At 41.7% G+C, this 66,258-nt stretch overlaps 1 protein-coding gene across 4 annotated transcripts; it reads right to left on the bottom strand.

The window, feature by feature from the left end:
* Positions 1-12,494: 12,494 nt before the first annotated feature.
* RBBP6 (RB binding protein 6, ubiquitin ligase) lies at positions 12,495-41,601 on the bottom strand. Of its 4 annotated transcripts, XM_034420606.3 has the most exons (18): positions 40,897-41,601; positions 38,289-38,388; positions 35,945-35,983; positions 35,596-35,632; positions 30,589-30,633; positions 28,246-28,334; positions 28,030-28,126; positions 27,403-27,542; positions 26,088-26,260; positions 24,423-24,526; positions 23,576-23,895; positions 20,841-20,940; positions 20,679-20,757; positions 20,535-20,592; positions 19,442-19,807; positions 19,006-19,107; positions 15,149-16,888; positions 12,495-14,465 (listed from the first exon to the last, which is right to left on the bottom strand). In XM_034420606.3, exons 1-18 carry the CDS (start codon positions 41,060-41,062, stop codon positions 12,923-12,925), a joined length of 5,298 nt encoding a protein of 1,765 aa, XP_034276497.2. In that variant the 5' UTR covers positions 41,063-41,601; the 3' UTR covers positions 12,495-12,922. The 4 variants fall into 4 exon arrangements, with proteins under 4 accessions (XP_034276497.2, XP_034276499.2, XP_034276498.2 ...); XM_034420608.3 differs by lacking the exon at positions 19,006-19,107; XM_034420607.3 differs by lacking the exon at positions 35,945-35,983.
* Positions 41,602-66,258: the final 24,657 nt, after the last annotated feature.

Raw genomic sequence — 66,258 nt, 5'->3', positions numbered from 1 at the left:
GCAGAGCCTTGCTGGGATCCCGTGTTGTTTTATCCCCTGCAGTTGCTGGCCGTTTGGCATTTTCTAGGGACCTGCGTATCACCTCCTGCCTGGATCTGGATGGAAACGTCTAACTGGGTTTCTACCTTGGATTCTTATTTGGGAGACATCCATAAAGTGACAGGAATTCCCCAGCAACCTGATATGCAGGTGTTATGAGAATGAGTCCCATGAGTCCTTCCTTATGCACATAGCATAGACTGAATTGCTAATCCTCTATTATCTGCACTGGCCCACTCAAGAAGGACTGGGACAACTGCAATATTTATTTAATTTATATACCTGTTCATCTATCACAGGAGTCCCCAAACTTGGCAGCTTTAAGACTTGTGGACTTCAACTCCCAGAATTCTCCAGCCAGCTATCCTATGCTGGCTGGAGAATTCTGGGAGTTGAAGTCCACAAGTCTTAAAGCTGCCAAGTTTGGGGTCCCCTGATCTATCATATGTGACTTGGCAATGCACACAGTTAAATAACAAATCCGAACAATCAACATCATTTATTTATTTATTTATTTATTTTTAAATTACTATACCGCCCTTCTCCCTGAGGACTCAGGGCGGTGTACGGCCAAAATTAAAAAACATGCAGTACAAATATTAAAAAAACAAAAGATATATAAATTTGGCCCAATTAAAACTCATTACCAATTAAAACATTTAAAAATTTCTTAAGTCAGCCTGGCTTGCTTGAAAAAATGGGTTTTAAGGGCACGACGGAAGGCACTGAGGTCTTGGATTCTCCTTATCTCTGGGGGCAACTGATTCCAGAGGGTAGGTGCCCCCACAGAGAAGGCCCTCCCCCTGGGGGTCACCAGCCTGCACTGTTTGGCTGATGGCACCCCGAGGAGGCCCTCTCTGTGGGAGCGCACGGGTCGATGGGAGGTCGTCGGTAGCAGCAGGTGGTCTCGAAGATAGGCCCTATGCCATGGAGCTCTTTAAAGGTGATAACCAACACCTTGAAGCGCACCCGGAAGACCACCGGGAGCCAGTGCAGCTCGTGCAGGAGCGGTGTTACATGGGAGCGCCATGCTGCTCCCGTCACTACCCGCGCTGCTGCGTTCTGGACCAGCTGGAGCCTCCGGGTGCTTCTCAAGGGGAGCCCGATGTAGAGAGCGTTGCAGTAGTCAAGGTGAGAGGTGACGAGGGCATGAGTGACTGTGCACAGTCACAGTCACAAAATACAATTAAAACAGAACTATAATAGAACACAACCACAGGAGAGTATATTCTGAAATGTGCCAATGACATAAACCTTCAGTGTGCCCTATACTTCCACGAGAGGAATACTGTGTGGCCAACTCCTAACCGTTATGAGTTCTAGAAGGATGCTATCTGTGAGCAGTTGAGAAATCTAACAGAACAAGAACTGCGTTGCTGTCACCCACAGGAACAACCAGTCCTGCTGCTTTTTTGTGCCAGGTCCATTTCATCCAGGATCCTTTGCAGCTGCAATCAATCCACCTCCAAAATCCCTAGGTGGGCTACAAGCAGAGCAGCTAGCAAACTGGATGGGGTGCATGAGAGGTTAAATTAAACTGATTTGAGAAGTTAAAAGGTTATAATACAAGCCAAAGAGAGAGCAAGAGAGACCTTAATTCATCAACTTTCCACGGGGTAGAAGGTGGAGCTGTTCCATTTGATTTTCCAATTCTCCAGTTTGGAGTGCAATTTCTTATCTGGGAGGAGCCAAACTGAGCATGGAAGGCAAACACTTGAGAGGGAGGGGAAACTTCCTGCTCTAAATTAGTTGCACAGAGTTTGAGTTTTCAGGGCTTTGCTGGATTCTGCCCATGACCTTGATTGGCTAGCTTATTTTTGATTAATCATTTTGAATCCAAACCTCTAGGGAGTGCCTTCTTCCCATTCATTACAAGGAAGAAACAATCTGAACATCCTGTGGTATTTCAGTGATACAAGGGGTGAATTGATTGTGTTTATTAAGATTGGTTTGGACTAAACTATGTCCTGGAACAAAAAAAACTGTAACATATTACAGAGGAACCTACTATCATTCCCCAGAACATGGTGTCAGATGGAACTATACTTTAGTGTTAATAATAGTACCTTGAAAGCCCAGGTTTCTCTCTGCCTCTTCTTGCATCAAACAAGGAAAGTGGGGTTATATTGAGTTTCTTCCTCCTTAATGCCAGACTGATGTTTATTCAGCGTTTCTTGCATGCCTTATATCTGTGCAGAGGGTAAGTTCAACAGTTGTTCAATATAGTTTCCTAACTATATTGTAATCAGAGACTTCCTGTTGAGAAGACTAAAGCCACAACCTGATGTTTCCACATTTATTGTCGAGCAAAGAAGCCAGCTGTTGAGTGTTGCCAATTTTTTTTTTTTTTTTTTTTTTGCTTGATGTTTTATCAAGCCTCACAAACTGCATTACAGTAATCTTGACATTAGCCATTTTCTGGGTTAGGGTTTGCCATGACACCTAAATAGAACCTTCAGTAAAGAATATCTCTGAGAATGAGATAGTAGGGGAAAATCACCAAGAAAGTATTTGCCCTGATGCTCTGCTTGTGAACTGGAAACACCATCTTTGTTCCTGCAAAGCTAAGGTTGGTTTATCTGTTTTAATTCAGTGAACAGCAGCCAACAAGGTTTGCTCTGCAGGTCCAAAGCCTGCTTCTGTTTCTCTGATGAAACGCATCACTCCCCGGTTCCTAGGAAGAACTGATAGGAATATGAATTGTGCTTAGAGTTTCCTCTGGTGTTCAAAAGACAGGCAGTTTGTTTGCAGCAGGAGGAGAGGATTCCCATTTGTTTGAGGAAAAGGAAGAAAGGAAGGAAAGAAGGGAGAAAATGAAAGAGAAAGAAGAAAGAAAGAGAAAGAAAGAAAGAAAAAGAAAAAAGAAAGAGACCTTTATTCAGTCAGTGGATCCACAACAGCGCTTTTGTCAAAGTAAACCGGAGAGCCTGCTCTGCTTTGACTCTTATTCCACTTCAACTTTCTGGATGGCTTATTCTCTCCCTAGTGTGGAACGAGAAAAGCAATAGTAGGAAACAGGAGGGGGAGGGGCCATGCATTTTGTCAGGTGGCAGAGGGTGGAAGCAGCCCAGGGCATCTGCTGAGCTGGACTGAGGCCTGGTTCTAAGGCTAAAGGATGAGCAAACTTTATGGAGGCACTGTGAAGATGAAAAGCAGAAAAGTGGAACAGAAATGCAGGAAATAACTTTTTTTAAAAAAATTAAAGGTGTTTACTCAGAATAATGCTTCATTTTTCTCAGTGATGTGCACCCTAATTTAAATATTAATGTGATTCCTCCAAAGCCACAATTGACTAAATTCCTAGAAATCCAAGTTTTACAGCCTGGCTTTCCCTAGATGCATTGGCCAGTACACCTGGGAATCTGGGAAGCCGTTGTTCCAATACTTCTAGGAGATGCCAGGTTAAAAGTCTGATACAAGGAATTAAAAGGGTTTGATCATAAAAAACGCTCTCCAGTAATTCTAATCCCTTTAGAAGTAATTACAAAATGCACCATTTTAGGAGAGGTACTTGAATGCCTATTTTCATATTTACAGGTGTCATTGATATTCAAATATAAGCAGATAAAATCAATTGGTGAACTGAAAAGCCTTTCACAAATTTACTCCTTCCTTGATTCCATTTCCATCCCCTCTCAGATAAGGCCCAATGGGGAGCAACCCCTGGCCAGAATTAAGGTGGCCCTGGCCCAGGGGTGAAATCCAGCAGGTTCTGACAGGTTCTGGAGAACCGGTAGCAGAAATTTTGAGTAATTTGGAGAACTGGCAAATACCTTCTCTGGCTGGTCCTAGAGTGGGTTGGGAATGGAGATTTTGCAATATCCTTCCCCTGGAGTGGGGTGGGAATGGAGATTTTGCAGTATCCTTTCCTTGCCATACACACCATGCCCACCAAGCCATGCCCACAGAACCGGTAGTTAAAAAATTTGGATTTCACCACTGCCCTGGCCCCTCCTGGCACTCATGGCTGCCTCTTCCTCCAAGCTCTCAGCCAGGCGCTGGGGCAGCCTGTGGAGTTTCACTCTCTGTGAAAACATCCCTTTAGCTTGCTTCTTGTGGTTCCTGTTACTTTACTGATCATTAGATGCCCAGAGTTGCATGTTGATAGTCAGTCATATAAATTTATAGACATGCTTTCCCGGCTTCACAATTTCAAGATGTGTGGACTTCAACTCCCAAAATTCCCTAGCCAATATGGCAAATGCCATCTCATGATGGTGCCGTGGCTGAAAAATATTGTCCTATTGAAGGAATAAATATATATGTAAGCAAATACATGTGATGTGTGTATGTTTGGGGGGGGGATGCTTTAATAGTAAGGACAAGTCCTACCAGCCATTTGAGCTCCAGTTTGCTGACTTGACCAGTTGGCAATCTGCAACTGCAGCCAGCTGAGCCAGTGCCCACAGAGGCATCCAGCAGAGGCGGGCTTGTTGCCCTGGAGACAGAAGCCACTTGCACCCAGGTTGATGAGTTGGTTGTTGGCAGGATCAGCAATGCTGCCTCCATGAAGCAACACCTGGCATTCCCTAGAGAGGCAGGGCAATCTAGAAGGCAGGCACTCTGGCTCTTGGGACAATTACCTGCTCCCCTTCTGCGCTCATCCCTGGGCCAAGGGGAAGCGCCCACCGTGCTCCATTTTGCCCATTGGGGCTAGGCACCCCTGGCTTTCAGGTGTGATGGTCTAAAAAGCGCCAGGCAGGGCCCCAGTTTAGGAACCCAATACTCCTTGTTTTTCCTGGCTTTTCACTTTCCTTACTGGAAAACGGCTGAGAAGATTCAATTTTAATTAAACAGAAAGGAATTGTGGATAGAATTGGTAATGCTAATCGGGCCAGCAGAGACCCACTTTATCTTCGGTTATAGTGGGCTACGTCTATACATCTATGGGGATGAAGTGCTTCCACTGGGCTATCACTGATTCCCATAAGAGTCTCCAAGCTGCCCCTCTGCTCCCCTCCCACCCACCCCCCACCCCCCAAGAGAGGCAGAGGGGTCTGTTCTGAACAGCCTGCAAAGATACGTCTTGGCCACTAGTCCTCCAAGGGGACCTGAATGGTAGGCCTTCCTTCATCGCCTGACCAGGAGAAGCATCACTGCTCCACCAAACCTTCCTACCTGTCCCAAGGTTGGGGACCCAATGAAAGGGGCAAGGAAGGGCCTGGACCCACTGTGGCTGCTTGTCTCTCTCTGCCTCTGGCACACAGAAGGTTACCCAAGCAAGACTGGCTCCGTCACATAAGGCGGAATCCACACCCTCTTTAGGGCTTCCTTGACCTGAGCATGCTGCCCACCTGCCCTTGTTCCATCCTTGAAAAGGAGACCTATTCATCCTTGTTGGTCTTCTGGACACTAGATTCTCCTAGGATTCTCCTTCAAAAATCTGACTGATATTTATTTATTTATTTATTTGTTTGTTTGTTTATTTATTTATTTATTTATTTGTTTATTTGTCCAATTTATATGCCGCCCTTCTCCGTAGACTCAGGGCAGCTCACAATGCATTATAGCAATAGCCTGCATACTTTTTTGTATATACCTGCTTATTAGGGCTTTTGACAACCCCTAAGCGGTGTTGTTCTATACAAAGTTGGCTTATTGCCCCCACAATCCGGGTCCTCAATTTACCTACCTCGAAAGGATGGAAGGCTGCAGTTACTCAAGAAAGATAGGACTCCAACTCCGATCAGCCCAAATTAGCACAATTAACATCAGGAATGATGGAAGTTCCTAACTTGGACTCAGCAAAAATGCCTTCGCTTATCTTCATGACAGGTTCCTGGGAAGAGATGTGATGCATCTTCAACTTGGAGGAGGTCTTTGGCAGCATCTCCCTGGGCTCTTCAGATGGACATTAACATAGGACAAAAGAGGAAGGACGGCAAAATCCGAGAACCAAATATGGAGCCAAGGACTCTCAAGAAAATAGAGTCCAATGGAAGAAGCAAGTGGCCAGGATGGAGACTCAGCAGTTCACATCACACTACCATGAACATGCCAGTAGTAGTTTGAGGGGTGCCCCTCAAACCTCAAATGTTTCCACATGGTGTTGTGGTCCGCCAGTAGCCTGCGGAGCTGGCAGCGGAGTCTGACAGTGATGAGGCTGAGGAAGAACACGGGCCAGTCCTGGAGGCTGGGGAAGGCCTGGATGAGGGCTCTGCGTCGGAGACAGAGATGCGGCCAGGGCCATCGGGGAGTGATGTGTGGACTTTGGAGGCGCCACAGGCTGACAGTAGAGAGGCAGAGGAACAGGAGGAGCCTGTTCCTAGTGCACATATGAGAAGAGCTGCCAGATGGCAGGAGCAGCTAAAGCAGAGAGGACGACTCGGGAGTAAGGCCAAGAGATGATTGGCCCCTCCCATAAGGCTTAAAACAGACCAGCAACGGCTCTTGGCCTCTTTGCCGGAAAACAACCGTTGAGAGATTTGCTTCTTGTTTGGATGTATTTCTTTCTTGTCAGCATCTTCTGTTCCTAAACTCCTGCCAAGAAAAGCCTTTGGCAGTTTGCCTAATTATCCCCAGGTCAGAGATAAACTGAAAAATGGTGTTTTGAGGACTTTGCTTTCATTTAATTTGGAATACCCTGAGAGTGAGTTAATTCTCAGCTGTTTTAATAAAATCTGTTTTTTGGAACTGTTTTGCATTTAATATAAACTATGTGGGCCTGGGTCACAACACATGGATGCACAGAATAGGAAAATGGGCAGGGAGAGTGAAAGAGGCAGGAGTGAGAGAGTGAAAGAGGCAGTCAAATAAGACACGAGAGGCACAAAATAGCAGGTGGCCTTGGAAGACTTCTATGCTCTTCTGTCTTCGATTTGGATGTGGGAATTGAGGGGATACTTGCAGAGATGGGCTGCTGCCGGTTCGGACCAGTTCGGGTGAACTGGTAGTTCCAACCACTGGCTGGGCTCACCCACCTGCCCTGGTGCTATCCCGTCCTATATATCTCACTCTCTGGCTCACTCGCCCCGCCCATGCAGACCAGCTGACTTCTGTGACTCGCCCGCTCTATTCACCGCAGCTGCCCGAGAAGGTGTGCTGGAAGCCACGTGCATGAGATTGCAGTGTTTGGAGCTGTGCAGGTGCACACTCACATTTTCAGTTTTGCACTAGGCGAACTGGATGTTAAATTATGTGAAGCCCAGCTCTGGATACTTGTAAAGTGTGCAGGTCAGGAGTGAAATCCAGCAGGTTCTGACAGGTTCTGGAGAACCAGTAGCAGAAATTTTGAGCAGTTCGGAGAACCGGCAAATACCACCTCTGGCTGGCCCCAGGAGTGGGGAGGGAATGGGGATTTTGCAATATCCTTCCCATAGGAGTGGGGAGGGAATGGGCATTTTGCAATATGCTTCCTCTGGAGTGGGGAAGGAATGGAGATTTTGCAGTATCCTTCCCCTGCCATGCCCACCAAGCCACCCCCACCAAGCCACATCTACAGAACCGGTAGTAAAAATTTTTGGATTTCACCCCTGGTGCAGATAATGCAAAAGTACAAGGAATGGCTATTTCTTTAGATGAAGATGGGTAGAAAAAGATCTAGATTGATGAAAAGGATGGAATTTTACAGGGAGGAAAGAAAACAGGGAGAAAGTGAGGACATGTATAGATGTGAGAGAACCAGTTTTGCAGAGCCCAGCTGAAAGGGGTCTGGGCCCCCCTGAACGCACAAGCCAGGGGTTGGTGCAGTACTGCCCCAAAGGCAAAATGCTAGCTGGGGATGCATTGAAGGGAAGAGCCTCTGTCAGAAAGGCTTTAGCTGCTCCTACACTGAGCAGGCATTGGACTAGATGACCTCTATGGTCTTTTTATGAGTTGAGTCAGCGAGACCTGGCAGGATTCTCTTTCCTACCCTGCCATTCACACCCGTTCTGCCAAAAACATGCCATTCACATGTTTTTACAAGGAGAATTGATGGCTTCTTGCACATCTGCTGGTTTTATCTGCTGCGCTTTATTGCTGTTCAGCCCATTGATCTGGGTAGCCATGTATAGATGCTGTCTGCCTCACGCAAACTGCACTCCCCGCGTCTGCCATTCTGTCCTCTAGATGTTCTGTTCCCTCAAAACCTATGTCCTTCCCCAGTCAGTTTGGACAGGTCATTCAGGCATCTGTGGCTTCCAGACGCGGAAGGATCTCCAAGCACTTTGGGGTACCGTCAGTTTCAGCTGCTTGAGAATGCCCGTTTCCCCTTCTCTAACAGGGGGATGCAGCCGGATTCTCTTTTCTTTGTAGATCTGGGGGCAAAAGCACCCAGGGGGCTGGGGAGAGCTGGAGGACCTCCTTGCATCAGAAATGTCACATCTACCTCAAACACTGATCTAGTGAGCACTGATATTGAGCACTGATGATGTTACCTGGTTTGGGTAATGAAAGGTCTGCATGACAGAAACCAAGTTCAGAGAGCACCAAGGACCCCACCGTCCTTCTCCCCACCCCACTCCTTTATCCTTTCTCCTCCACGCCACAAACCCCATTCTCTCCTATTTGTTTATTTATTTATTAAATTTATATGCCGCCCCTCTCCGGAGACTCAGGGCGGCTCACAATACATTAAAAAAAAACCATTATAAAAACATTTAAAAATTAAAACATTAAAACTCATTCACACCATCCATGGCCGGATCTCGCCAGATCGCAACAGCGAGATCAACGGCCCAAGGTCTGCTGGAAGAGCCAGGTCTTCACCGCTTTTCGGAAGGCCAATAGGGTGGGGGATGGTCCGGGCCTCAGGAGGTAACTGGTTCCAGAGAGCTGAGGCAGCCACAGAGAAGGCCCTCCCCTGCGGGCCCGCCAGCCAGCACTGTTTAGCTGACAGGACCTGGAGGAGACCAACTCTGTGGGATCTTACCAGTCGCTGGGAGCCATGCGGCAGAAGGCGGTCTCGAAGATACCCTGGCCCTGAGCCATGTAGGGCTTTAAAGGTAATAACCAACACCTTGAATTGTGTCCAGAGACCAATAGGGAGCCAGTGCAGCTCGTGGTGAATTGGTGTAATGTGGGTGTATCTAGGTGCACCCACAACAGCTCGCGCGGCTGCGTTCTGAACCAGCTGCAGTCTCGAAACCCTTTTCAAGGGTAGCCCCATGTAGAGCACGTTGCAATAATCTAACCGTGAGGTGACAAGGGAATGAGTGACTAGCACTGAAAATGTTACCTAGCTGGGTCATGAAACGTCTGCCAGAAAACAACCAAGGCTCAGAGAGCACCAAGGACTCTTCCCATCAAATACTGTAGGTCAGGGGTGTCAAAACTCAATTTCATTGAGGGCTACGTCAGGGTCATGTTTGACCTTGGGTGGCCAGGGTAGGTATGGCCAGCTCAAGTTTGGGGTGACTGTGGTGGCCCAAGCTTCCTGCAACCCTCTGCCAACGAAAATGGAGCTCAGGAGGATCGCCCATGGCCCTCGTGAGCTCCATTTTTGACTGCAATGGCTTCCTGCAACCCTCTGACAGCAAAAACGGAGTCGGCCCTCCCGTGCTCCATTTTCACTGGCAGAGGCACCGCAGGCTTACTTACTATATTCAAATTTCTATACCGCCCTTCTCCTTTCGGACTCAGGGCGGTGAACAGCCAAGATAAAAACATCTATACAAAACATCACAGTTAAAAAATAAAGTTAAAATAATTTATAAATTTGGCCCATAATTTATATGGGCTGGTCCTTTGCTGTTTCCAGGGCAGCCCCATGGGCCATATCTAAACACCCCGCAGGCCGGATCTGGCCCCCGGGCCTTGAGTTTGACATCCCTGCTGTATGTAGAAGCAAAAGACTGACAATTGGACCCTGTCCATTTTGGCAGACAGAAACTAACTCCCATGGCAGCAACAAGCCTGCAATTGCTGGGCTTTTGGTTACTAATGAAAGTGGCCTTCCTAGCACTTTGCTTCTGTCACGGAAAGGACTTCACTCAGGAGGGGCTCCGGTCAAGATCCCGCCAAGAGGAGCAGAGCCGCTGCTCAGCATCTTCCTTTGCTTCTATTGTCCTCCTTGGCTGCGTCAAAGTATGTCAAAGCTTCAGGCCTTTCTATTTTCACTGAAATAACTGAAGTACAGCTCCAGTACTTGAGTCCCAAAGCTGGTTAGTTCTAAGAGGTTCTTTCATTTAAAAAATGAAGACACCCTAGGGCAGGGGTCTCCAAGGCTTAAAGTTGCCAAGGTTGGAGACCCCTGCCCTAGAGAACATTGAAAGGCAGCCCTCCTTCCCAAGGGGAGGAGGAAGAACACTCAAGCAATTGGCCAATCAGGCACTGCTGCAGAATCATTTTGGCGGCAAGTGGCATTTGGACCTCCTCTTGGTGGTTTCTTTACACCCATTTCATAGCAGCTTTCCATGAAATAATGTCATTCAGCCTTTACCCCAAGGGAGACAAGCCACCTTGACTTGCTTACATAAAACAATGGAAATTTGATCCTCCTAGAACAGGGGCGTCTAACCCGATTTCATTGAGGGCAGTATCAGGATTGGATGTGACCTTGGAGGGCCAGGGTGGTGATGGCCACGGTGAGGGTGTCCAGCTTGACGTCACTCGTGTCGGGGGCGCTTGTGGTGGGCCGAGTGTTCTGCCAGCAAAAACGGAGGTTCCCGAGCTATATTTTCGGCTGCCAACAGCCTCCTGCAACCCTCTGCCAGCAAAAACAGAGCTCGGGAGAGCCGCACATGGCTGTTTCGAGCTCCGTTTTCGCTGGCAGAGGCATTGCAGGCCAATCCTTCGCCATTTCCAGAGCAGCCCCGTGGGCCAGGTCTAAGCATCCCGCGGGCTGGATCCGGGCCCTGGGCCTTAAGTTTGACACCTGTCCTAGAAGTTGGTACGTAATGTATGTGTCTTCCCTTCCTTTTTTCAAGAACCTGTTCCTTCTATAGTGTCCTCAGTGTCTGATTCTGAGATCCTCAGCCAGAGATGCCCACTGCAGATATTTCATGGGATGGTGTGTTCAGACCCGACATCCCAGCTCTGGACACCTGGACATTCACTTAGTCTCTTTGCCAATTCACACAAAAGCTGGGTTAGCAGGCTGAGAATGTACACCAGCAGTTTGGAAGCTACAATGGCTTCTGAAAATGAAAATGCAGCGGCTGAGATTTCTGCAAGTCTTTTGACAAATTTGGCTAACAAATAAGGTCTCTGCTGGCTAAAAAGTGCTCGGCCCTTTGACATTACCTGGAAAGCTACTGAGGCTGGAAGGCTGCTGGCTCTCCAGAATAAGCCTCAAGCACAGCAGCCAGACCATTTGGTGACCACCTCATGCATTCATTCTGATGTGTCTGTTTCATGTGTACATGTCATGCCAGGATGCAGGAAGACCCATGGAAATTGTAACAAGCAATGAATGCTGGGAAAACCCAACACTTCAGGCAAATTATTTTAGCATATGATTTAGTATACTTGGTAGATATGTGCCTTACTCTGCAGTTTGTCCCTGGACAGGAATGGGGTGAAGCAATGTCATGTCAATGTTAATCTCTAGCATTTGTCCAGTAGGCTCTTTGAAGTGAAAAGAGTCTCGTTGCTAGATCTAGGAGGGATGGTAAGAGTGCAAAACCTGCTGCAACCGTTTGTGCTCCTCTGAAGTTATCTACAGCAGGGAGGAATCTATGACTTTTTTTTTTTAAAAAAAATTGATTTATATGCCGCCCTTCTCCGGAGACTCAGGGCGGCTTACAATGTGCTCAGCAATACTTTGTACAATCAATCGTTGCAATCTAGGGATTTTATGTCCTGCAGCCTGAGAACATGTCCACTCCTCTCTTTGTGGCCCATATCTGCTAGCAAGGAAATGTGAACAGGAATGGAGCTGTGTTCTGAATGAATCTACTACCCCCGAGTGTCACTTTGAGCCACTCCTAAAACCACATACAGAAAAATACAGGACCAAAATTGAGCTTCTGGGCTTCAACACCACTCGGGGTGGGGGGAGAGGAGGGGTCAGGAAAGATGTAACTATTGCTCCAATCCCACTGTGGGCCAGTCTAAACAATACGATGGGCCTTATCTGCCCAGATGTTTGTCCTCACAGAGACCCATCTGCACTTCAACTAACTTTGAGATGGACTGATGGTTCTCTACGGTGATAAGGCAATAGTTTCAGCTCATCAAGTGTATTTGGACAGGTAATGTTCACCTTACTGATACTTTGGAAGGCCACCAAATCTTTTTATCAGCCCCTTCTGTACATAAGAGCACCTTCCTCTTTAACATGGAATATATGGCACAGATGCTTCATGGGATTCCGGGAGAAAGCCACCCTCTTGTATCACGGAAAGGACTCCAAACCCCGGATGGATGGTGACAAGGATGCACATGACAACTGCTTTCCTTCTAGCTTCTCCATGTTGAGGAATGGAGCTACTGAAGGCCACTGCAATAAAGTTTGTTCATCTCTCACTATGTAGAATTTATGCCACATTTTTATCCATTTCCTTTATTAACACTGGAGCTATAAAACTACCACATTAAGATTCAATGAACTTTTTTATTTATCATCCAAAAGTAACAGAACAGGGCTGTAATGAATCCCTCCAGCTGATATTTTAAACAGATACCAGCCCTTTTACTTATTTTGACAGGCAATTAAAAAAAGTGTGAAATTTTTCACAGTACAGTCAATTCCACCCAAATTAAGGTAACGGTGGATAAAAATAAAATGCCCCCCAAATTAAAAGAAAACTTACCCACCCTCCTCCTCCTCCTCCCATATTACATCGTCACAACTCACAAATCTGTACAAAATGTTCACTTTTATAAAGCTCTGATGTAAAAATCAAATCAAGCAGCAATTCGGTAAGTGCAGCACGGGGCCTGTTGTAGCTCTATTTACAAGGCTCTGGTAACTTTACATGAGGACAGAATGCCATGGCGGTGGCTGAGTCCGTCCTGCCCCCTAGATTGGGACAGGTTTTGCTTTGGGGTTCTCCTTCTCCTTCTCCTTGCTCTTCTTCGACTTCTTCTTCTTGTGTTTATGTTTTTGGCTCTTCTCGGCTTCTGACTCGGTGCCAGGGTGTTTCTTATGCTTCTTGTGCTTCTTGTGTTTCTTGTGCTTCTTCTTGTCCTTCTTCTTCCTCTTCTTTTTGCTGTCCTGACTGTCCGCAGAGCTGGCGCTGCTGCTGCGGCTCCGGCCTTGGCTCCCCGAGGGGCTGGCACTGGGGCTGCTGGGACTCTGGCTCCGGCTGGGCTGTGGGGCCAGGGCAGTGGGGGCTGCAGCTTCTTTCGGCTTCTCCTTCCCGTCTCTGGTTTTTTTCCCTGGAGAGGTATCCTGCTTTGTTGAACCGTTGCTGTCACTGTCACTTTCATTGTAGTCTGGGACAAAAGCCGCCTCATCCGTTTCCCGAGTCGGGTCCGAAGAGAGCCGGGACGTGTGGCTCGGCTGAGGCTTTGGCTTGGTGGCATTCTTGTCGTTCTGGGGAGCTCCCTGTTCCTTGGCTTCTGGAGAGCCCCGTCTGAATGAAGACTTGCTTCCAGATGCCCCCCTCTCTTTATTGCTCCAGGCCTCCGAGGATGGCCGCTGCTTCTCTCTCTCCTTACCCGAGCCCTTCTCTTGGGCCTTGGGCTGTTCTGCTGGACGCCTGGAGTCGTAGGTGTTCTTGGGGTCGTTCTGCCTGCGGTCCCTGGATGGGCTGTAACTGCTCCGCTTGGAGTCCCAGCTTTCCTTCTTGGGCTGCTCCGCTCGCTCCTCCCTGGTCTTGCTCTTGGATGCGGAGGGAGCTGGTTCCCGGGTCCGTGAAGGAGACACTTTCTTTCGCGTGAGCCCACTTCGTTCCTCTCTTCGCTTGGAGCTAGAGTGGTCTCTGCTGCTGTCCCCGTCTGACTTCTTTTCTCGGCTAGGAGTAAAATCCTTTGTGCCGGATCCATGGGCAGAGTCATGTTTGTCTGAAGATCTGCTGTCCCTGGAGGAGTGAGAAGACCCACTCTTGGCATTTCCTTGCTCTGACCCGCGTTCAGAACGGTCCTTCTCTGGCTGAGCTCCACTCTTTCTTTTCTCAGAAGGGTCTCGGTCAGAGGTGGCATGGTCCCTGTCTTTGGCCTTCCCCTTCTCATTTGATGTCGCTGTTTTGGAGGTTTTGGGGTCAGGCTGCGAAGTTTCACGGCCAGGTTCTTTTGTGGCTCTTGAATTTCTCTCCACAGATTCAGGATCCTTCTCGTTCTGTTTGACAGGATTGGGCAGCTTCGTGTTGACAGTCTTTATGACACTGGCTGGCTTCCCAATGGCAGAAGGGACTTGTGCAGACTTAACATTCTCTTCTTCCTCCTCAGAGTCAAAATCATCCTTATCCCACTTGGACTGAGGAACCTGGATCATGATGATGACATCTTCAGCAGGGGCAGTGATGTCATTGTTGTATTCTTCCATAGTCTTGATGACAGTGCGCTTGGTGTCTACTTTATCTTCCAGCTTTTTTACTGGACTGCCTCCAGCAGAGCTTGTACTGAGGAGGCAAAAACCAATAAAGATTTATTATGGGGGATATCAAAGTGTATAATTTCAATTTCTAATTTTGCAGTGGCAATACGAGTTTCCCTGTCTCGCCAAAAAGACATCTGCCTAATGGCCTAACATATGGAAATATCCTGTTAACTACCACAGATGATTTAATTTTTTTTTTTATAAAATAAGCTTATTCTATAAAATGGCCTGGTTTCATCCTCAACTATTCTAATTCTAGAGAAGCAGAATGTGACTTGCTAAACTAACCTTAAAAATCTGCATCTTACAGTTCTGAGAAAAAAACTGTCAAAATTCCAGGCAACCACTCCTTGCCTCCAGGGCAAGTCTGGTCATCCAATACGATTCACATTATTATTACTGATGTTGTTGTTGTTGATCAGGAATACAAGGGAAAGAAACCTCCAGACCCAAAACCCAAAAACAAGGCCCCAGAGAATAATGAAGGAAAAGGCTGGGGTCATCTCTGGACTACATGGGTCAGGAGGAAAGGACAACTAACTGGTATCAGAATTAAGAGGCTGCACAAGAGAAGGGATTCAGCCCCATCAGAAGAATTCAGAACTGTTAACAAAAGGGTCGGAAGGAGCTTAATGGAAGGGCTGGGGATGGGTTTAACAAGTCATGGGCAGGAGCCACCATTGGCTTCCTCCTAAATCATAGTACCTGGTGTAATCGACCAGCGTGGAACCCGATCCATCAGCTGCCGCCACTTTTCTCCTCAGCTTCCCCTTGGCTTTCTCTTGCTTCGCTTTGCTCGCCACTGCCGGCTCAGGCTTCTCGGCTGAGGCTTCTTTCACCGGAGGGACGTTGTCAGCACTGGCAATCTTTTTGCCCGTTTCTCGGTTCAGCTTAATCTTCTTTGCAGGAACAACTGTTAAAACAGCTTTGTCCTTCTCAGGGGTCCTCTCTGTTTTCTCTGCTTCTGGGTCATTCTTCCCCTTTGGCAATGTCTTCGATTCTGAGACTTCTGGCTTAGAAGCTTTTAGCAATGTGGTTTCAGGCTCCTTCTCAACTTTGTCCTCCATTTTTCTCTTCCTCTTTTCAGGTTTGGCATCTACTGGTTTGGTTTTGTCAACGGGTTTCTTGGATTTTTCCTCCTTGCTGGACGGCTTCTCTTGCTTGGTTTCCTTGGGATGCTCCTTCTTGGCCTTCTCATCCTTGCTGGATTTAGTCTCTGGATGCTCTTTTGTGCCTCGGGGGTGGACTTTACGGGGAGTGCTTGGAGGCTTCTCGTCCTTCTGGGAGGAAGGTTTGGGGCCATCAGCCTTTGGCAATTCTTCCTTCACCTTTTTGGCAGGAGGTTCAGTCCGTGGGGATCTTTCACGGTCAGCCTCCGCCTTCTCCTGAGGTGCTGCTTTAGCCGGTTTGGCTTGCACCTCCTTCTTGGTAGTGGCAGTCCCTTCGGAGGTTTTCTGCTTCGTCTTTTCCACTCTTCCCTTCGGCTTCTCTTTCCTCTCCTTGTCAGAGATGGGCTTAAAGGCAACTGAATCCGCTTCCATCGGCTCGTCCCGGACAGGAGTGGCATCATCCCTGCTCGGGGGCACAAAAAGGGAGTCAGGTCTGCCCTCTTCGCCACAAGCAGGCTTCCGTGAGCCCTCCAACAAGTCATTGCTAGGAAAACCATCACCTTCTTCTCCCCTCCGTCTTTTTCGGTGCTTCTTGTGTCTATTCCCTTTTGCATCCCCTGAAAGATTGTCCATTTCTTTGTCCTTCAGTTTTGTCATGTCTTTCATATTGTGGCCCTCTCTTCCTGGCAGCTTTTCAGAGTAGCCGCCACCTAGATTTCGGTTCCGATGCCCGAGCCCTCCAGGATAATCATCTCTGCGACCTCGAATGTAAGGGGAATTCTCTCTCCTTGGTCCAGGAGGGCCAAATCGTTCTGGGGAGAAGTTCTCTCTGTTAAGCAAAGGTCTGGGTTGAGCTCCAGCTGGGAAGCCCTTAAAGTATTTTTCATACCATTCTCTGTAGGTCTCCCAATCACGGTATCTCTCTTTCTCAAAGGGGTCTCTTATATCCACAGATCTTCCATAATATGCTTTCATGTCATAAACTGGGATTTCTCGGTAACGACCAAAATACTCCCGTTCCCCTTCTCCCTGAGGAACGGGCCTCTTATTCGGGGACTGGCCTCTGTACGCTGGAGATCTTGACCGAGAATGATACCTTCTGTAGGGCGGTGACCTAGACCTTGATCGATGATATCCGTGTGATCTTGACCTGGAGCGGTAGTTACGGCTCTTGCCTCTGCCCCTCCGGCCATAGGGAGGCGACCTCGAGTAGGAGCGAGAATGGGAGCGGCTGAAGGACCGAGAGTACGAGCGAGAGCGGGACGAGCCAGATCTTGACTTGGAGTAAGTGTAGGAACTTCTTGAGTAGGAAGATGCACTATATGGCGATTTGGACCTGGAACACAATGAAAAGAAATGTTTAATTGTAGCTTCTGGATCTCTGTAAAAATTACCTTGCATCACAGAGACAAGAGATTTCTGCAATATTTTTTTAAAAACACAGACATTCGCTATATACAATTCAAAAACAGGTTAATAATGAGCCGACTCATAGGACTTTTCCAGTTTTTAGAAAGGATTCTGAAAGGTTTTTTTCAGAAAGGTTCACCAAATGTCTACTCCGGCAGTTCCCTAGACTATGGCTGGATATCAGCTAGATAATTAACACATGTTTTGTCTAGCAATCTTGCAAAGGGTCCACAATTGTTTGAGAGGTCACCTGTGTGTGTATGTACAAACTGGATTCCTAATCTCTGTGTAGAACTGCTATGAACATTCTAGAGTTGTGTTGCCTGCAAGGCTGGGCTCTCAAGCTGCCTCGCTGCACGCCTGGAGGACAGACAACCACTGCTTCAGTTCCTCAGAACCAGGCTAGAGAAATTGCCAAAAATGTCTGAGAGGCTCCAGAGCAATTTGGGTTAATGCCACTCAATTGAGCTGGACTTCTCAAAAAATGATACTGCTGGTTTGCTTTAAGGGGAAAAAAACCCCAATACATTGTTTTAAATTTGACATGGGTTATAACTATTCAATTACTTTTAATAGAGAGCAGGCAAGAATTTGACTGCAAATAACACTTTCTGCCCCTGAGAAAATTAGCCATTACCAATTGGTGTTTCCCTGCTATAATTAATACAGAATGAAGGGGGATTAGGGGGCTAGGCCTCCAAGGGCTGTATTGGAAAGAGACCTGCTTGGGGGAGAGTGAAGGAGCAGCCCTTGGGGATTCCTAGCAGGAGAGACAGCCCTATGTCTATGAAGGGGACAAGTGGGGCTGGGCTAGATGCAACTCCTGGGCAATGGTGAGGAGAGTCCAGGATGCTGGCAGAGAATGCAGCAGCCGCAGCAGCAGCTGCCATGATTTAGCCCTGGCCACAGGCAGCAGCAAGCAGAGGCCCACCAGGGGTACATCCTTGTTCTTGGGACAAGAAGGGCACGCAACTTCTTTCGCTTGCTTCCTGCCTCCTTTTCCAAGGCAGCTATTCCCTAAGAAATGGCTGAGGAGCACGCGGAGAGGCCAGAGTAGTACTGGCCATGCCTTGCTTGCCCAGCTGTCAGAGCAAGGAAGACGGGGTGGCAGGCAAATGGAAACACCTGTTTTCACCACCATCACCAACTGCTCCTCATTACCTGCTCAGTGCAGGAATAGAAACACAGCCACTTCTTGATCTGTCCAGTGGGGCATAGAGCCCACTACCTCAGCCTGGGGCAGATAGCTGTTGATATTGTCTTGCACTGGTCAGATGGATGGTAAAAATGATATAAAGGGTAGCCTGAGTGCCTAGTCTACATGTGACCCTAGAAAAGCAAGAGCTAGAGATGCCTAGGCTCAAGGATGGGCACTGTAGCCTCCTGAGCACCTCAGACTTGGCAGGGCAGAAATGCTCAGACTGTTTTGGCCTTTGATTTTAGCAGGACATTTGAGGCGCGCCATGGATGCCTTAAGTCCTGCAAAGACTGAAAGCATTCATTACACTTCCATGTTCACAAGGGAATGGGACTACAAGACGCAAAATGGCTGCCTTAAGCCTCTGCAGGTCTTGGGGCTCCCTTCAATCAGCTACTTCTGACCCTGCCCACCAAAGTAAAAAAAGTTTGCCCCACCAGAAGCTAACCCTCCACAACTCCCAGTCAGGAGACCAGCTGAAAAGGGCTGCCCACTCGTCTTCTGGATGCAAAGCAAGAGCTCCTCCCATGGCAGGTGAGGGGAGGGCACCTGGAAACAGCAGCAGCAGACAGAATCCCTGGAATTGGCTCATGCCAAGAATAATTTCTCTGCCCACCGTGTGACCGTTGTACAAGAAAATGTAACGTTCAGGAATTGAGATGGGATGAAGAGAATATAATTGTGATATTTTAAAATCAGGATGTTGATTAATATTATACATATTATACGGCTTATTATAAACTATTTCCATAGACTACTTAGGTGTTGTTTTATATTTAAGTTAAGTGGCATAAAAGCAGCTGCACTAAATAAACAAATTTTGATAGACACGTTTAAAAAATTACCGGGAATAAGAACGCCTGCGTTCCTTCTGAATTTTTTTATATTCCATCAGTTCTTTAGCAAAATCATTTGTAAACTCATCAAGCTTTGACTTTTTCTTTTCCCTGTTAAAATAAGAAAAACATTGTGCTGCAATGCAATTCTGTACTGATAAAGCAGGCACTAAGAGTACTAACTCAAACAAGGACTGCATGCCACATATTACTAAAATGCGAATCATCGGGTTTTTTTGAAAGACGTTTCATAGTATTTTAACAGAATTACAAGTTTCTGGGTTTTAGATCTGAAGGCTGGTAGTGAAAAACCAACATCTGAAATCTCACGTTATATGTCATGTTTGCTCGCAGCACATGCATTTTGAGCACAGCTGCAGCCAAACCATCTACTGAAACAGAAGAATGAAATATAACGTAACTTCATCCAGCGCCAAATACTTACTCCTCTTTAAGTCTCCGTTGCTCTCTGTAAAACTCCTCCCTAGATAAAGGAGGTGCTTGGGTCGTTGGGATGGTATTTGAGTGAGCCGTTGGTACTGGTGTTGGTACCCATGGTGTTGATATGTTTGCTGGAGCCGGGGGGTATCCCGGAGGGGGGACAGTGTACCCAGCTGGTGGAGGCTGACCAGGTGGAAATTGAGGAGGAAACTGTGGTGGAGGTACCCCCGGTGGAAGAGGAAGTGCGTGGGGAGGTGGAGGATACAGGGGAGGTGGAGGCACGGGCACAAAGACTGGTGTTGAGGCTGGCAGTGTTGGGGCCTGAGTCCTTTGTGTACGATCACTATGCGGGCGTCCTCGGTTTGAACTTCTAAAGAAACCCAAAAACATGTTGTCACTGAGTGTCACACTTGTCTTTTGTTCGCAAGAGAGGAGGAACGTGAAATGGAGAGAGCATTCTTCTGCAGTCACGGCCTATGCTGTCTTACAGCTCAACCACAGACTAACCTGTTCTGCCATCCTCCCTCTGTAGCTCTCTAGACTTAGAGTCCTCTCCACAACACGGTCCTTGTCTATACCCATAATCACTAGCACATTGGCTAAATTCTGCTTCTTACCCATTTCCCACAGCCGTGGTTACGTAGTTTCTGCACCTCAACTCCCTTTCCAGAACCACCTTTGAGTTTTTCAAGGCTAACTAAACTAGAATTAACAGTTAGAGATTTGAGTTTTCTAGCTTTGCCTATGACTGATAATATAGCATTTTGCCTCCAGAAGTGCTAAATTCTAATATTGATATGATTGAGATACTTTTCTAATCTTATACCCAACTGTACACTATGAACAAATGTGTTACATTTCCTTGCTCATTTTAGTCCAGAGAAAAATTTAAAGTGTTGCTCGTTACCATAACATTGGAGCCCTTTTAGTAGCGACTGATGCTTCCTATGCATATACAAACAGCTATTTAATATGATTATGTTCTACACTTGCTGCCTAAGAACACACACGCACACACACACACACACACACACACACGCACACGAATGCACACATGCGTGCACACACACAGATATATATTTTGAAAGGATACTTACGGCTCCCAGCCTGACCTACTGGCTGCAGAGCGGACAGGATTTGTTCTCATTGGCTGACCTGTGTGGAGAAGAAGTTGCTTTCAATACGGATGGCAGATACTCCACCTGCATATGACAAGAACGATCAAAGCTGCGCAAACTTACCCATGGTGGGTATTGAATGCCCATGAGAACTCAGCTGCCCAGACAAGGCCGGCTGTCCAAGCACAGGAACCCGATAGCCCTTTGGGAAGGGAACGGAAGGGGATTAATTGCTGCTGCTGCTGTAAAATACACCAGCCAGTTCCATTCGGAAACAAAGCTTACCTTCTCTTCCAGCACAGTGTTAATTGATAAAGAGGAAGGAGGCTTTGTGTGATCGGAGGCCAACACAATAGCAGCAGCTGATCCAAGACCATCACCCTCCCTGGAGGGAAACAATTTCCAGGTTATTTGGTGATAAAATTGGGAAGCAGAAACATTATCTTAATTATTACAAGCATTTAAGAAGAAAAATGGGAAATATATTTAATGAGCACATAAATACATTACTAGGAAGATATCTGACAACAGAGGTAGAGCTATAATAACTATGTAATTATACATTTCTATGGTCTATGCACCAAAGTCACGAAGAGCTGGAAAAGTGACAGATTAAGTAAATATCATCATTAAGAGAGGTAAATGTTTTCTATACCAAGGAAAAGGCTTGAAGATAAACAGATAGGAAAGTTCTACTGGAGGTGCTCTGTGCTATCATTAACTTGTCATCTTCTAATAGCTTTTAATTTAATAGGTCATGGACAGGTCTTATAATATCACAGAGCACTGAACCTCCTCCTGTCTTGAAATACTGAGTTACTTTCCACCTGTTAGGAAGAGTACAAAGCAGCTATATTGGACATGTCACAAGATAAGCTCAACTATCATTTACTAAGTCCAATTTTTAAGATACACAAACCAATAAATAACCACAAGAGCCGGCTAACACAACATATTGATTAAAATGTGGTTGGCTAGTATAACTTGAAAAACCTAGTGACTGATCAAGTCAGTTTATAACATCTTTTCCCATGTCATTCTTGATCATTTTAAAGCCACTTTTAAATCAGTCTTAAACTAGTAATATAAAGCTTGTTTCTAGTGGCACAGTGGTTAGAGTGCAGTACTGCAGCTACTTCAACTGACTGCTAGGTCAGCAGATCAAATCTCACCGGCTCAAGGTTGACTCAGCCTTCCAAGGTGGGTAAAATGAGGACCCAAATTGTTGAGGGCAATATGTTATTTAGTATACTGTCTTTGGTGTAAGCCACCCAGAGTCCTTGGACAGTGGGCGGCATAGAAATATGACTAATAAATAATAAAATAAATAAATAACATCTCTAAACAAAATCTACCTATAGAGGCAGACACTCTTAAAATTAACTTCCAAGTTCATTGTTCAAAAATATATTTCAATGTATTCAATGTTAAAATATTTTACTTCATTCTGTAATTGTAACTTGAGCTTGAGTGTTCTTTTCCTTTAACTATAATCTTTAGTTCCCTCTAGTATCCAATATTTTAAAGTCTTTTACTTTTTTTATAGAATTCAAAACAAAAGCTTTTTCGTACAGGAAGGAGTCTTTAAAATCAATTCCCAAATGATATTTAAAATTTATCTGGACCCTTAGTCCATTTATAAGTTTCTAAAATTATATTAACCATCTCTGTTTGCCTGGGTTTTTCCCTATAAAATGCTTCTTGTGATGAGACCTACAAGGCATTTTCAGGTATAATTTTGAGTTTATATCTATTTCAAATTCTCAACCTGGCACTTCTAATATAATTATTTTTAAAATCTACATTATCCTTAATTTTAGCATGCCATACCAAAAATCAGAAAAACCAGAAAACCAAACCAAACCAAACCTTAGGTCTGACCTTCTATTTCTATAATTCTCTTATTTCTCAGGGCATCCATTCTTTCATCCAAACCAAGCAACAGGTTGCAAAATACAATTTTTCAATCAGGCAATCCCAAGCATCCTCATTCCTTTGTATCTTGGAGGATTTTATATTTAATCCTTGGCTTTGCCACACAATACAAAGCTAAAGGTTTCTGCCATTACTTAAATGGTGCATTAGTTATCAAAATAGTTTGAAACAAAAACATCATTCTAAGAAACATATTTTTTATTACAGAAATTCTCCCCAATAAGTGTAATTTTCCCCATCTCCAACATGTCCTTCTTAATTTTAATTCCCTGTCTTAATTGTTGTCAAATAATATACAAAGTTTATAAATATGGTTTAATTTATGCAACTGTCAACATATATAGAGGACTCTCTATATATCTCTATATATCTACATATACTAAAACTGTTTGACTAGTTCCTATGACTCAGAATTTTTCAACTTTACATATGTGTGGGGATTGTGATTTTTAAAATTCTAATCAGCTTGCTGGCTTAGAATTCTGGATTGATAATCAAAATGTAGTTGGAGATCATGGATCAAATCAGTTTCAATGACCATCAATTTAATAGTAACTAGTTTACCCAAATTTTAAAGGTCTTCTGAACGTAGTCTGATAAAAGTATTTTACTTACACACAACACTGATTCAAGAATCAAGTACAGCTTAAATTCATATTAAGTCTTTTACTATGTCTTTGAAAGGAAGAGCAGGATGCAAATATAGGAACTGAATCCAATTCCTGGAGGTTGCATAATTTACTTTCCTCCAACATTCTTTGCAATTCAAAAACCCAATCATTCATGGAAGCATATGTGCAATATTACTCTAAGAAGAGTGAATGGGAACAGTTAAAAGTTGAAGACAGGCTACTTTTTTGATCAAGGATTTAACAATCCTACCCAATTTGAAATCTCTCTTACAGTGGCAGAAATGTTAAAATAGTTTGTATGCTCTGTGGGGATCATGAGACCAATGAAGATTCTCACACCGGATGAAAAACCACAAAAGAAAGGCCTTGAAGGATGCAGGAGGACTTGTGATATCAGACATGCCGGAGATAAACACAGGAAGGAATGCCACCTCCCTGCTCTAGTTGACTTACCGGAAAGGTCCTTCAGGCTTATCAGCACAAATTGCCAGAGACATTGCTGTAGGCACATCACTGACTGAGGTGGAGGCAGACTGGTTCATGGCCAACGTGCTTGTTGCAAGGGGAGCTTGGCCAGGAGTCAAAGATAAGGGGGGAGATGCAGTGGCATGAATCGAAGCAGAAGTGATTGGGAGGATAAGGGGATCCTGTTGCCTGGAGCCTGTTGGCCTCGGCACAGAAGGCACATTCCGCTGAACCGCTGGTCTTGGTGGGGGGGCCTGCTTGCGGAGCCTTTTAGTGTAGCCTGTTTCGTTTTTGAAGTTATTTACAGCCTAAAGAGAGAAAAACAAACGAGGAGTCAAAACTGTCTGAAATAACATCATGGCTTATCTTTCACCAGGGTCATTTGCTGGTCTGAGAGACAAGGGCTGCACCTGCGTTGCCTATGTCACTTGGTTACTTATTAAATGAGCCTTCTGGGTTTACACAATACATTATACTGTCCAACCAGACTGAATTTGCACAACAGGCTACGCAAAAGACTGTCCACCAAGATTAATACTAATCAGGAATAATGTGTGATCCAAATAAACTACATATTCACCAATCCACTCTAGTGTGATGTAAACAGAGTAACCAGAATAGGTTTCCCACCTTTTACAGAAGCTTAACATTCATTTGGTCTTGTTATAGCAGGAAGAGAAACACCTGGATAATTCTGTCAAATCACAGACTAATCAACCAGATTAATGATCATTTCCCCTCCAAATGCTCAACAGAATCTCTCTCACTCAGAATAGCATAAAGCAATTAAAACAGCAGGGGAGGAGCCCTCAGAGAGATTAATATAGGTAGTTACCTGGCGTAAAAATTTGTTGGCAATTAAATTATCAGGAGAAACGTCTGTCTGATGACAAGTTGGACAGGTATGTTCCTCTGATTCTAGCAAGGATGTTCGGATACCTGTAAATGAAATGAAAATTCCATTTTAACTGCAAGAATATTATAACCAGAGTATGCCACTTTATATTCATGGATGGATAAGTGTCACAAGTTACACAGAACTTTTAAGTCACAAATTCTAAAGGATGCTAAATTTAAAATGCAGCATCACAGTGAGAACTTGGAAACCTCAGTTATATGTTCTGGGCATCATAGTTTAAAAGAGCTATGGAGAATTTAGAACAGATTTGGGGAAAAAACTACCAGGATAATATGGAATCTGGAACCAAGAAGCTGAGCAAAAGAAAACGGAGGGGGGATTTGACAGTGACATCTAAAAGCTTGTCACTTGTAAAAGAGGGCAGATCTATTTTTCACTCAGATCAAGGAGTGGAAATTAAAAGAGATTCAGGGTGACTATTGGAGGGGAATTTCCTGGGTGATGGCCATCAACTGAGCAGGGAGGTTGCAATAGCTCTATTTGCACATATACAGCATGCCTTCACAACTTATGACGCCACTTCTATAAGAAGTCAAAAGGTTTTGTAAACCAGCATTTTGAATTGTTCCTGGAAACCAATAGGAAGCCAGTGTGGAGGCTGAAGAAGAGATGTAACTCTGAACAATCAGATTTTACATGCCAGCACATGGGCTGCTGCATTCTGTGTCAACGGAAGCTTCTGAACAGACTTCCAGGCAGCCCAAGTTAGAATAAATTTTAAAGACTCATACCAATTACCAGTATGATACTGGCAAGAAATTACCCTCCCTTTGTGTTGCCTCTCCTTGTATTATGTACGAATGTGCACAACCAAGCCCCAGATAGGAGGGGGCTTAGAACGGAACATGTGTATTCTTTTTGGTTTTTGTATTTTGTTAATACAAAATAAATAGAATGGGATATTCAGCAATATTCTGAGCAATGATCTAATCCAGTGATGGCTAACCTTTTCTGGACCAAGTGTCCAAAGCGCACATAAACGCGCCTAAACCTCTAAAATGCAATGCACGCGGCCCCCCGCATGCATCCCCCACACGTGCATGTGTCTCCCCGCACGTGCCATGCCCCTGCACAGCAGGGACCTGATGATCAGCTGGCTGGCAGGCAGCACGCATGCATGCGCGGCGGAGCTGAACTGGGTCGATGGCTCACAGGCCCAAAAAGTGTGCCACCTGTGGCACGAGGGCCATAGGGTCTAATCATTTCTCTAATCTTTTTTTTTTGTCAAAAGTCTCCACTCTGATTCCGCCATTTTTAAACTCCATCTTTCCTTTGCCAGCTTGTTCCTCCAAGCCAAATTTGCTCTATTTCCATCCGGTTTTTGTAGAGATATCCTACTGCCAGAGTCCCCGTCATCTTTAAATAACTCACTTCCAACATTCTGCTGGACTGGAAAGCATTAAATAGTCCAATAATACATAATCTGTATGAAAAACCGTATATGAAGTTATCAGGGCAACAGAGGGCATCCCCTCAGGTACACGGATGGGCTCTCTGTCTCTCAGTTCAAGAACACCACTCTGCACAAACCCAGGTCCATCCATGTGATACACTGAGAAACTGGGCAGCTTACAAACTCACATTCATCACAGTAGCTGTTTCCACAACAGGGAATCACCACAGCATCAGTCATTATATCCTTGCAGATCAGACACAACAATTCATCTGGAATAGGGTCGTCTTCCTCCGAGGAAGAGGACGGTTCCTCTGGCAAGAAAGGGGGCTTCTCTTTCTTCCCAATGGCATAAGCCTCGCTGGAAGAACAAAAAAAACCCCTTCTGTGAAATCTTTTGTCTCCATTGTGGAAGTAAAAGTAGTATGAAGCATGTTATAAAGTTGAGGACGTATCCTAATATTTTTCTTCCACACTCGTTTACCGTCTGGACAAATTAACAGAAGCACAAATTATAAAGTTGCATTTTAATTGGATGAAAAATAATTTTCTATTAGTGAACTTGACAGAGCCAGGATGGCAGTGAGAAAGCAGCTTATTGATCATTGAAAAGTTCAAAATTTCAGAGCAAACAAATTACAAAAGATGCAAGAGTACTTAAAACAGAGATTAACTCCTACACAGAGTAGCAGGAAAGTGCTTTCTGGGCACTGACATGATTATGATTGATCATCATTTATCAATCACTTAATAAGTGATTAATTTATTAATTAAGTGATGGTCATGTCACCGTCCAGAAAAGTCAACTTTCACTGATTAAGTTTAAACACTTGAAATAGAGAAATGAAAGTGAATTAATCAAATATCACAACCATTAAGTAAACCAAAATAGGATCTTTGGCAACACATTTTTCGGTTAGTCACTCACTGTATCTATTGCTTTCTGAAATCAGCAAAAATACCTATCGCCCCAAAGCCTGAGCTAAGGGGAAAATTGCAATTCAAAGAACTGAGGGAGAATTCATCCTTTTCTTTAAGACCAAGATTCCTAGGAGTCTTCAACTTTGATCTTTTTCCTAAGCTGAAACACTTTCCTCCTCCAACCCGCCTCATCTCCTCACCTGCGTGCAAAGTGACTGTGAGCTTCTATGCAAGGAAAATTTACATTTATGAACTATCTGACAGGAAGATGCATTTCTAATTAATTATTTTTAATAGCCCTTAGATATCACTGGTATAATTTGCTAACTTCCTCAAAAAAATTCAGCTAAGGCGAAAGAAAAGATGAAAAGTGAATTGATATAGATTCTAGAACCTATAATTACAGATGTACAGATCCTAAGTATTAATAATCAATAAACAAAAACAGAACATTAGAAAGATAGGATAAGAATTCTATAGCCAGTGAATTTATTCTTAACCATCTAACCAATCTAGATTGCCCATTTCAGTTTTTCAGGCAATTTTAAATGAGGATGTTTTGCAAAGATCTCTATTACTTACGCATCAATAGTAGGAATAGCATATTTCCCTGTGTTGGTAAGCATGGCACCCTTAGTATTAGGATCCTGCACTTCCATCATGAAACTTCGTGGAATTCCAGTACTTTTCTTAATCCTGGGAACGGACTCAAAGTTCTTGTCCTGTTAAGAAAACAACAGAAACATTGATTAAAATCTACTTCCTGCAACTCCTGCCAACTTTATCTGCACATAATTGTTTTGATCAGTGGATTTTGTAGCCTTACACAGAATTGTATTCAAATCAAGTCAGTTCTCATTAGAAGACAACAAACAATTCTACTGCCCTTCGGAGGGCAGATCCAGAGACTCACAAGGAGATTTAACAAAAGCAGTAACACCCTCCACTAATACTCCAATTTATAGTACTTTACCTCCTCCCTCCTTTGCTCCCAAGACTGCAAATACAAAGACAGATGCTGCTGAATGAGTTGCCTTTGCTTGCCCCTCCTGCCAGCCACAATACCTCTAAACTATGTATCCCCCAAAGACTCCCTAGTTAGCTTAGATGAGGGAATCTCTCTCCCCAATGAATTTAAAAATAGGACTAGGCTGTCATCAGGAAACAAAAGACAAGCTACTTCAACAATTGAGACAAGGCCAATCTTACCCCATTGGTTGGGCAGATCTTTATGTAATGACCAGGTTTTCCACAACGAAAGCAAGTGTATGATGGTGGCGGCGGTCCCAGGGGTTTCTTCATGTAACTAAAAAGGCGTAAGAAAAGAAGTGTGCTACTTTGCAGATTGTTTTTTTTTAAGTATGTAAATTGTGCCAAAATTAGCTTTTTTGCTTCGGTTTGGTGGGTGACATGGTGAAGACTTACTTGATTGGATCATATTCGTGGCCAGACTGTGACATCATTGCTTTAATTTTATCTTCTTCAGAAGCATTGGCTTCAGCCAGATTGGCGGTCTGTTCAATAGGTAATCATTTGACAACACACATTAGAAAACACATTTAAGGCCATCCAGTCAAAGACAACACCACTCATCCAATCCTGTAAAGAGCAGCACAATGCTAGCTAAAGTTGTCTCAAAAACAGCTCAGATTATCCTGAAGATGTTCCAGGGAGTCCTTATGCCATTTACATGATGTTTATGTGCCTGTTGCGCTAAACTAATTTAATCAAAACAAAACCTCCTATTTTGTATGCTGGGATACTTTGTGCAGGCTATTTGTACTCTGCACAAACGCTTGTGAAAGTGTATCTGTTTCTTTGGATAAATTTAAATGGCCGGAAGCTAAATCTTTTGAAAGGTGCTTTCTGCAATACTTAAAAAGCCATGAATTTTAAGAGGTTTACCTTGGAATGATAAGGTGCAATTCATGGTCTCCATTTGCAGCATAGCGTTATTTTACACTTAGAAATATTAAAATAGCAATTATCATCCTGAAAACTGACATTTCAGACATTTCATATCTAAGACCATTTTTAAACGTTGGGAAATTACTTGTAAAACCCCTTCTGGTATCTATAAAAGTAAAAATGAATGAATACAGCTAACATATCCAGAAAGGTGTAACAAGATTGAACAAGTAACTTTCTGCCAAGTGGGATCTAATGCCACATAATATGCTTTGGGTGCACAACTTTCAGGATGATAGCCCCTTCAAGGTGCAAGCCACAGTTGTGATGTATAGCTAACAATTCTAGAAACTTGTTAAAATGGGTCATTGCACGCTAAATATTGATATAAGCAAGGTTGAAGGGATTGGTTATTAATTGCTCAGATATCCAATCACCTAACATTCAGATCGTCCATACACACTTTTTAATACATTCATCCACAAAAGCAAACAGCTAGTTTCAACGTTTTATTAAACAGTTGATTAAAATACATAACGTTTCTTAACAATGCAAATTAACAACTATGAAATTGTTCACATTTACAGAAAACTATTTTACAAATACTTAGCTAATTTGTTTGAACCCAAACAGGTTTACAGAACATATCCATTAGCACAGAACATTAGTAGGAATAGACCAAAATTCAAATATGGCATTTAATACACAGTAGGAATAAAACAAAACTGTTAAATGCATTCCCTCTATATAAGAACTATCAGCACCGAAGAGGTTAAAGTAAGTAACAGTTTTGAACTGCTTTATATTATATAAAAATATTCTGCATTTGACAGAAATACTCTCTTAAGTTCTACCTGAAACTTAAAATTGTACAGCTCTTGGACATTTTTTTCACATCTCAGAAAAATAAACTTGACATAAGGTTACAAAACCGAGGACAAATTTAAGGACAGCACTAATGGAAACCAGACTTGCTTGATATAAATTAAATATTCACAAACGCATGTCAAAATTTCCAAACTAGAAAACGTAGTTTATTTTTGAAAAAATACAACTCCAGCCTTTGTTCACAAAAAGACATATGAAATATAAGGCAATACTGCTTCTAACTCAAAATTTTAAAGAGCAGCCATTTATTTGGGTATGTTATCACTAGTGCTTTCCCAGACAAAATTACACATTACTGAGCAGAAAGGCAAGCAGTTTCATTGCAAACAAAGTTGATACAACAGTTTAAGGTCACATTTGCCAGTATGCCACACATACACATTGGTATATTCCTATAGATACATTTACACAGTCTGTGTTCAAACAAATTAGTTGCATAGCTATTGCCCGCTGCATATACTACGAGGGTACAACTGATGAAATTATTTGATGCAAATTATTGCTCTATCACTGGCTTTGAGTGCAGATTCCCCAAATAATCATATAAAGTGTCCATGTGATAGGGAAATACTTCTCTGCTGACTGTTGCACAGAGAAATCCTAGGAGTCCATAAATAGTATTAAAATTCTTCTTTAAAATTGTGCTATTTTTCCAATGAAAAATTAATGTAACATATCAAAGAAATGATAAAACAGCTTCAGAAGTGCTTCTTCTTTGTGTCTTGAAGATGAATAAAACTGCAACATTATGTTGAGGCTGATAAGGTACTCCCCTTCTATCTTCCCATACTGGGAACTACTCTTTACAGGATAGTAAATTAATAAATACACACAATTCCAATGTTTAAACTTAATAGTTTTTTTGCATCTATGACAGAAATTAAAGGTATAAATATCACAGCAGAAAACATTCAAAATACCAAGCAAGCAACAATATATTCTGTTATATTTGACAAATATATATGTATATACCTTTGTAAGCTGGGCCAGAGAAATAGATGCAGAAGAGTCATCAATCTGTTCATAAAAAATTAAACACACATTCAAGTTCCACAGTCAAAATGTAGCCAACATATTTAGCCTCAGCTGTGGTATTAAGATTTAGCCTGAAACTACATTTTACAGAGGAGTTTCAAAAAACAAAAACAAAAAAACATTCTTTAGTCGAAATGTATCATTTGTTTCTATGGCCTGGGCAGTCAAATATATAATATTCAGTTCTGTAAAAAAATAAGATGGATATCCAATTCGCCTAATAACTTCATCATTGGCTTTGTTTTATAACCAATATAAACAAGTGTACATTTTTCAAAGTAAAAACATGCTACAATAAATATTAAAGTAGGTTAAGGTTAAAAACCTTCAATTTTTATGTAAATGTATGCTGTGGGAGAAGTGAATGTAAAAATGTTCAAACATGTTGTGGGAAAGAGCATATTTATAGACATTTTCATTTAGATGTGTTAAAAATCTGAGTGATTCAAAGCTTTTGAAGATGATAGATGCTGTACTTAAAAAAAAAAATCATCAGGATGCTGATAAGAATGACAGATCCCTTAGATGTTTATGAGAAGTAGTACTGAATAGAAGATGCTGAAATTAATGTGTAAAATAAATATATATGTATTTAAATGAACAATTTAAAAATACATATATTCCATGTTCTTTTTATCAGTACATTTCTAAACTTAGTAGTATGTAAGATAGGAGTTACAAGGGCTTTTTTTTCAGGTTCTAAAAACCCAGGGAAATAGATTTTTACCAGTCCTAACTTAAGCCTTATGCAATCTCTAATTATCATACAGAGTCAATCATAGAACTAAATCAGACAACCTGCAATTATGTGATACATGTCACAATTCTAGTCATGAAATTACGCCACTGTTAAAAAAAAGTTATGTCCATGATGATGATTACCATGTTATGACCCACAAACAGGCATGTATGATTGAATGCCAACTACTACTGATGGAAAAGCACCTCACGTGTACAGACAGGGCATAATTATGAGATTCTAGCTCCTCACTTAGAAAAAACACAGATCACTACTCTGAGTTAAGTATATCAAGACTGGCTTTAGGAATGTCAATAAAGCCACAGTTTGGTAGGCCTATTACACACACACACACACACACACACACAGAAATTACATTTTTAAAACTCAATTCTAATTAATGCCTGCCCAAAGTAACCAAACCTTTGCTTTTATTTACTAATTAAACTTGTATAGCTGTCCAACTCACAAAAAGCAACTCTGGGGACAAAATTACAATAATTTTATATATGCAAATTAACAGCTGCCATCCAGATCCAGCACAAAAAGCCAATCCTAAAGGTGGAACCACCACAGGGCAGTAGCAGCACACGCATCTACACCTGGCTCTACATAGGAGTCTCTTGAGAACCACCCAGGTATATCTTAAGGTGCTGCAAGCCATTCCTTCAGACATATCTCATCAATCCCATTTGGTTTTCTATAAAAATTATGGCCTCATTTATTCAACATTGAACATACATTCTTCCTTATTATTTCATCATATGGAAGAGATCCAGGAGGTGACTACATCATATGGAAGAAATCATGTGAGTGTGGACTACATGTTCAGTATATAAGTTTGTCAGGTAAATTTCAACTGCAGATTGTAATGTAGTAAATGTATGTTTTAGGTTTCCTGTTCATTCTGAAGCATTTTCCTGGGCTATATAAATAGCCACAGAGGCGGATCAGAAGTATTGCTTTTTAAATAGCACTTAAAATCTTTTTTAAAATGGAGTTTGAAATAATATGTGAGATGCTAAAACTTTTTATAAGGTAAGAAATATGAAATAGATAAACTGGGCACCAATGGTTGGGCCACAAGAAACAAATGACTGAATACAACAACAAATACTATTGTCTAGTCCTCTTTGAAACAGATTACAGACAAAATAGTCTCTTATGAAATAAATCAATATTGCGTTTTGCCCATTAGAATAACAGAAATATGTGAATCTATGTCTGCTAATACTGGTAGCCCTCTATCTTCTTTAATGCTCTTACCCTTTCAAGATTTGTTTCAACTGAGATGTCATTCATTCAAATTTGAGCCTGAGTTTTGTTACAGATGTGAGAATCTGTCACTGTACTCACAAATAGTGATTCAAATTTTGTACCTAATGTCAGAGCATACTGCAAACACTAAAATCAGAGAAAGAATTTTCTGTCTTATCAACTATACTATGAGAAATTCCTAGACACAATCACCATATTTCTAGCTGTCTGATGATCATGTATTTATATTTTTCTCAACATTAGTTCAACTATGTGAATGTCACAAATTTTAGTAAAATCATACAGGTATGCATGTACTATGTGAAAAAGGTTATATGTATAGTAGTCCTATCTATATCTAAAAACCTTTCAAGATTCAGTGACTCTTGTGGAAATGGTGAAATATAAAGAATAGATTGGGGAAAGAAAACAGGAAAAAAACAAAGCACACTAGCAGTCAAACACTGGTCAAGACCACACACACACACACACCTAAATGACTCAAAATGTTTCTTCAAAATGGCTAAGATTTTAGTTATTAAACTAGGTTCAATTTCACATGTAGCACGGAAGGTTCTGAAATTTAAAATGATACATATATATATTTGAGATGTCAGACCAAAGGTACCCTACAGAAGAAAATAGCAACAGGCACCTCATTTTTTTTTTAAAAGGAATTCCTAGATGAACAGCCACCATGCTGCTCTTTCACTCCCCTGCAGAAGCAGGCCAGGAGACTTGCTTCTGAGAGACACCGTTAGTCAGTCTACATTTGTGGAGAGCAGAGAAAGACATGTGTATCAGATATTCTGTTTTCCTAGGAAATGAGGGAAATGCACTCATTGCAAAAGGATCTGGGGGGGTCCTGGCAAAGGCATGAATTGTATACATAACACCACAATAGGTGGGAGCACCTAGCTAATTAAAAAAAAAAGAGAGAAAAGGTTTTTCAGCTATGGATGGTAAATTCTAGTGCAGTAGGTTACAGCAAAGAAGTTTGAAACAAAGCAAAACCTGTCTAATGTTTTCAAGAACTACGTGGGATTTTTTTGTATGTAGTGGCCAGGATTTGAAGTTCAATAAAAGGAGTCTTTACTGTTTAATGGACCAACATCAAGCATAGTAAACAACAGCTAATTCTCCATTTATATCCTAACAATTCAAAACCTAACACCAGGATCCCCACTCTGAATCAACCTATTTCTAAACTGATTATAGAATGGCTGATTGCATGTAGGGACTGAAGTCTCTTATCTATACCCCCCCTCCCAGAAGCCCATTAGGTGACAATTTCACACAGACCTAACAAAACGTACCCCCAGCCCTAACATTTCCTTTTACAGATTTCAACAAAACTACAGCATTTTGGTGTGTGAGTTGGGAAAGCTTTTACTTGATTCAATGAACATTCTTTTGGTGCACCCTAGCTTCAAAGTAGGCCTGAAACAGCTGTATTGCAAAGCCTGACAGTCTCTAACTTTGATCCTTCCTTTAGTGCAGATAACAGAAACGTTTGTAGGCAATCAATCTCTGAATTGGTGGATTTTATAGTGCTGTTTGCAAGCTTGCTTAAAACCATATACTTTTAAACAGAGCTATTAAGATGTACAATAGACATGCCAGGGTACACACAATTCTAAATGAAAGTTGAACTTTATTTGTGAACATAACTTTTTATACAAGCTAGCAAAAAGGACCAGTTATAAAATAATAAAAGCAGCTTACACAAAAATCTGCTATATTATTTAGTTTTGGGCTAGTTGTAAACAAAAATGATTTTCAGACATGCAATGTATAATTAATAATCAAATGAGAACTATGTTTTTATATACCACAAGAATGCTAAATATTTTTAAATAAGCATAATTTCATAAATATTCTAACTGGTCACCAAGACTGCTCTTTTCTAACATTAGAAAACTATCTAGCAATGCCAAACTGTATCATTAATAAACCCTAAATAAAACAACTTTACAGTATGTTAAGCAAACTTAAAAATGGAACAGAGACCACATGTGTGTTTTAATGAATTTAAATAGGAAAAAAATCCCACTGATCAATAATGGTAACTAAACAAGAGCTTACCGAAGGAAGCAACTGAATAGGCTATTATATGACAAAATAAAATTTAAGGACTTGTGGTGACCCAAGTAGCAAGTAAGGGCATCTTTTCTTAATTGAATAGGCCTTGGAGAGGTCTGACAGGCGTTGTCATTGTGCTAAAATATCTCTTTTGTGTGAGGGCTACTAAGATTAACTTTAATTATGTCTTGCTCAGGGATAATTAGTAGGAAATACAGATCTTAGGATAGCAGTTCACATTCTAGGTTGTCTGCTGGAGCAAAACATGTGAACAGTGTGTTTTTCAGTATAAATCCAATTGCACAAATAGACCTTTCAATAAATGATTGAATCTGAAGAAGAAAAGGTAAGTTTAATATATTGCAGTTTTTGAAAATATCTTCAAAAACCATTAATGGAAATATTAAGAACAAAAGTTGATACAATGTGATAGTGGCAAAAAAAGATAACACTCCAAATATTTTTATTTCGAGGAAACAAAAAGCACACAACAACCTATACAAACAAACAGCTACCAACTAGAGACACACACAATGTAGAACAAAATAATTATGTTCAGCAGTGCAAACCTTAACTTACATGATCCATAAATGATCATACATTATCTGTACAACGCAAAGTCATACAGTAAATAATCTAGTATTCCAATATGCAATTCAGAGCGTCACTTTGCACCAGTGTTTATGATCACATTAAAATGATCTGCATTGCTCAATTTACTATACTGAATCAAATTACAATGTAAGTTACAGTATCAATGGTTCTCTGTGGGAAATAAATATTTATAAAAATACTTTATTGCTACAATATTGTAAATTAAGCAGATTGTGTAGAAGAAAAAAGTGTGAGATTGTGTTTTTACATACTGCTTTTGAAGGTCCACTCACTGGATCAGTTCGACTTCTAAAAAAGGGAAAACATGCTGTCAGAAACAACAAACATACTGTCATGAAAGAGAAATTCACCACCAGAAACCAAAAGTGCATATTAAAACTGTACATAAAGAAACATTCCTCCAAAACCTATTTGACAAAGGCTCTGATCCTAAAGAAACATTAACATTAAGCGTCTAGAAATACCTGTTTTCTAAGACTGACATGCAAAGTTTATGGAAAAGGCCAAATCCCCACACCAAAAGCAAGGCACTCAATTTGACTAGACAGACCGAAAAGTGATAGGATATGTGGACTCAAAGTGGGGGTCAAAAAACATCACCTGAGAGGAGTGTCTACGCTTCTGTGAAACTTATGAGTTCTGCGATAAAGAAAAAAGGTCTGATTTTAAAAAAGGCTTTAAATAGGTCCCCTGAATATTTTACATTTAAGAAGTTATATTCTTTACAATACTGATGCATTAAAGGTAAAGGTTCCCTCGCACATATGTTCTAGTCGTTCCCGACTCTGATGCATTATTCAATCCCATAATCTAATTTGGGACAAAATTTGGGATATTTTCAAGTAAAAAGAACTCAACTGAAAGGATAATTAGATAATGAGTTTTAAAAGTAAACGACTACTCTTTGTAGTCCAGAAGATGTTCAGTATATATTTTAAATGCCATCAACGTGCATTTCCATATAAATTTTATATACATACAATATTTTCCACCTAAGCTAATTACCTTGATGATTGTTATTATCAAAATAAAAGGTTTATAAATATAACTGCCTTGCTCACATGGAAGTTTTTGTTGCACTTATGACTTGTCTCTTTAAGAATGTATCTTAGATGTCTTAAAGATGTACTGTAAAAAAATTGTCTTAGACAACAAAGTACCCTAGTTCAAATGTACTGGGAAATCACTGCTGCTTGCCGTATCAATGATTTGTATGGGCTCACAACTCCTTTTTTTTCATTGTCATGAAGAGTTTAGACCTTCTTCCTGATTTTATATGAAGCTTAGATCCCCATGACATCTAAAGTCAGAAAGCTGTATTTTAATCCTAAAGTAATGAGAACAAGGGAATATTCAAAATGATGGTCTGATTTAAATTCTATTTTAAATCTGAATGGCTAAAATGATGAATTTAAAAATGGAAGCAAAAGCTACTTTTATACAAGATAAGGTGAGGTAAGGGAGATCTCTAAAAAGAACCACAATTCCAATGATGTAAGCAGAAACTAGTATTTCCCCTTATGTTCTGAACTAGGCAAAATACATGCAGGTAGTCCTTGCTCAACAACTGTTTGAAGTTACAACAGACTTCCAGAGTTACTTATAACCCTGTTTCAAGTTCCAATGACCACACAACTCGCATTTATAGGCATTTGCAGCGTTCCATGGTCATGCAACCATCATTTTTTGTTGGAGGTGTTTTTTTTTGGGGGGGGGGGAGACGGACTGATTCCACTATTTTTTCAACAAAAAATGCCCATTGAAGAAAACTGATTTAATGACTGCTGCAAAACAAAGGTTGTAAAATCAGGCACGGTCATGTGGTGACCGGTTTAGCTACTGCCATGACTTACATAATTCCGGTTGTAAATCAAGGACTACCTGTATGTCCAGGATTCAAAGCTTTTCAGCTGATACATTTTCTAATTACTGTAATAACAGCAAGATAAAGTAACTTTTAAAAAATTTAACCTCCACCCAAATTTCCGATTCTTCATTTTTATTTTAAATTTTATTTTAGTGCTTGATATTTAAGGTATATTATAGAACTTGCAGCCTACCAAAATCAAGTGTTTTTAGAAATAGAAGCTGCACCCTAACAGTACAAAGGAAGCATGTAAGTTTTCGCACACAAGCCTGGTTTTACTTTGGGCAGCAAAAGATCATAAGTAACAATGTTCTAGGATGTATTTAAAGCCCCAGCCCACGATTACATCTTGAAAGCTAATGACAGCACAAATATGAATCCTTTGTATTCTTTCTTAAAGGAACTGTGACATCGCTACATCTAAGTAGAATCTAAGTAGATTCTGAATTAACAAAACTCGCACCACTCTTTACTTAGATGTGCTATTCACAAATTATACCACTGGTCGTTATTATGAGCAACTTACTACTATACTATATATGTATGATCCTAGAGTAGGATTCTTTTAAAATACAGGTAGGGTGCAAAGAATAATCTCCCAGGCAAAATTCACCTGTATGCTGAGCTCCACTGCTCTTGTCAGTACAACTTCATTTCAATAGTTCAACTCAAAGAAATTTAAGCCCCCAAACATCCTGAGCTTCTCCTATTCTAGGTAATAAGTCCCAAGGAATTTTCCTATAGTCTATCTTTTTATATTTAAACATAGCAATATTTGCTTATGGTGAACTAGTTCATGCGTCTAGTCGCTAATTCCATAGAGACTGAAATAGGCAACAATTTTCAATTAGCAGATATATGTTAAAACAATTTTCAATTAGCAGATATATGTTAAAATTAGAAAAAAAAATCTAGTTTGAACTATGGTCACTAAGACAGTCAAAATATAAAGCAATTCTATCTAGAGGATATTCAAGATAAGATATAGTGATTACAGATTAAGACAACAGAAATCTTGTATAAGAAGTATCAAATAAGAACCCAAGCTTATTTCTTAAAAATCTTTTTAACACTTACATGACATATGTTTTGCTTGTACATTTTACTCCTCCAATAGGAATTCTTCTGACAATAACGGATGAATTCTTGGGAATCAGGGCATTATCATCAGTATATTCTAGGAGGAAAACACAAATACACTTGGCAGGAATTCCTATTTGAAATGCAGAATTTCTCCCAGTAAGGCACCAAATCGCAGGAATTCTTGGCATAATCAGGCAGGGTAATTAACACCTTCTATTATGAAAAATAACTAATTGAATTAAAAAGTTGTGTTGCCATCATAATGCACCGTCAAAGGATTTTAACCTAAAAGTTTCCATAGATGTTTTGGTAATTTTGTCACCAGGAAAGTAATAGTGCATCGCAGTAATCTAGGGAGTGATGGACAACAAGCAAGAGACATACAGCTTCCAAATCACAGAATGCCAAGAAATAAAATAGAGAAATGTAACAATTATTTTAATATGGAAGCATTAACACCAGTCCTGCAGATACACCTACCCCAAACAAAGATTTCATTCATCACAGCCCTCAATGTGAGGAAAAAAAATGTACAGTATTTCTAATCACCAAATGGCTGCTCACACTAGAACTAAAATAACTTCATCAATCTTCCGCATTTAACTATTCCATCTCTTTTAATTATACCTTTACATATATACCAGTTGTATTTTTGCTATTATCTACTTCAGCCAAACTAACGAAGTAGAACGCTTGAAACCTTTAACAAAGCATATCTAATTACAACATAAGATGAATTAAAAGCAACATTTAAAATTAAGCTGGATGTTTAAAATCCTTACAGAATTCTGGAAAACAAATTATAACAGAAATCAAAGATTTCCTCATGTTTTAATTGCATTTCATATTTGCTGAGCAGATTAGCCTTGCAAAATGCATCATTTAGTCAGTTACCTCTCTTGAAAGGGGCAAAGATAATTTAATAGTATTTTGTGACTGGAATGGATCTGGGTAAAGAGGAGGAGTCCGGATTTAAAAGCAGAAGTGATAAGAAAAGAAACAAATGTAAGCGTGTTTCTGCATTCCCCCATGAACTTCTGGTTCTAATTGGGCCTCCTAATGATTTGATGATGGAGTATCATAGTATGACAAACAGTTCTTTAATATTTATGATCTATGAACAGAAATCTATTTAATGATTTTGAGAAACAGAATACATAACTGAAATATCTAGCCTATACCTAGCTTTAAAACTTAAATCTACTTCCAAATTCTGATTATATACATTATAATTATTTTGAATAATGCTTTTATTAGAAAACAACTTTTAAAAACCTTAAATGATTTAAATAATTGTTCAGAAGTTATTCAAATTAATCTTTATCATCAATGATATGTTCAGGATAGGTACTTAATATTAATCTCTTCATACTTGAAGCCAAGACCTGGCACCATCAGTCTGATTTAAAAGAGGAAACTGAAAAAGGAAGTTACAGGTATTTTCCTTAACAATGATTTAGGTCTGACCACAAATCCATTCATTTACACTTAATAATTACAGCTAAAGAGCATATTTTCTTGCAATCATACCTGCTTTAACAGCTACGTCTCTCTGGCAATATTTGCATCTCTTTAGTCTTTTTTTAAAAAAATACCAATACAGATAAAACAGATAATTCCTTTTTTAGAATTCTAGTCTTAGAATCAGAAGAATGAATTAAAGACACAGTATAAGAATAACAGAAACTGTTTACTGGACAGTTTTCTTTCCTTTCCATTGTAAACGTTTATTCCTACTTTTTCTGTATGAACTAAATAGTTTGTATAGATAATGGGAACTGAAAATCATACATTGAATTTGGTATAGCATAAATAGTGAAACCTGAGAAATGATTTAATTGGTCCTATCCCAAAGTCTCTTTCAATTCACATTTCTGGCAGCTTTACTTTAGCCTACAAACTGACAATTTGTCTAACTAACCTATTTACATTCAGGTTTTAATATTCATCCCTTTAGACGTTTCAAGACACAGAAAATTAAAACGTTATTCACGGAAATTCTTATTTACGCTCCAACTCACTGTTAAAGGCCTGTTAATCTTCGTGTCACCAAAACACATCTCGACAATATTTGTAAAAGTAAATCCGATAGGAATCTATACAGGATATATATACACTCGATAATGGCATTTTGGGTCCGTCTTCGGCCTATTCATGACATCATCCTGAATCCTTTATACATTTTAAACACTCAAAGTTACTGAGCTGAGCTATTCCTGGAAGTGGGGGGTTTTTTCCTCACTTTGGATCATTCTTTTTCCCTACAGATTTCAGCTTTCTTTAGGGAAATATATATATATCGTTGCCGACATTGTCGGCGGCCCAGTCACGTCCCGGGTTCGAGATCTGGGCGGCCCCAGAAGGAACCGTCCAGGCAGGCCGCTCAACTCCCACTCGCCGGGCCGAAGGCGCCCATCGCGGGGAGAAGCGGACCGGGACTCGAGCGGCACCCCAAGCCCGGCGCAGGGCCGCCCTCGCCACCTCCCGTCCCCGCCGGGGCCTCCTCGCCGGAGGCTCAACCGTCTCGCGGACAAAGGCTCCGTCAGCTCCCGGTCTGAGGCGCCCGCCACGTGCCCACCCAACCGCCCGCCGGCCGGCCTACCTTCTTTGGTCTGGGCGTTGGTGATCTGCAGGTCGCAGTCGGCCGCCTTGAGCTTCTCGCGGCCCATGATCTGGCGCTTGAGGTCGCAGAGCGAGATGTGGAGCCCGTCGAAGGTGACGGTGTCATAGTTGAGCTTCGACGAGAACTTGTAGTGCACGCAGGACATGGCGGGCGGGCGGGCGGGCCTCCCCTCCTGGGCTCCCTCAGAGGCCGCCTCGCCCGCCGCGGCTCCTGTCAGGCGCGGCGCTGGGCCGGTTAGGCCTCCAACATGGCCGCGGAAGCGGCGGCTCCCTCCTCCTCCTCCTCCTCTTCCGCTCTCGGCCTCGCTCTCTTCTCGGCGGCGGCGGCGGCAGCAGCGACTCGTCTCGCTTCCTCCTCCTCCTTCGTCGTCGTCGTCGTCGTCCTCTGTCCTCCACCTCCTCTTCGGCGGATCGCAGCCTCAACGGCCTCCTCGTAACGGCGGCGGCAACGGCTCTGAGGCTTCGCTAACGCTCCGGCAGCTCCGCCTTCGCTCCGGGGTCTCCCAGCCGGTCGCCGCAGGGCTCTGCGGAGGGGGGGGTGGGAGAGGGAGAAGAGCGGGGCGCGCGAGGAAGAGCCGCCCTCCCCGGCCGCACAACGCGCGCTTGTAAAGGGCGAGCCAGGCACCGGAGTGCGCAGGCGTCACAGCGCGCTCCTGCGGTCCCACGTGACCCAGCGCATTATGACAAAGGAAGAAAAGCCGCTCTTCCGCTTTCTTGCCTCCTCGCCCGCCCCCGACAGGGAGGCACGTGACCGGCCGCCGGCCCGGCCCCTTTTAAAGGGGCCGCGGCTTCAGGCAACGACGCGACGCTCCATGGAGCGTCTCGGAGCGGTTCTCGGTGCGGCTGCGACGCTTTGGGCTGCCGGTCTCCGGCGAGGGGCTTTTGCTCTGCTGCGCCCGGGCGAGGGGCTCTCCCTGCGGACCAGCGGGGCTCCGGGAGGCCATCTAGACCGTCCCTGTGTGGGGCAGAACCACAGAGGCGCCACCTGGGCGGGCTGGGTGGTGGGGATGCTCTCCCGTTCACAGCCCTTGGGGCGGGTTCCTCGGTCCGCTGGCTTTGGAGGAAGCGCATCGGCCGGCGGAGGAGGCAGCCCGGCTCCCCCTAACCCTCCAAAACAGCCCCGCGGGTCTTGCGTGGAGCCCTCGGGCGACGCGATGCTCTGGCGGGGGGTCTCCAGACTCTGCCTCCCGCCTTCAAGACCCCTTCGATACCTTCGCTCCCCGTCGGAGAGCGGTGCAAGCCCTGCTGGCAGCCGGAGACCCGCGTCCAAAACCTCCTTCGAAGCGCATCATTGCACCGTCCGGCTGCGCTGGCTGTTGGGAACCTGGGTCTCCATTGCCTGGGTGGGTGGGGGGCAGAAACAGAGGCTGAGAGGATCTGCCGGCTTTGGCCTTTGTCAAGGGAGCCGTGGAAGTGGGCTCTTCGCGCGGGGAGCGAAGGAATTTCCCCCGGGCTTTCCAGTGCTAGAGATTGCGGGGGGGGGGGCTGTCCTTCCTCTGCAACCAGCCCGAAAGCCCCCGCGTTCCTGCTGTTGGTTAAGACAGGTGTCCCAAAGGGGCTTTTTCAAGAGGCAACTGGACTTTCTTGGTTTTTCCTTGAAGACGTTTGGCTTCTCATTCTTCGGTTCTGAATGAATGGTGGATAATTTCACCATAACTGAAAAACTAAGCCAGGGGTCTGCAACCTTAAACACTCAAAGAGCCATTTGGACCCATTTCCCACAGAAAAGAAAACACCGGGAGCCACAAAACCCTTCCCTTCCCTGACTATTTCTTGAGCGGCCACAAAACTAGCATATGTAGTTGAATTAAATGTTCTGTTTTCTTCTGAAACTTTACTTTTCTTGGATTTAGCCATGGTTGGTCTACCGGCAGTGGTGGGTTGCTCTCAATTCGCACCAGTTCACAAGAACCGATAGTAAAAATTTGTAATAGTTCAGAGAACCGGTAATAACATTGGCTGGCCATGCCCCAGAACCAGTCCCTGCCCGGTTGCCGCTCGCTTACCCCACCCACCTCTTCAGAGGCTTTTTTTTTTTAACTTTTAAAAGCAGTTTTTCTACAACCTACAAACTGAAAAAAATTAGTTTATTTATTTAGCTTATTTTGAATTTGTATACCGCCCTTCTCCCTGAGGACTCAGGGCGATGAACAGCCAAATAAAAACATCAAATACAAATATTAAAATACAGTTAAAAATATATATATAAATTTGGCCCCATTAATTAAAACGATAAACAAAACAATTAAAAACACTTAAAAAGAATTAAGCCAGCCCGGCTTGTTGGAAAAAGAAGGTTTTAAGGGCACGGCGGAAGGCACTGAGGTCTTGGATTCTCCTTATCTCTGGGGGCAACTGATTCCAGAGGGTGGGAGCCCCCACAGAGAAGGCCCTCCCCCTGGGGGTCACCAGCCTACATTGTTTGGCTGATGGCACCCCGAGGAGGCCCTCTCTGGGAGCGCACGGGTCGATGGGAGGTCGTCGGTGGCAGCAGGCGGTCTCGAAGATAGCTAGGCCCTATGCCATGGAGCGCTTTAAAGGTGATAACCAACACCTTGAAGTGCACCCAGAAGACCACCGGGAGCCAGTGCAGTTCACGCAGGAGCGGTGTTACATGGGAGCGCCACGCTGCTCCCGTCACTACCCGCGCTGCTGCGTTCTGGACCAGTTGGAGCCTCCGGGTGCTCCTCAAGGGGAGCCCCATGTAGAGAGCGTTGCAGTAATCAAGACGAGAGGTGACGAGGGCATGAGTGACTGTGCACAGGGAATCCCGATCAAGAAAGGGCCGCAACTGGCGGATCAGGCGAACCTGACAAAAAGTCCCCCTGGTTACAGCCGTCAGATGTTCCTCCAAGGACAGCTGCCTATCCAGGAGGACTCCCAGATTGCGAGCCCTTTCAGTGGGGGCCAAAGACTCACCCCCAATAGTCAGTGATGGAGTCAACTGACTATATCGGGATGCCGGGAGCCACAGCCACTCAGTCTTGGAAGGGTTGAGCTTGAGCCTGTTCCTCCCCATCCAGATGCTTTTAAAATGCTTTTAAAAGTTTTTTAAAAAGCCTCTGATGATCGCGCGGCTCAGCTGGGATCATCAGAGGCTTTTAAAAGCATTTTTTCTACAACCTTCAGTCAAAGAGGTTGTAGAAAAAAATGCCTTTAAAAACCTCTGGCGATCCCAGCTGAATTGCCTGATCGACAGAGGCTTTTAAAAGCATTTTTTTTCTGCAACCTCGTTAAGGTTGTAGAAAAAATGCTTTTAAAAGTTAAAAAAAAAAAAAGTTGGCCACGCTTACCCAGTCACATTACCCCCACCAAGACACGCCCACAAAATAAGCCATGCCCACAGAACCGATAGTAAAAATTTTTAGAACCCACCCCAGCCTATCGGGGGGTTGAAAAGCTCAATAATTGCGTGCTGGTGGGTGTCGCACATTGGCGGTTGTGATGCATATTTTGAGTGACGGAGCCACAGCAGAGAGGTGAAAGAGCCACATGCGGCTCCAGAGCCACAGGTTGCTGACCCCTGAACTAAGCTATGGTTTGTTTTATTGAACAAGCCACTATTAAGTCTATGGAGATTCTCAGTCATCCGGGTCACAGTTGTCCTAAAGGTGCTTTTTCAAGAGGCAACTGTACTTACTTTCTTTTTTCCCTTGAAGACATTTTGCTTTTCATCCAAGAAGCTTCTTCGGTTCTGATGACAATGTGAAACATTTTCAAAGAAAAACCAGAAAATCCAGTTGCCTTTTGAAAAAGCACCTTTGGGACAACCAGGACTTGGATGACTGAGAATCTCCATAGACGTTAAGACAGGTGGTTTGTCCAAAGGAATTATTTACAAATTAAGGTGGGGGCTGGAGAAGCCATCTCAGCACATCCTATCTGTGACAAATAGAGTTTATTAAATTTATATCTTGCTTTTATTATTAGAGGTCCAGGCAATGCACGCAGGACTCCTTCTTCCTATTTCCCCCGATAATTATCCAAGAGAGGAGGTGTTCCAAGGACACCACCTGAGGAGGATTAGAACGTGGCTCCCAAATGTGATGGTACCCTGCTCTGCTTTCCCCAAACGGCCCAGAGCAGTGGCTGATTGGGCCCTTGGCTCCAGCCTCTTCTCTCCAACCTAGGTCGTTTATGAAGTCCGTGAGGCCCAGGTGAGGTGAGATGAGAAACGGGGTCTGGGAAACCTGATCCTCACCAGGCACTGGTCTCAACTGCTCCTCCATCACAAAGGGAGCGCTCTTAGACCATTGAACCACAGTGGCGCAGTGGTTAGAGTGCAGTACTGCAGGCTACTTCTTATGGCAGCCTGCAATTTGGCAGTTGGAATCTCACCAGGCTCAAGGTTGACTCAGCCTTCCATCCTTCCAAGGTCGGTAAAATGAGGACCCAGATTGTTGAGGGCAAGAGGCTGACTCTGTAAACCACTTAGAGAGGGCTGTAAAGCACTGTGAAGTGGTATATAAGTCTAAGTGCTATTGTTATTGCTATTGTGAAGCAGGGGAAAGTAATATTTTAACCCTTGAGCCCTGGATCTGGTGCACACACGAAGAAACACACAATCTTAGAGTTTGCAGTTTCTGGTCCTAATGAAAGCATTTTTTGTAAATAAAGGTATATTGACAGGGCCTTAAAACCTGGCTCTGACCTTTGGCCTGGGGTCCTGATGGGGACCTTCCATACTGGAAGTGGTTAATGGATTAAAAGAAGGCCCACCTCCATCCCAGGGGTGAAATGCTCCCGGTTTGGACCGGATTAGGCGATCCGGTAGCAATTGTGGCGGGTGGTTCGGTGATCTGGTAGCGATGGCGGAGCAAAGCTCCACCTACCCTCCCCGGTGTTGTTACTTCCTGGTTTTAACCAGGAAGTAATGTGTTTTTATCTTCTGCGCATGCACAGAAGGTCTGCGCGCACATGTGAACTTCCAAACCAGTAAGGAAGGTAAGTAGATTTCACCCCTGCTCCATCCCGATATAGAGTGGTCCCTATATCGGCTTTTTAAAAAAAATAATTTTAACGTTTATATTATTTTAATGTTTTATGTTGTCATTTTTATGGTGCTTGCCGAGAGTCACCAGATAGAGAGATGGATGGATGATGTATATTTTTCATAAATAATGAATGTTATCAAGAGTGTAAGTCCCAGACTCTTTGCCTGTTAGCTTTCTAATCCCAGTTTCAATTTGGATGAAGAATAGAACCAGCTATTCTAGCTCCCACATAATGGGAGACCCAGCCTAGAGTACCAGACTTCTTGTAACTCTGTTGAATTGAATTGAACACTTCATTTGGCCAAGTGTGATTAGACACACAAGGAATTTGTCTCTGGTACAAAAGCACTCAGTGTATGTGCAAAGTGACAGAATAATAATAAGAAATAAGAAATACAAAATACAAAATAGGAAAAATAATGTTTTGAATACAGATGGATCATCATTTGGAATATAACACACCAGATATCACGGTTGTGGAGGGCCGAAGCATCAGTTTATTGATAGCGCTGTACCAGGAGATGCCAGAGTCAAAGAAAAGAATTGGCAAAAATCATGAAATATTGCGACCTGGCCATCGAAACTACATGGCTATGGATGAAACAGTGTCGCTGCAATGTCCACAAGAAAAAAATTGGTTACCGAATTATAATGTTAACTGGTGCCAATTTTTTTGAGATATCTATAACAATACATTTACTCACATACTTATCGGCTCTACACGCATGTAAATTAGGTTTGAGATCATGTATTTTCATAACAGATGTTATTATTCACGATTAATGTCTATTATTTTTAATTTATTGTATGTCTATTGCTGGTCGATGACCATAATAAAGTTTTATTCTATTCTTCTGGATGAAACATATAACAGTGATACCCATTGTCATCGGGGCACAAAATACATCAAGAAATTGCAGCTTCCTGCAATAACACCAGCGGAACTGCAAAAAACTGCGCTACTCGGAACATCGTACATTTTAAGAAGATACTTGGTTGATACCTAGGACGCTGGCAGCAACCCGTATCAACCATTAGCACCAGTCAGTGGTATTTATGATGCATTTTATGAATGTTCAGTTGACTGAGTTTCATGTTTAATGAAAAAAAGAGATAACAATAAAAATATAAAAAAATACCAAAAGGGGGAATTAAAGATGATACATAATATTACAGGCACTAACTATAGGTTAATATTCACACACTTTAGACAGAACTGTAAGAATTAGGCGTTCAGCATAGTGATGGCATGAAAGGGAAAACTATCCCTGTGTCTACTTGTCTTTGCGTGATGCAATGAATGCCCTATAATGCCATCCGGAGGGGAGATATTGAAACAATTTATGTTCAGGATGTGAGGGGTCTGCAGGTATCTTCTCAGCCTTCCTTCTGACCCATGCAGTATATAGGTTTTCTGTGGAAGGTAGACTGGTTGCAATTATTCTTTCTGCAATCTTGAGTATTCAGTTGGAGTCTCTACCTGTCCTGTTTAGTTGCTGTACCAAACCAGACAGTTTGTCAGATACGTGATCTGCCATTCTTCTGCGGATTTTATACTTGATACATTTACTTTCTTTTCCTTTCTATGTATCCCATACCCTGCTTGCATTCTTGTATAACCTTTCACCTGATTTATAACAGTTGCCTGGTGCCTTTCTCACCTCTTGGGGAATGTAAGGGGAGGGTGGGCTATATGGACTACATCACCGGAAGATGGCCCTGAGAAAGTTCTCTTATCTCTTTCTCAGAGCAGCCGGTACAATAACATCTTCACACCTGTGGATTGGCTGGATCCACATCGGACTGTTGGGAGGGGTTCCTAATTTCTTTTATCCTAGCTTTATGTCCTGAGGGACCTCAGAGCCTGCTTTGAATCTGCCTTGCTATCACCCCTTTTCAATAAAAGGTTCCTTTTGAAATTCTAAGTTTCAAGAGTCTTTACTTTCTTGAGTAAGGGGGAGAGGCCGGGCCTTACACAGTTATAGAAGTACAAATAACAGACTCAGTAATTCCTTTGCAAAAGAGTATCAGCAGCTCCTGGGGCTTCTGACCTTCCTGAGTTCACCCAGGAAGAAAAACCACCTTTGTTGTGCCTTTTTAATGATGGTTCTAATGTTAAGGGTCCTGGGAGATTATAAAACCCAAAACGTGAAAGACTCTACTGCTGATACCGTTGACCTTGGATCCAGTGGTCAGAGTGGGATCCAAAGCTGGGATCAGGGCCACTGCGTTAGAAGCAGGCAGAGTGTTGTGGCCCGCTAGCGGCCTGCGCGGATCGTGGCTGATCCCGATGACGAGGAGGCTGGTGTGGTGTCGCGCCAGCAGCCTGCGCAGCCGGCGCTTGCTTTGGACAGCGAGGAGGCCAAAGAGGATGTGATGCCAGAGGCAGAGACTCAGCCAGGGCCTTCAGAACCTCCAGAGGCTCCTTCCAGTGGAGAGAGCGAAGTGGAGGAGCCTCTCCTCAATGCTCGGGCACGCAGGGCTGCCAAAAGGCAGGAGTGGCTACTCAGGAGGAGGAGGTCTACTTGAGAGTAGGGCTTGAGGATAATTGGCCACTCCCTTAGCCTATTTAAGTTGCACGTAGCTAGTGCTTTCTTGCTAGAAACAACGTCTCATTACTACAGAGCATCTTTGAGAGCGAGCGACTTCTCATATCTGGTTTTCTGGGCTGGTTGCCAACCTTTGTCGGACTTTGTTCTTAATAACTTTGATAAGGACCCTTTGCACGGGAAGCCTGCATTCTTGAAAGAGGTTTGTTTGGAATTAAACAGTGTTTGCGAAGCTTGGTGTGTGTCACATTCTCTGGGAATCCGAAGCTGGGGCAGAACACAGAGGCTCTCTGGGTGGCGGGCATTTGCGTGCTGCTCCTCTGGTTCTTCTGCATGACAACATCTGGGTCCTTAAGCATGGGCAGAGGTGGGTAACTATGGCCCCTTTATTGGCTCGAGAATTCTGGGAATTGCAGTCCACAGGTCATAAAGGCTGTCTACCCGAGAAGCGCAAGGGGAATGATAACAGCCTCTCTTCTCCAAACACAGTGCGTTGTGCCTTCCTGACAATTATGATGTGGATCATAATTGTGGCATGTGTGGCCTTTTTTATTCAGTATGAATTATACTAGCCCTTTTAAGGCAGGTAGAATTTTCCACCAATTGCTCCCGTGAGGGGAATTATAAATGGCCTGTGGAGGAGCTGCAAAATGATTGATTACTTTTTTGTAGCAGAACATCCTGGATACTGGCAGTTATATGAAAGCATTTAATAATCCCGCAAAATGGGTGATAGCCAACTCTGATATCGGATAAACGTGACAAGGGAGATGTTGAGGGTGAGCATACATGACTGACTTTCAGTTCTTAGCTCTGGATGTGGGCAAGGGTGAATTGGTCTTAGTCAAGCGGTTAAAAAAAAAGAGGTCTATATCTGCTGAAATGCAGGGTATCATATCTGAACGACATGAATCTTAAATCGAAATTATAAATAAATAATGACTGAGCACTCAAGAGATGTTAAAAGTGTTAATCCAGTTCTCCCTGGGCAGAAATGAAAGATTTGAAGAAGCGGTTCATTGCCTGGATGGAAGGGAGAAACGTCTCTATCTTTTTTCTTTCTTTCTTTCTTTCTTTCTTTCTTTCTTTCTTTCTTTCTTTCTTTCTTTCTTTCTTTCTCTCTCTCTCTCTCTCTCTCTCTCTCTCTCTCTCTCTCTCTCTCTCTCTCTCTCTCTCTCATGCTGAACCTGTGCATTGGAAACTAATAGGGATTTATTTTCAAGAATGGCAGGAGAAGGAATATGTTTACTATCGGTACTACATTCTAGCCCCCTATTCAGCCCCAGAACCTGCTTCCTGGAGCCTCGGTGACCCTGGTTCAGGTCAGGTTGACTTAATTACAGAGTTGGAAGGGACCTTAGAGGTCTTCTAGTCCAACCTTCTGCTCAAGCAAGACTATACCATTCCAGACAAGTGTCTGTCCAGTCTCTTCTTGAAAGCTTCCAGTGATGGAGTGCCCACAACCTCTGAAGGCAAGCCCTTCCACCGGTTAATTGTTCTGTCAGGTGATTTCTTCTAAGTTGGTTCTTTCCTTGATTAGTTTCCATCCATTGTTTCTTGTCTTGCCTTCAGGTGCTGTGGAGAAAAGAATGACCCCCCCCCACACTTCTTTGTGGCAGCCCCTCAAATATTGTTTCTTCTCTTATTTTTATTTTTTATCTTATTATTTTTTCTTGCAATGAAAAGCTGACCTGGCTTGTAATGGTGAGAGCTGGTTGAACATTAAAGGGGATTTCTCCCTCTGAAATTTTGATCTCCTGGCTTCATCCAAGGGAGAAAAACATTCATGCAATTAGCCGGCTGATAAGGGCGTGATGCAGACACTTGGGGTATGGCCCGCAGAGGCGCTGCATGTGAATGCACCCACTCTGAAAGGAGTCAAACATTTGGGAGCAATAGGTTTGCAGCAAGGCTTGTAAATGGGGGTGGGGAGGGAGAGACTGGCCTTAAAAGACAGGCGGGGTGGGGGTGGGGAGAGTTTAAGAACAGAAGAGGAGTTGTGGAAGCAGGAAAAAAAAAAGAGCACAATGGTTTATTAGAGGACGTAATCCAACAGACATGTTGCAATATTTTCAGGATCAGACTCAATAAGTTATGAGAGAGTTAAGAGTTCAAATATATTTTCTTTTATTTACATAAGGCATTCTATATTCACTGAATATTCACAGATAGAAGCAAAGAAGAGAGTGTGTGTAGCTCCTTATATATACAATGGGTGGAGCTAGATATGGGAGTGGTGAAGTATGAATACATTAAGAAGTGAAGAATAAATTAACCCCTGACATCCCGTTCATATACTATTTACACATTAGAGAATAAGGCATTTACTTGTGACAAATCCCCCTCTAAATGCCGATTCGACATGCTACATTTATTACATTCAGATTCAGAACAATATAATACATATAATTTGGAAGTCAAATATTTATGTTGCTTAGATGGCAAAGGCTTTGTCAATATGTCAGCTAACTGTTCCGATGTCTCACAATGCACTGCCTTAATAAATCCATCTTGAGATAATTGTCTCACATGTTTAAATTTTATGTCTATATGTCTAGATCTCTGTCCAATGGCGTCGGATCTAGATATTTCAATGGCTGCTTTATTGTCTTCGTGCATGACAAAAGGTAGTGCAGGTTTTTTCCAAACATCAGAAATCAGATCATTAAACCATACAAGGTTATTTGCTGCTTTAGATAAACAAACATATTCCGCTTCTGTTGTTGAAGTGGCCACTAAATCTTGTTTGCCAGTGTACCAGTAAACTGGACAATCGTTTAGGAGAAATAAGTAACCAGATGTACTTTTTCTGCATGAAGTGTCTCCAGCCCAATCTGCATCTGCGTAACATGTGAGTTTCGGTTCCTTGACATTATTAGGTTCTAACATTAAGCAAAAGTCTAATGTGTTTTTTAAATATCTTAATATTCTTTTAACAGCTTCCCAATGATACATAGTTGGTTTGCTGACATGTCTGGACAATAAATTAAGGGGTAAAGCGATGTCAGTTCTTGTCCAATTAGAAATGTAAAGAAGTGAACCTATGATTGATCTATAGAACGTGTTATCTTTGAATTCAGGGGATGATTCATCAGCATTTCTTAGGAAATCAGTTTGCATTGGAGTGTCACAGGGTTTAGCATCATTTAGGTTACATTTGTTCAAAAGTTCTGTGATCTTATCTTTCTGAGAAAGCTTGAATCCCCTTTTAGTCTTACTAATTTGAACACCAAGATACTTATTTACTTTACCTAAGGATTTAAATGAGAAATGTTCATTTAACTTTGTTACAAATGTTTCTCTTCTTTCTTTGTGATTACCTATATATAAAATGTCGTCCACATAGATCAATACAAATTCTATGTAATCATTACCCTTTTTAACAAAGAAACAATTATCAGCAGTGGTAGCATTGAATTCCATAGTTCTTAGTACTTTTACTAAACAATCATACCATCGTTTACCAGATTGTTTTAGCCCATATAGATTTTTGTTTAATAACCAAATCTCATTCTTATTTGTATATTGACTGTGAGGTGCCCTTACATATATTTCCTTATCTAATTTTGCGTGTAAATACGCAGTCTGTATGTCATACTGGAATACATCGAGATTGAGTGCTGATGCTACAACTAGAGCCGTTTTTACACTTTCAGTTCTTATTGTGGGGGAGTAAGTGTCAGTATAGTCCTCTGGATATTTCTGTGCATAACCTTGTGCAACTAATCTAGCCTTATATAGAGTATTGCCTCCCTCTAAATTTTTAATTTTATATATCCACCTAGTACCAATAATTGTTTTGTCCTTTGGTGCAATCGCAGGTGTAAATACATTTAATCCTTGTAAGCTTTCCATCTCTTTTGTCATTGCTAATTCCCACTTTTCTTTTTCTTTAGGAGGAAGTTTTAACACTTCCTCATATGTGCTAGGTGTCATAGTTTCTCCATCCATATGCATTATATAATCTTTATATTTATTAGGCATTTGGTTTCTAGTGTTTCTAATTGGCTTCTCGGGATTGCTATTATTGTCATGCAAATATCTTGCTTCCTTTTTTGTTAATGTATCTGTCTTTATTTTGTGTTGACTGTTTGTCCATGTTTTGTTTTTGTTTTTATGTTTGTTGTCCTTTTGCTTTTCTACAGTTCTTTTCTCTTGGGATTTAGTATCTGTGTCGTTGTTTGGGAATATTTCATTAAGATGTATTCTAGACCAGTTGGCCTGTTCATGAAACACAGCTGTTCTGGAAACTATAAATTTGTTATTATTATCAATGAATCTGTATCCTTTTGTACCTGTCTCATATCCCATAAATCTAAGTCTTCTAGACACATTTTCTCCCTTTCTTCTTAATTGTTTAGGTATGTGTACGTCTGCGGTGACTCCAAAAATGTGCATGTGTGCTAGTTTTGGTTTTCTATTATACATCACTTCATATGGTGTCTTATTCACAATGCTGGACCAAGTTCTATTTTGTGTGTAATTGGAATATTGTAGGGCTTCTGACCAGAATTGTTTGCTTAAGCCAGCATCTTCCAATGTGCATCTAATCATGGTTTGTAATGTTGAGTTCTTCCTCTCTGCAATTCCGTTCTGGAACACGGAAAATGGGCTAGATGTGTAATGTAACATTCCTCTATCCTTCAACCATTGGGAGAATTCCTTAGACATGAATTCACATCCCCTATCTGTCATTATTTGTTTTATTTTGATATTGTGTTGTGTTTCTACGCGTTTGTAAAACTCTTTAAATTTTTGAAAGGTTTCATCTTTGTGTTTTAATGTGTAAACAAATCCATAGCGACTATAGTCATCCACAATAGTTAAGAAGTAACGTTTTTTATAAATGATTGATGGAGTCAGTGGACCAACCAGGTCCATGTGTACTAAATCAAAAATCTTGTTAGTTGACCTTGTAGATTTTCTAGGCCTGGGACTAGTTTTTAGTTTTGTAGATTTACATACTGAGCATTCCAAATAGTTTTCACAATTTTTTATTTTGACACCTTCTGCGTGTTCAGTCATTTTCTGTACTACAGGAAAACTGGCATGTCCTAACTTCCTATGTAAGACATGAGCACACTCATCATGAATTGGCTTACCTATTTTTGGTTTTTTCTCATTGTGTGCATCCTTGTTATCATGAGCTATTTTACATTCATCATTGTCACTGTTGCTAATGTTTTCATTATCTAGTTCAATACAATCTTCCATATTTGAATCAATGTTGTGTAACCATTTCTCTTTAGTTATTAAATAAGGTAGGCCTCCTTTAATCATTACTGTACCTATATCTGTTTTATTTTTCTCCAAAGTTGCTTTTCCTTTTGAAAACACAATGTTAATATCAGAATCTCTGCTTAGTTTTATGGCACTTAATATGTTACGAGGTATCTCAGGTATCAGTAATACCCCCTCTATTTTTCCTATACCAGGCAAGGTTACATTTCCTCTTCCTAATACTTGAACCTTTTCTTGGTTGGCTACCTTTATTACAAATTTATCTTCTATAAATGAAGATAGTATGTTTTTATTATTAGTAGTATGATTGGTTGCTCCAGAATCAATAAGCCAATTATTATCCTCAGTTTGCTGTATGTTAGTGTTGTCTTGCTTGTTTAGTCCATTTAGTGAACCAGATTTTCTGTCCTTTGAATTATCTCTACCCCCTCTATATTCTTTGTAATTTGGTGGGCTTCTATATCTATGTCTATCAATGGAAGACTGTCTATGGATGTATTTGTTTCTGTGTTCTGACCTATGTCTTTCTTTTGTAATTTTGGGACAATCTCTTCTATTGTGTTCCCTGGATCCACAATTGTGGCATCTGAATGTTTCATTATATCTTTCTTGGAAAACCACTTTTCTATATGGTTTATGTTCAATGTGATTGTTAGAGCGGCTTTTCCTTGAATTGTCTTCAGCTATTAACTTATTTGATAGACTTTCTATGGATAAATATCCAAGATTGATTGTGTCTAAATGTGACATATAATTGTCCCATGATGGGTCAAGTGAGTTTATGATAACACTTTTCATTGTTTGGTCTGAAATCACCTCCCCCCTTAAATGTAGCTCAGCTCTTATTTTGTTTAAAGATATTAAATGTTCACTTATGGAAACCCCTGGTTTTATCCTAGAAGAAAAGAAATCTTTAGACATTCTTGTGGTGGTAGCTACACTATCACTGTGAAACAAATTGAACATGCATTGAATAATTTCTGAGACAGTCAGATTTTGCTTAATACTGTGATACATGGCAGGAGACACGCTAGAAATTAATAAGAAAAATGCTCTATGGTGTAAGCAGTCTAACTTTAAAGTCCAAGGTCTTTTGGGGGGATTAGTGATGAAAAACAATAAGTTTTCTTTCATAAAGACCACCTGGAGCTGCTGATACCATTCTTGTAAATTAATGCCATCTATTCTCAGCTTTGGGAAGTCACTGGGCAAGTTTCCGACATTATTAGGTCCATTACTTACAACCGGAGGTAGTCCGTGGTCTCGTAGATGGTGAAAATTACAAAACGGCGTGGGAATGCTCGCGACGAGTCTGCAGGGTCCTTTCGGCAACTCATGTCTTCCCGGGCCATCTGCGTAGTCTCGCGCATGCGCGTTGCTCATTTCGATCCTGGAGTCGTCGTGAGAGGTTCTCGTCGTTGCGGCTCCTCCTCAGATGAATCGGTCTCCGGCTCGATCTTAGGGGTTCTGACGATGGCGTTTGTTCTTTTTCTTCTCTTGAGTGCGTTGGTGCTTTCGTCGGTCTGCGGTGTGGGACGGTATTTGCAGGGCTCTCTTGGTTCAGGTGTCGGTTCTCTCGTCGTCAGGATGGGAGCGGGTAGATTTTGAGACGTTGGCTTGCTTGTTCGTTTTCTGGTTGACTTTTTGGTAATTTTTAGTTTTGGTCCAAATGCAGCAAAAAGCGTTTTCATTGCTGACTTTATTTGAGTATCTGTTGAATCACCTTCACTTTCTGATTCTGATTCTTCTGAGGTGTTTGATTTTTCTTTTTCGTTTTCGTTATCCAGTAGTGCCTTTCGCGCCAGAAATTTTGAATCAAGTTTTCTGATTGGCTCTGCTTCGCTCATTCTGGAGGTCTGTTGGAACCAAGATGGCTGCCATTCAAAATTTTGCGCGGGATCACTGTTTTTCTTCTTTATAGCGTTCCTTTTTTTAGTCGTATCACTTACTATTTTGGAGTCTTTTGACTTTTCGGTGGCGATGTGCTTCTCTCTCGCTGCTCCGCTGTTTTTCAACATGTCTTGGAGGTTCGCGATGAGACTTTCATCGTTTTTCTGGCTCTTTAACAGTTTTAATATTTCTGACCTGAGTTCGTTGTTTTCTATTTTAATTTCCTCTCGGTCACCATCTTCATCTATTATTTCTTCGTCTTCAGTTGTGTATTCTTCGGATTCTCTCGAAATTGCGTTTGTGGACTCATCTATTATTTCTTGATCCGTTTCCATTTCTTTGCTGTATGCCCTGGTGTTGGGCCTATCTTTCTTAGACATATTTAAGTTTTTATTGAGTCAATTTAACCATCCTCTGCTACCAGCTTGTTGCAATATTTTCAGGATCAGACTCAATAAGTTATGAGAGAGTTAAGAGTTCAAATATATTTTCTTTTATTTACATAAGGCATTCTATATTCACTGAATATTCACAGATAGAAGCAAAGAAGAGAGTGTGTGTAGCTCCTTATATATACAATGGGTGGAGGTAGGTATGGGAGTGGTGAAGTATGAATACATTAAGAAGTGAAGAATAAATTAACCCCTGACATCCTGTTCATATACTATTTACACATTAGAGAATAAGGCATTTACTTGTGACAAGACAGTAATCCAATAACATACAATAACTTGAAAAGCACCGAGAGACAAAATGGAGACATGGCTAGCAACATGTCAACGCCAAGCAGGAGACAAGAACGGGATTTCATGAGGCAAAAAATCAGATGCAAAAGTTGCTTCCCGCAATCCAAGGCAGTTTAGATCCTTACCCGGTTAGTGGGACAAACACCCCTCAGCCGGAGAATTCTGCACCCCCAAAGTAAGTAAGTAAGCGGCATGAGACTGACTATGCTTCTTTAACAGATTAACAGAGTTGGAAGGGACCTTGTAGGTCAGGGGTGTCAAATTCAAGGCCCGCAGGCCGGATCTGGTCCATGAGGTGCTTAAATCTGGCCCACAGGGCCAGCTGGGAAATATCAAAGGATTTGTCCGCAGTGCCTCTGCCGGCCAAAAATAGGCCATGCGGAGGTCCCGCGAGGCCCCCACATGGCCCATTTATGGCATCCACGGCCTTCAGCATGCCCATGCCCACCCTGGCCACGCCCACCCCCATCCACACACATCCACATGGCCCTCTGAGGTCAAATACAACCCTGATGCGGCCCTCAAATGAAATTGGGTTTGACACAGTGGTGAAATCTAAAATTTGTTACTACCGGTTCTGTGGACGTGGCTTGGTGGGAGGGCGGGTAATGTGACTGGGTGGGCGTGGCCATTAAAAAAAATATTAAAACCAGTTTTTCTATAACCTCTTCGCCAAAGAGGTTGTAAAAAAATGCTTTCAAAAGGCTCTGACGATCCAAGCTGAGTTGCCTGATCAGCAGAGGCTTTTTTTCTTTTAAATGCCTCTGACGATCCCAGCTGAGCTGCACGATCATCAGAGGCTTTTTTTACTTTTAAAAGCATTTTTTCAGCGGAAGAGGTTGTAGAAAAAATGCTTTTAAAAGTTATAAAAAAGCCTCTGATGATTGTGCAGCTCAGCTGGGCATGGGGAGAGTGGGGCGGGCAGGGATTTTTGCTACCGGTTCTCCGAACCACCCGCCTCCATTGCTACCACATCAGGTGACCCGGTCCGAATTGGGAGCATTTCACCCCTGGTTTGACACCTCTGTTGTAGGTCATCTATCCATCTGGCTTTTTGCAGAGTCAGCCTCATGTTGCTTACTCACAAGGTGCCCACTTTGGGGGTGCTGAATTCTCTGGCTGAGGGGTGTTTGTCCTGCTTCTTGGTGTCTGGCTCTGAGGCCAGGACAGAAATCTGCTTTCCTGGGTTTTGAGGGCGGCACGAGCCGCAACTCCAGGGCAGTGGTGAGGTGTGGCAGTTGTTATTTGTGAGTCTCTCATGAGTAATCACCTGGGTCTCTCTCCAAAGTTTACATCTACTAACACTTTAAACAGAAAGGGCCAATTTAAAGTGTCAAAGGCTTTCTCATAATCTAAACAAAAATGAATGCTGCCGCCTTTTCATTAGGCTGTTCCAAATATTCCATATCCTATCTGATACCATCCATTCACTTCCAGGCTTTGCCATGTGTTTAAGGAGCCATTGACTCAACCAGACTTGTTTTATTTTACTATTCATTTTACACCAAACACTCAGTGTGAGCTGTTAACCCCAGACATAATTAGATATCCTGTGTCAGGTACGCCTCCTTTCAATATCCAAGAAAGAAAAACACCAACTCCATTTTCATAGAGAAAGGTACTTTTACTGAGTATGAACTGAATGCAACCAAAGAAAAGCAAGTTCTGAGGCAAAAGGTGCGAAAAATACATATAGAAAGCATCCCCAAAATCCTTCTCCCAACCGTCCAGCGAAAATTATCCAATCCACATTCCCCCCAGGGGTCATGTGAGGTGCAATGTCCAATGGTGCCATCCTCCTGCTCTACCACGACGGTCGACCTTGAGTTGTTATCAGCTTCAAAGAAAACGCTGAAGAAAACTTTCTCTGCTCTTCTCCACCAGCTCACTTCCCCCCTCCCAGACATTCCAATAACTCCCCCCTCCCCCCGTTACAACGGCAGCCGAGCAAGCAAGTAAAGAAAAAGCGAAGGTTGACATCCTGGTCAGTTTTATTAAAAACTTTTCCTTTCGGATTCAAATGATTTTATTTAATTGCCTTAAGCGTGGCCAAATTTTGCATGTGGTATTAGATGTGCAGCAGTCTGATCAATCTGCCAGGTACATGCCCTCAGAATTGTGCAAATCAGTACCAATGGCAGTCATTAAAACATTATATTAAAAATATACCAATGAATGGCTGAAGGAAGAAAACCAGGCTCATCATGAATATGGCTTTGGAGCTGGCTGCAAATAACAAGATTTTAGACTGCAGAAATATCACTGGAAGCTAAAACTAAGAAGTGACGGCTGTCTAATTTGGTAGTATCGTACAATCAAATTCCTTAGAAAAATCAGTTATGTGAGGAAAGGTTGGAGGTACTAGAAAATGAGGATGACAAAGGACAACCTGGAGACATTCTGTCAAGCAAAATCTTTAAGCCTTACCGTATTACTTTAAGCCTGGAAATGTTAACCTAAATGATAAAACATAGAAAGAATGAAGAGAGATAATTTAGGAAGTCTGAAATTTGGATGCAATTGGATAATTGGATAAAAAGGGACAAAATAGAAGAGTCTTGGTGGCGCAGCAGACTTAAGGGCTGTTAAGTAGCACCAGCTGCCTGCAATTACTGCAAGTTCAAATCTCACCAGGCTCAAGGTTGACTCAGCCTTCCATCCTTCCGAGGTAGGTAAAATGAGGACCCGGTTTGTGGGGGCAATAAGCTGACTTTGTATAAAAAATAACACCACTTGGGGGGGGGCGAAAGCCCTACTAAGTAGGTATATACAAAAGTATGAAGGCTATTGCTTAAGGCATTGTAAGCCACCCTGAGTCTCCGGAGAAGGGCGGCATATAAATCAAATAAATAAATTAAATAAATAAATTAAATAAATAAATAAATAAATAAATAAATAAATAAATAAACAAATAAACAAACAAATAAATAAATAAATAAATAAATAAATAAAATAACAGTCAGAGAAACCAGTGCCCTTTCCCTTCAGCGAACTTCATGCTCGGGGGTGAGGGTCCATCTTTATCAGAAATAAACCAGCATTGGACCACTTACATTAAATAATAAATATTTTAGATAGAATTCAAGATAGGTTCAGCCTTTAGATGTTTTTTTTATTGCTTTTAAAATAATAACAAAAAAGGGTGAGGGAAAGCAAAACACAAAATAGTTAAGATAGAATTGCATATATTGTCAAAGAAAAGGGGGAAAAATCATACAGAAAATGCTTTTTTTTAAAGTGAAAAAATACAACAAAACATATAAAAACATATATCATTTAACAATAAATGGTTACAGTACTATATACAGTATATACTTATCTAAAGCAATTCAAGTACGTATATATTTCTAATTATTTATATACTATCGTGTTTTTAACCCACTGTATTTTGTATAAACGACTCCCATATTTCATTATATTTGACAAAGTTGAACAGAAGTGCTTCTGGTATTAAGAGCCCCCCTCATTGATTGATGCTTGCGTGAGTAAGGGGAGGGTGTTTGGGCCTGGGTATGTGGAACCTTATGGACAAGGGGTTGGGGAAAGCTCTGAGGGTCTAGTAGCAGATTGTAACCCCCCAAGTAGTGACAGATAGTGGGGAGATATGTTGGGAGATAAGGATGGGCCACTTACGCATTGTTCAGCTGTTGAGCTCATTCCTGGGTCCCGGTGGCAGAGCTCCAAGGCCCTGGATTGTTGGCCGTTGCTGTTGAACATGCTGGTAAATTGGTCGGCATTAAGGCCACCCACATTCACGATGGGATTGTCGGTGAAAAGTTGATCTGGTATGCATTATCAAGACCTGGCAAATGTCTTTTTTGAAAAGAAAAAAAAAAACCATAGGCAGACTTTAGGATAGTGGCATTGAATAGACATGACTAGTGTCTATTGTAAGGATTTTCAGTTCTTATTTTGTTATTGAAATTTTGTTTGCCTAATATACATGAATACAATCAATCATTTTACGCAAGTTTTTATTTCTCAGTATGGACTTGATGGACTTGAACTACCTCAGTGAAGTCTGAGATACTCTCATTTTTCATTGAGCCTGTTTTTTTTTTTTTGCAAAAAGTTTTTTATTTTTTAAACAAAAACAACATAAAAACATCAACCTTCCAAACACTTACAGACAGTATTTCGATCGGTGAAAATCATTTCGTGCTCTCAAAATTTTCAAACTCTCATTATATGACAGATATTCTTACCTCTATCAGAAAAAAAACAACTGCTTAAACATTTTATCCAAATTTCATTTCATATATAATATTTCATCTCCATGCTTTATTATCTATCCATTGATAAAATAGCTCCCATATCAAATAATATTGTTTATCTTCCTGTTCTCTTATTTCAAATGTCAATCTACTCATTTCGGCACAGTCCAATATTTTCTTAATAATTTCTTCATCAGTAATCATCTTCTTTTCTTTCCATTTTTTTGCAAATACAATTCTAGCCGCTGTTAAAATATTCACAATTAAATATTGTAATTCTTTGTTAAATGTCTCTGGTAAGATCCCTAATAAAAATATCTCTGGTTTAAGATCAATATGTCTCTTTGTCATTTTTTCCAACCACGTGTGTATCTTAGTCCAATATCTCCTTGCTTCTACGCATGTCCACCACATATAATAATATGGGGTCTGATGGCACTTCCAGCACTTCTCCGATTTGTTCTTGAACATTCTGGCTATCCTCGTCGGGGGAAAATGCCACCTGTAAAACATCTTATATAAATTCTCCTTATATGCCATAGACGTTGTCATTTTATAATTACATGACCACAATTTTTGCCATTTATCTAAATCAATACCATAACCAAAATTTTGTCCCTATGCTATCATTGATTCTTTAACTTGTTCTTCTTCAAGTTTTGCCTCTAACAAATGTCCATACAATTTTTTAATTACATGGTCATCAGAGCCCATCAATATCTTATCTAAAGTAGTCAAAACATTATAAAAACCTTCTTGTTTGAGATCTTCTCGATATCTAGAAAATATTTGCATATATGAAAACCAATCCATCTTAAATCCCTAATCTTCTAAGTCTTGCTTTAATTTAAGTTCACCCTTTTCATCCAATAATTCACTATATCTAACAATTTGTTCCCCTTTAAATATCACTGGGTATGAAAAAGCTTCAATGTAGATACCCAGACTGGAATCTTCAAATAATGATATTTTTTAATCCTCTCCCAATTCAAAAGCAAAGCTTCACGTATCTGATGTCTTCTAAAATATCCGTGTATTTTAGTTCCTTTGTACCATAAAAATGCATGCCACCCCATCAACAAATCATGTCCCTCCAAATTCAATAATCTAGTATTTTTCAATGTTACCCATTCTTTAATCCACATTGAACTAGCTGCTTGGTAGTATAATTCAAAGTTAGGTAAACCAAAACCGCCCCTCACTTTAGCATCTTGTAACAACTTAATTTTTATTCTTGCCTTTTTCCCTTGCCAAATATATTTCAATATCATTTTATTCAAATCTGTAAAAAAATCCTTGTCCAACTTTATCGGGATTGTCTGAAACAAATACAACATTCTAGGCAAAATATTCATCTTAATGGTTGCAATTCTCCCAATTAAAGATAGTTGCAAGTTTCCCCATTTTTCCAAATCTTGTCCTATCTGTCGTTTAACCTTGTTGTAATTATTTTCTTTAAGAGAACTACACCTTGTTGTCAATTGTATCCCCAAATATTTTTCCTTATTCGTGACCTGCATATTAGAAGTCTCCATCAATTCTTCTCTCTGTTTTTTCAACATATTTTTAGTCATTATCTTTGTTTTTTCTTTATTAATTTTCAAACCAGCTACTTCCCCAAACTCTCCAATATTTTCTAACAATTTATTTATTGACATTAATGGTTCTTCAATAATAAAAACCAGGTCATCTGCAAAAGCTTGCAACTTATATTCTTCTTTCCGAATTTTCATACCTTTTATCTCTTTTTCTTCTCTAATATTTCTATTTAAAACTTCCAGTGTCAGTACAAACAATAGTGGGGACAGTGGACATCCTTGTCTACCGCCTTTTTCTATTTCAATAAAGTCTGTCAATTCGCCATTTATCATGACCTTAGCCTTTTGTTTGGAATATATAGCTTCAATTGCCTGTAAAAATTTCTTTCCGAAGCCCATCTCCTCCATTTGTAACATCATAAACCGCCAGTTCACATTGTCAAAAGCTTTTTGTGCATCTAAAAATATCAAGGCCATCTGCTTTTCCGGATGGTCTTCGTAATATTCTAAAGTATTCAAAATTATTCTTATGTTGTCTTGAATTTGTCTTTTCGGCAGAAATCCATTTTGATCAGAGTGTATAAAATTATTCAAATATCTCTTAAGCCTTTCTGCCAATATTGTAGCAAAGATTTTATAATCCGCATTAAGCAGGGATATAGGTCTATAGTTTTTGATTAATTGTGGGTCTGTCTCTTCTTTGTGGATTAATGTAATATAAGCCTCAATCCATGTTTTGGGTATTTCTCTTTTTGTCATTACTTTTTCATTTCATTTCATTCCATTTCATTTTATTAGATTTCTATACCGCCCTACTCCCGAAGGACTCAGGGCGGTGCACAGCCAAACAATAAAAACACATACAATACAAAATTTAAAAAATAGAATAAAATCAAATTAAATAATTTTGGCCCCGACAAATTTAAAACCCCAAACTTTTAAAACCAATTTAAAATTGAATATATAAATACTAAAAGATATTTAAAATTTTAAAAATCTTTATAAAAGAGGGGGAAAATTAGGCCAGGCCGGCCTGGTGAAATAGTAAGGTCTTTAAGGCGCAGCGGACGGTGCGCAGATCCGGGATCCTCCGTATCTCTGGGGGGAGCTCGTTCCAGATAGTAGGTGCCTCCACAGAGAAGGCTCTCCCCCTGGGGGCCGCCAGTCGGCATTGTTTGGCTGACGGCACCCGGAGGAGCCCCTCTCTATGGGAGCGTACTGGCTGGTGGGAGGCCATTGGTGGTAGTAGGCGGTCCCGCAAGTACCCGGGTCCTAAGCCATGGAGCGCTTTAAAGGTGGTAACCAAAACCTTGAAGCGCACCCGGAAGACCACCGGGAGCCAGTGCAGCTCGCGCAGGAGGGGTGTTACATGGGAACGCCATGTCGCTCCCATTACCACCCGCGCGGCTGCACTCTGTGCCAGTTGGCGCCTCCGGGTGCTCCTCAAGGGGAGACCCATGTAGAGAGCATTGCAATAGTCCAGGCGGGAGGTGACAAGGGCATGAGTGACCGTGCGTAACGAGTCCCGATCCAGAAAGGGACGCAACTGGCGAATCAGGCGAACCTGATGAAAAATCCTCCCGGTCACGGCCGTCAAGTGCTCTTCTAAAGACAGCCGTGAATCCAGGAGGACGCCCAAGTTGCGAGCCCTCTCCGTGGGGGCCAATGATTCGCCCCCAATAGTCAGTGATGGCGTCAACTGACTATATCGGGACGTCGGAAACCACAGCCACTCCGTCTTGAATGGGTTGAGCCTTCATTCATCACCTCCAGCATTGGGATTGATAAGGATTATTGTAATATCCTATAATATTCAGCTGGTAGACCATCTGGTCCTGGTGCCTTTCCATTTTTCTGTTTCTTAATTGCCTCAGTCAATTCCATCATCGTTATGTTTCCATCCAACAGTTCCTCAATGTCTTTGGGGATTTGTGGTAGTTTTGCTTTTTATAAGTACCTTGCCACTTTATCCTCCTCTATTATGTCTTTTTTTATACAATTGTATATAGTATTCCTGTATTATTTCCCCCATCTCTTTATTTCCAAATCTAGTCAGTCCTTGATGATCAATTAATTGTATTATTTTTCTCAATTCTCTTTCTTTTTTCAGTTTAAATGCTAACCATCTGTCGGGTTTATTTGCATTTTCAAAATAATTCTGTTTGGCAGCTCTTATTTTTTGAACTAGTTCTTCCTTCTCCAGTAGATCCATTTTGTGCTTTATAATATCCATTTTAATTTTTACATCTTTCTTATTTGGAACTTTCTGGAATTCCTTTTCAAGTCTTTTATGATCATCTGTCAGTATTTTAAGGGTTTGTCTTTTCTTCAGGTTTCTTTTCCTTGTATAATCAATAATTAGTCCTCTGGCAAAGGCCTTCATTATGTCCCAGCGATTTTGTGTTGATGTTTCTTTCTTGTTTTCCTTGAAGAAAAAGTCCAATTCTTGCTTCATTTTCTGTATGAAGTCTTTCTCTTTTAATATTGTGTTGTTTAAAGTCCATCTAGATCTACCTTTTCATCCTTTCCAGATAGCAATCACCGGATTATGGTCCGCCCATAGGTTAGTATCTATTTTCACTTGTTCAATATTTAAAGTCAATTCCATTGTTGTCCATGTCATGTCTAATCTGGACCAAGATAAATGTCTATCAGAGTAGAAAGTATATTGTTTACCTTCCCCATTTCTCTCCCTCCATATATCTTTCAAGTTTATTTCCTCTATCGTTTTAAAAAAAGTTCTCGACAGTACCTTTCTACTATGTTTTGTTGTTTTATGTGTTTGGTAGTCCAATTTTTCGTCCACAATTCCATTAAAATCTCCCATGATACAGACATTTTCATAATCCATTTCAATTATCTTATTATGTAGTTTTCTGTAAAAGTCACTTTGATTGTTGTTTGGAGCGTAAATTGCAACTAAAAGTAATTTTGTATTGTTATAATTAATTCCAACATCAAAATTCTACCTTCTGAATCAGCATATTTCTGTTCTGCTGTTAGTACATTTCTAATATACAGAGCAACTCCTCTTTTTTTGCTTTGTGACAATGATAAAAAAGTTTTTCCAAGTTTTGGTTGAATCAATAGTTGTTCATGTTGCTTTTTAATATGCACTTCCTGTAGGCAAATTATATCAAATTTTAGTTTTTCCAATTTATGAAATACTATTCTTCTTTTACAGGCTGAATTGAGTCCATTTACGCTTATTGAAATTAATTTCCTTTCTTCTATATTCATACTTTATAAATGGGTTTTGTTGCTCTAGTCGTTCAGCCTATATCTTTGAGATTGCCATGTTAAGCTTACTCCTTCTGGAAACAACCATCTGTAATTAATCCCATTTTGCAATAGAACTTTAGTCAGGAATTGGTATCTTCTTCTTAACTCTCTCACTTTCCTTGGAATTTGTCTCAGAACTATCACTTCTTTCTCTTTGTATTTCAAAGCCTTATCACGAGCAGCCTGCAAAATTTGTGTCTTGATTGATTTCTTGGTGAATCTTATATGTACTTCTCTTGGAAGCTTATTACACATCACATATCCAGTATAGACCCGATAAATTTCATCGATTCCTTCCATCTTTTCTTTAGTTACTTCTAGAGCCTCAGCTAAAATTGTAATCATAATCGCCGCTAGATCCTCCCCTTTTTCTTCCATGACATTTTGGAATCTTAAGAAAAATTCTGCTTTATCCATTTCCCAGCCAAATAAGCCAGATGTTCCATTGAGCCTGTTTTTGAAATTCAACCAACTACCAAATTATATCAGAAATTTAAACATGCTTTTCAAATCATTCAAACCTGTCAGCCCTTGAAGGCCATCTTTCTTTGGATCTTCAGGGCTGCCACATTTAGTGCTGTGGGAAACTGGGAGGGGGATTGCATGGAGTTGGGGAGATATCTAGCCATAGTAATATTCTTTTCTCTGAGAGTCAAGGACATCCCGGCCTGCATCTGGAGTGGCATGACTGGGAGGCACCTCCAGTGGGGATGGTACATTGATTGGACCATGTGATGGACATGTGTGGGTGCAGGGGAAGGGACTTGGACTTTCTTTTGGGTGGGGAAAACCTGGAATCTTCAGATTCAGGTTTCTCCAGATGTGCCAATATGACATCTCTAATAAAATGGAACTTTGAGGAACTTCTAGCCTTGGAGTCTTCTTTCA

The sequence above is a fragment of the Pantherophis guttatus genome, chromosome 14, assembly GCF_059756535.1.
Source record: "Pantherophis guttatus breed Tessera chromosome 14, ASM5975653v1, whole genome shotgun sequence".
NCBI classification, from domain to species: domain Eukaryota; kingdom Metazoa; phylum Chordata; class Lepidosauria; order Squamata; family Colubridae; genus Pantherophis; species Pantherophis guttatus.
The sequence above is the reverse complement of the archived record's forward strand: the minus strand, read 5'-3'. Positions and strand labels throughout refer to the sequence as shown.

Excerpts from the sequence above, each read along its gene's own strand:
- RBBP6 (XM_034420606.3), bottom strand. The coding sequence starts at position 41,062 with ATGTCCTGCGTGCACTACAAGTTCTCGTCGAAGCTCAACTATGACACC. Across the intron at positions 35,984-38,288 it reads ACAAGCAAAACATATGTCAT|AACTCATAAGTTTCACAGAA; the intron begins GTAAGTGTTAAA and ends TCTTTATCGCAG. Across the intron at positions 28,127-28,245 it reads CACGAATATGATCCAATCAA|TTACATGAAGAAACCCCTGG; the intron begins GTAAGTCTTCAC and ends ACGCCTTTTTAG.